The following is a 72,089-nucleotide window of genomic DNA, read 5'->3' as shown; positions in this document are numbered from 1 at the left end:
ATGTTTTTTTTTTATGAGACAGGTTTTCCACAGAAACAAAACAAATTTATTTCTTTGGAACAATTTCAATTTGTTTTGAAATTAAGTAAAACTGGCCATTTACCTATTAGCGAATATTTTTCAATATTTTTTTTTTATATAAAAAAATGCATTTTTGAGGAGTTACTCCTGTTTTCATGTAAAATGCACACTGTAGGTTTGTCAACGATTGTTTGAAGAATTTTTTTTGTTAAAACCCCCCCCCAAAAAAACTATTGTCGATGCATATCAATGAGCGTCACAAGCAATTTTCGCTATTCGCAGGCCGGCCCGGTCCCTATCCCCGCAAATAGGGGGGAAGGGGGGTGCACTGCATAGCTATTAAATGGAGCTGTCCTTTATATACTTTTTTAATCACAATTAATTCCAATAGCTCTACTCAACTATAAGGGTCATTTTTTTAAAAACTAATTGTGGTGTTAAAATGATTTTGTATGAATGCATTAATAATGCGCTACTTTTGTAAGCCCTACTACTGAAATGATTTGTGATGCACTAAACTGAAAATGCTTGGCCATAATTGAAAACTAAAATTGCTCTTAACCTGGACTGCTGTGGCAGGAGAATTTTGGGGTCATATCCACACCACCGTCCTCAGCTCAGTCAGTTCAGCAGGCAGTTGGCATGGCGTACTGCGAACACCAGCTCGATCTTTTTTTAACCCTGTTTTTCTCTTACACGCTTTTTTCTTTTAAGACTTATTTTACCACAAACTCCTAAGCAGAGTCACGCGATGTCATGGTGCCAGCAACTTCCTACTAGAGAAAGCAGGGTTTCTCGTTGGTTGACACTTGCTTTTGCATGCGTCATCATAAATAACATCATGTAGACGGCCGTGTCTCTCTGTATCTTCTTTCGCCGAAAACCAAAAATGCACTTTTGGGCCATTGTCAGCCAAACATTTATTGTGATAGGATTTTTAAGTGCATCCCTAAAATTGATTAATGTCATTTATACTACAACGTTTCTTAAAAGTAGAGCTGCAAGCGCACAATGTTTGGCTCTGCAAAATCAATATTAAAAAGAAACAAAGTTTATCAAGGATGAGCTGGAAATATGTCAATTTGTTTAAAAGGCTAAATCTGATTCATTCAAATAAATTAGCATAATGGTGGTGGTTTATTTTATTGCACACTTGTCTCTTTTACTGCAGTGACAGAAAATGGCGCAGTGGATTTTGGACCCTTCGACGAACCGTGTGGCAATAAAGGTGCTCAAGTAGTGGGCAGTGCAGGAATGTGCAGATCCCAGACAGTAGGTTATTATCAGCGGACTGACAGATTGATCCACTTGTCAGAGGATTTGAGATGGTGCTCAACACTTGCGCCCTAGATACAGTAAGAACAAAAAATGTGAGGAGGAGATAGTGGAAGGAAGCAGGAGTAGACTAAGAGAGAAACAATACATCAGTGGAAGAAAACGATAATGTATGTAAAGATGGACTTTCTGATGAAAGAGCAGAATACAGACTCCCAACAGATGGAGTAAGTATGACTGCAAATTGCAATGGTGGGTGGAAAACGGAAAACAGTGGTAGACGACAGCGTGAAATCTGCAGCGAGACAAGAGAGATAAATGGAGGATTAAGAGCGCTGAGAAGAGACTAAAGAGTAATGACGAAAACGCCAAAGCAAGAGAGCGATGATTGCGAGTTGAGCCGTAAAGCAAGGTGAGCAAGGACAGGAGAGGGAGGGAAAAAAAGTGTTGAGCCTGGCACTGCAAAGAAGTTGTTGATGATGAGAGGCTGAAAAGGGGAGGGGGATAAGAGGAAAATTACAGTACAGACAGCAGCTCAGTGGAGGACAACTAGAGAGAAAACAGCAGGTGCTCTGGACAATCATGACAGCTCACACACTAAGCTTTGGTTGGATAATTTTCATTTCTGTTACACGTACAGTCACATGTTCCCTATACGATACCTTAAATATTCACACATTACACTAAGTACTGAACAAATAAACCACATGCACGCACATACACCCACTATTAAAGTATTTGCACATAATCTGCACACTGCACTCACTTCTTTAGCCAGCTGCTGCCACAGATTGTTCTTCTCCTTTGCTTGTTTTATTGACAGATTGACTGACTGACTGACTGGCAAAATGTTGGATGATGGAAATAGTCGATTCCAGCATCACATATCAAGTCACTTTAAAACAGGGGTGGGCAATTAATTTGATAAAGGGACCATGTGAAAACCTGGAACGGTTGTCAAGGGCCACATCAACAACACAGTACTGTATTATTTTTATGGTAATCCACTGTAGAATTAAGAGTATGATACTGGCGATTCTAGCTGCCAGTAGTTTACCGTAAATTAACGGTAATTTTGTTAGTGTGTAAAAAAACAGTAAAATGCAAACGAAGGGTTGACAGAATACTGTACTTAAAATTTTTGGAACAGCACAGTAAGTACTGTATTATTTTTTATGGTAATCAACTGTTGTTTTAGATCACAGTAGTACACTGTAAAATAACACCATGCTGCGGCACTCCTCGCTGCCAGTAGTTTACTGTAAATTGACACTTTTTTTTCCTTTTTTTTTTACAGTGTGTATTTGAAATTCTTAATTGAGTTACAGTTTCAATTCACAATCAAAATTGTTCCACAAGTTAACTCCTTTCACTGACATACAGTAAATCTCTGTTTCACATTTGTTCTGGACCGGTTTTTGTTTTCCTAAACATCGATGTTCCTCTCAGCTCATAATTGCTAATCCTGTGTTGGAAGAGCTTCTGGACACAGCAAGGGAGCATATTATTTTTTATTTTAAACATAAATTAGGCGGTTTTAAAGTCCATCAGATCGTTACACTTAAGTATATGTGATTTTATAAAAAAAATATTAGTAGGTACACGATAATGAGCAAGGTTAATTATTCTAATTGCTCTCCTGTAAAATCAAGACTGTTTGTTATTGATTTATATGTATGTCTCCAGACCTCCACACAATAACTCATGTGTGGAACTAAGAAATAATTAAACAACAAGTGTAGAGAATTTTGGAAGATATACTTTACTTTATGTAGTATTCCTAATAGCTTTGGATAATTTGGTTTGAATATATGGAACATATGCGACTTCCAGCACAGTTTATGATCAACAACGCTTAAAATTTTTTTTGCGGATACTCTGTTTAACTCAATATTGTTGATCGTAATTTGTAATGGATTATTGGTCTGACGATATCCAAATAATATATATAATATATATATATATATATATATATATATATATTATTATTTTTTAAATTTATATTTTATATTTAATGATAGCTTAATGATGTCAAACCATCGTTTCAAAGTATATAATTCCACTTGCACCGTGTTGAGAAGTTCTGTTAAGTCTTTCCTGAAGCAAAGCATCATCCGAAAAGAGTACATATTTAAATAATTCTGATACTATACATATATCATTTATATATATAAAATAAATAATATAGGACCAAGGATTGACCCCTGGGGAACATATTACTTTCATTAATTCAGATTTGACTTCATGTAACTGCACATATTGTTTTCTATTTGCAAGATAATCAGTAAGCCATGACAAGGCTTTTCCTCTAATTCCATATCTTTCCAAATTTCTTATAAGCAGATTTAGACTATAAAACAGGCCATTATAATCACTATTAGGGGAGAGTCAAATATAACAGGACGTCGTCGAAATGTGACCGACGCCTACACCGTGGCGTCGGCCCAGACGTCGGCACGTCGCGTAGAAAAATGACGTAAATACACACTGTACCGACACAGACTATTACGTACCTTCAGCGCATGCGCAAGAAGAAATTCCCCTCCGTACCATCGGCGGCGGCAGTCATTATTCCTAAAGGCAACCGCCAACCTCTTTACGGGGGCGGGATATAAAAACGTAAACAACTCATACCCGTGTTGAAAGCGCTGCCGGGGTAAAAGCTGCGGCCAGCTGGTGAAGCAAAAACGGGCGCTGGAACAAGCCCCTGCTGCTCCCACAAAGATCGCGCTGTTAAATGTGCGGTCATTGACAAACAAAACGTTTATTTTGAGGGAAATTTTCTTTTCCAACAACTTTGATTTCCTCTGCCTGACGGAGACCTGGACTGTCGCTGGTGAGTCCACCGCTATGATTGAATTACTACCGCCTGGCTGTACTTTACTTGGACGCTCCGAGGACGTCGGGCCGAGGTGGAGGAACGGTGACTATTTAAAAAACAAAAAAACAAATTTAAATGTAAATGTAAATTTAAACTATGTCTATTTACCACATTGATCACAGCTTTGAAATCGGCCAAACTGTCACTGTGTTGTGCTGTGCTGTGCTGTGTCATTTACTGACCTCCAATATACAATAAGGACTTTTTAAACGACTTTGCAAATCTTTTTGCTGAAATATGATCATATAATATTTATGGGGGACTTTAATATTCACATGTGCTGTCCTGAAAAACCATAAAGTTGAGTTGAGTACTGTTTATTCGCTGTGCGCTGATTTGCTAGCCAACAGCCAATCACAGTGATCAAATGCCCCCAACGCCAATTCAACATGTCGAATTTGCTGGAAACGCGCCCTCGACGCATTCCAACTCGATACGACTTCACGACAGTAATTTGTACACTGATTAGACGGCGCATGCCGTCGGCCCAACGCTGTCCAACTTCCGACGTCGGATTGGTGTATCTAGGCCTTAACCCCAATTAACGAATAGCTGGACCCAAGAGTATACAATTCAATGTTGGCCAACTATAGTCAGTATGTACTTTATTGTCTCTAAAACACAGAAGGTGACTGAAAACATTCTAGCTCTCTTGTCAATTTCAGGTGAATCAAATGCTTTGTTCCAGGTACAGAGAAAGACAGGAGAACACTGAAAACATTCTTGCGCATAAGAAATGGCTGCAGGGATCCTTTTCTACTAATGAAGAAATGTTGTACAGTTCTGCTAAAATCATTAAGGCAGCATTCACGCTAATTTCTCATTACCATTATTTTCGTGTCATTGTGTCAAGATTGTAGTCTCGTTTTACTATTATTGCATGTATACCAGTTGCTGCAGCCTCTATCTATCCAGCCTGAAGAATGTTTAGTCTGCTCATTGAACTAGCCTCAATCTTATAATAGTCTGAAACCTGTCATGTTTGATTTGAGTTCTTCTGTGTTTTTGCTTATTTTTAGTCTGTCTTTGGCATTATTAGTGTCAAATAAAGACAGAAAGACGAGCACAGGCTACCTGGTACAGAGCCATAAAGAGATGGCTATCAACGTTGTGATGTCACGGCTTCGCTCATCGCCGGCAAATATGACTGCGAGAAATAGCTGTCATGGCGTCTCAACAAATACATTCTGGAAGCTATTACAAGCTTACTTTAATACAACTAGTGTAACACAAAACGCGTTTGGATGCACTTTATCTTGATATTTCTCCTTCAGACCACCACAGGTACACTTTTAACATTATGAGAAGCTTTTCCCCATCTTACCTTAATAGAAGTGAATGTCATTGTCATCATCGCATTGTCAGATCCTTTTCTTTAATCAATTTATTCCTCGTATTAACTTAATGCTTTCATGCAGTGCTGTATCCTGGGCAGAGTCACACTTGTAATCATGAACTAAACATCACTGGGAAATCTGTAGTCATGTCAAACTCACATTGAGTTTGGATGACAATGTGCATATTGGAACACGACGAGGTTTATGGTATTGTTTGTATTGCTTTTGGAATGATAAAACCCAATCGTAAGGCTTATACTCTGCTTCTCATTCCAGATTATGAATTCATGGCTGTAGTTCACCAAATTGGAAGATGGTAAACAGTATTATCTGCAACAGATTATGATGTCATGGCCGTTATGTGAAAATTGTTGCCTACTTGGCATCCATTTCAGCCGAGGCATTCTTGAAGGGGATCCCTACTTTTGTGGATTTCAAGCATTCTTCCTTTATCTACAAATAGGTTTTGAGTTTTTCCTTCCCTGGTTTGGGGGTTGAGGTCAGGGGATATCTTGACTACGAACAAAAAGCCAACTGGACAGATCCTGAAACTAATCAAGGGTGAACCTAAATGCTATGTTTCCGAGGTGAACCAGTCACAGGCAGCTGTTTATGGCACTGCATGACTGAGTCGCACACATACAAAGCATACTGTGTAAATTATATCGAACCTCCTCCTACAGCTGTAGTTAACAAGCGCTAAACCTCTTGCCTCAAGGCCATCTGGACTTATAGAATGCTTACATACCTGGAGCACTGAACTGGCGAACTGAAGAAGCACGGCTCTTGTCCTGGAGACGGCTGAGACTGCAGCCCTTTGGCACATTCCAAGTTGCTGCGCTTGCTCGGTTATCTCTCTCCTCGGCTGTATCATAGACCACCAGGTGGGGTGGGCGCTCTGTTAGGTTTTTGCTGTAATGACTCAAGCCATACTGGGCAATCTGGATGGCATAGAAGTAGCCCTGAGGACCCCACTGAGTGGACAGCGGCACACCTGTGGAAGAGAAAGGAGAAAATGTTCACAAGCTGCATGGACATTTTGTTAAGTTCTGCATAGTAACACAAGCCTGACAATGTTGTAATAACCACACCTAAATAATACCACTTCAAATCGCAACAAATCTAATAGAACTAATGGTTGGGCCCACATGAAGAACAGTTACAGAACCTTGCAAAGCGCAACAGTTCAGTGGCGTTTGGTCTCCAGGCTTAGTCTGCAGAGGCCGAAGTAGTCAACCTGGACACCACATGAACATATGCGGAATTAACTCATAAGCTTCCATGGCTTTTTTTCATCTTCAAACTTAGCGCTGCATAGAATCATGTGGTGACAACTGTTAAGTTTTTTTTCTCCAATTTATTTTCCTCTTCTATAACTCTAGTTTTGAACAGATGCCAAATATATGGAGTCTGGGTAAATAACTGTCCGCAGGCAACGTATATTTTCATGTACTAACAATCAAGCAAATGAAGACAAAGTGAATCATGAGTCGTCTCTGACAAACCCACGACTGAACTCCTAATAGTCTTCTTTTGCAAATGGTTTTAGTAGATGACAGTATTCATGCAGCTGAGAAGCAGTCTTTCAAGAGGTGCAGAAGCACAAATGTGTCAAAAGACAACAGTTTGCGAAAGCAATATGGAAGCTTAATAGACTTAGAACACTCAATGTCCTGCACATAAAAATTGCACAGTGTGCAGATTTCTTGACTGTGTGCTCGCAGGCCTTTTCGGTTGAGCCATAATTATTTACATTTTTCACATTAATTAATTAAAAATAAGATCTAAATCCTGTATAGATCACAATGATCACCATTTGAAATGAAGAGCATGTTTTTTTTCTGCTTCACCAAAACGCAAAAGAGTTACAGTTGAATGCTCTGAAAATGAGGGTGTAAATACAAAAAAATAAACATTAGGCAGACTGAGGAGCCCCAGAAATAATGGACAACAGAAGGAAATTATATTTTTACTCAACCTCAATTTTTTGGTAATGATTCATGTATATACGTTTGTCCATAAAGTACTTGGACAACTCTTGTGCTCCAATTTAATAATAAACAACTGAAGACATGCAAAGTCTTGTAAAAGCAGATCAAATAAAAGTATATCTATGCAAACAGCCTTACCTTCCACTCCACTTATGCATTTCACTCGGTCACGGACCTCCACATTGTATCCCTCAAATGACATAAAGACCCCATTTGGGTGGTAGGGCTCCCGTTGAGCATAAACCTTTGAGTAACTATGTTGAAACTCAAAGCGATCATAGCCATCATATTGCACTACTTTGCCATACACCTCAAAGTATTTTTCCATCCAACTGAAGGGCATATAGATCTCTCCACCTTCACGTCTGCCTTTGACTGTGGATTCATCATTAATCAGGCAGTCAATTTCCTCATGCTTGTTTCCACCAACAACAGGTGGGGGTTCTGGAGGTTGTGGAGGATGTTGCTGGCTGCTGAAGCTAGCATGCCCATCCTTGGGACTTGGGGCCACCAAAGCAGGTCGAGGCAAAAATCGTAGGGTGGTGTTGCTAGAGCATCGATTCCACAGCAACACAGTGATGAGTGTGAAAAGGGCGCAGATGACAATGAGGGTCTTATAGTTGACCCGAGCAGCTAGGCAACGCATGGTCACAAGTCCCCTAAAAGAAGAACAAAAAACACTGCATCAAAATTGGAATGCAATTGTTGGGTCCACAAAACAAATCTTTTTTACTAACAGTCAGCAATTTAGTCTGTTACAATATATGAAATATGAGTAGTACCAGTATTTGTCAAAATACATTAAACTGAATCCTTCTAATTTGAGACCAAGGATCAAAAGGACAGTGTTCAGTCGAATGGACCAATAGTCAGATTCAGCATTGTAATTAAAACGGCTTGACTTGGCCTCTGAGAGGACTAATCAATCAATCTGGATACGTGGTTATATGCTTTTCTCCAGCATACTACAGAGGCAATAAAAAAAAATCGATCGCAAAATCCATTCATCCATCCATCTATCTATCTATCTTCTCTCCCGCATATTCTCACTACATTCGCAAGTATGCAGGAGCCTATCACAGCTGACGTTTTTGGAACGCTAGTTTATTTTTCACTGACCACACCAAGCCTGATTACATCTAGACCTGGTCAATCAAGAAATCACGTAAATAGAATCTGTCTAACAAAATTAAGTTGGCCAAAAGATCTAAAAAAGATGCAACAAAATGCCACGATCCAGCATTTACATATTGTCCCACTCACTAGACCTTTCTTAAGAAGTTGACACCACCCATATAAAATTTATATACAAAATTATATATCGCACATTAAAACTAGAGCTGCTACCAATGATTATTGTACTTGTCGATTAATCTCTGGTTACTTTTGTGATTAGTCGTCTATAATCAGATATGTCGTGAATCATGATGGGCTCTTTAAGCAGTGACGGAACAAACAAAATAAATAAGTCAAGAGGACATTGTTAAGGTGCAGCAAAAGCAAAAGGATGATAAAGTCAGTAAGATTGAGAACATGTGTGAGTAAATATTCACGCAAGTCAAGTGTCAGTGGCACTCTCACTTATGATTGTCGAGGAAGCTTGTAACTTTGGGACTAGTACAAAACAATATACATCATTTGACAGGTTCCTACATTAAGCCTTTTTGGTGATAGCCTTGTGGAGCTACTATGAGCCATGTTGTGGTGGCCCTGCCAGAACCGACACTGACTCTGCATGCAGTCATTATATAAATAGCATGATAATTTTCAATGAGAGTACAGTATTTCAAATTTACCAGCATCTTTATAGTGCATCATTTAACCTCTTAAAAAGCTTTTTCTGTCTAGCTTCTTCTTTTTTTTGTATGTTACAGGGCTTTTTGACATATAAAATCTAAAAATAATTGTTTTGTACGGATTTAACCTGACTTGCAGAAAATGTGTGCAGCGTGGTAAAAAGATCAACGATTATTGAAAAATGTCAATGTCAATATACCATAAAATATTGAGTATTGAATATTTAAAAAGTAAAAATATTTGATTTCATCCTATTCTTTTAAATCACATTTGTATTGGGCCAGCGTCAGTGTTCCGAGTCACAAAACCATTTTACTGTAGAAAGTTAAAACTAGTTTGATTCCATCAAATACTCAAAAAAATAAGCATACAATAGTTGAATCAGACTGGATTACAATACATAATCATATAAGGCTCCAAAATATGAATTTGACCTCTGTGTCTGTCACAAGATGCTCTGAATGTGTGCATTGCATTTTGGTGGAAAATAGAGGGCTGTACTCCAGCTGACTTTCACTCAAAGACAAGACTTGCATCTTCAGAACGTTGTTAGTTCACTGAAAAGGCCACTGACTACTTTGGAATATTAAGCAGCTCATGCTGTTGGTAGTCAAAAAGGATTTTGACGGAGAGCAAGAAGCTTCAAAGACTCTTTGAAGGTATATAATGCTCGGTCTGGGGCAGATATTACAGAATGGAAATATGAAAACAAGGGAACAAAGGGTTTGTGATGGGGGGAGGGTCGAAGAGGTGATTATTTTCTTTCTGCATAAGCAAATATCCCAATTCATCTGAAAAAGTTGCTCTTAAAATGTCAACAAGTAAGACTAATGATTGTGAGTAACTGGAGTGGGTTTTTTTTTAAAGAAGAAAAAAAAAGTGGTGCAGAAGGTCATCACAACTCTTACATTCAAGTAAACAAAAATTTTGCACTTAGGAAAATGTAGGAAGTGAACATTGTCACTCCTACATAGGTGATGTAAGCACGCTGTGCCACTTAAACTCGTTTTTGTTTTGTTTTTTACTTTTGACTGAAATTGCAATGAGAATCTGCTTAGTTTGAGCCTAGGCTAACTCTTTCCTAACAACAAACATTGATTCACAGTTAAATGCCTGGTAATGATAATAATGTGTCGTCACTGAGCAAGTTAAGAAATGTGTTACGTTCTTTACTTGATGTGACTGAATAATGTGCACGCCCGCATTTGGCTTGTGGCTCAGTCGAGAAGAGGAGGGAGGGATTGGATGGATCAAACCATTTATGAGGCAAAAGGATGGGAACTCAGTGTTTCCCACATATTTGAAATCTACTTGGGTGGGTGGACTCGGGGTGTGTGTGTGTGTGGGGGGGGGGGGGGGTGGGGGGTTGTTAGTCTTGCTACTCTAACCTCATGATCCACAAGTGAGTGACGGCGAACTAATGTTACATGCAATACATTTGTTTTATTCAATTTTCTTAAAAACTACTTGGGTGGTGGCCAGTTTACTTGGGTGGCCCGCCCAAGTATTAAGATGGTGTGGGGAAACACTGGAATTGTATTTCGGTGAAAAAATATTATGTTTTTATCGAGTACTGTATGGTTTGAACCTATTTCTAGCTTGTTAAAAAGGACATATAGTAAATACATTTTGGGTGTGCTTGGATTTATTTAGGGGTGTTTTAGCACACCCAAAATCATGGCCAGGAACTTCCAGCTTTGCACAGAGAGGCATGATACACTAAGTGTACTGGTGGCAGTAAAGCATACCATAGTCTAAATTGGAACGCCCAGTCAATTCAATAAAGGCTTAATGAGTCTCCTGGGCCAAGGTCATGATTCCCTTCGCAAACGAGGGGAAACTTGATTTGCAATCCAAATGAAGCATGAATGTCAGAGACGTGTAGAAAGGGTGTCACAGAGAAGTCTAATTTTCTGCATGCAGGGAGCTTCAGAGCTTTTAATCTCAGCACTCTTTGTCAGCTTCCTGACGTGACGGACATCCAGCGTGATTCGAGTATTGAATTGAGACCAACTTCAAGTCTTTAGTGGTGAGAAGGCCAACTTCAAATAAAATCTTCCCAAATGCAACGTCTGTGCCTTGGTACTTTATTTCTAAATTTTCGTGGCAGCACGGTGGCTGACTTGACTTGTCTTCCTGACTGGAAGTTGGAGCCCAGTTTAGATAAATTGCCATCATATATATATGTATATATATTTAGTGCATGACTGTCCTCTATTGGTTTAGTGATGAACATGTGAAACCAATTGGCAGGTTATATTTTGGAATAATTACAGCCCAAGTGCTTTTTAGGAAGTTCAGATCTTCCTTTCCTGTGATTCCACTAAAGTCAGGAAGTGTTTTTAAGCACACAAATAACATCCACCATTCGCCACTAGATGCACTAAAAGAATAAACAAAGATCAGATCACAGTCAGCATCGCAATACTGTGTGGAAGAAGAAAAAATATCAGTGTATAAAATAGTGATGCACCGAATATTCGGCCACCGAAAACTTTCGGCCGATAATGGCTATTTCTATTATATTTATGCCCTGCTTCCCTGCGTTCGGGTCCGCAACCACCACTACCCCCTGACAATTTTCTTTCTTTGCGGAGCAGTTATGCTAATCAATGACTTAATTTGAGAAGCGACTTCTAATTTTGAGGACCATGTTTTTGCAGGTTAATCCCAGAGACATTAAGAACGTTTATAAAGTTTGGAAGAAAAAAAAAACTGGCTAATCAACGGTTTTATTTCTTAAATTCACATTGTGCATAGCTGCACACTGTATTTTCCTGTCGAAACATTTGCAGTGGGGCAATTTAAATAACAAATGTAAATTTCGGTTTAAACTTAGTAGTTCTGAACGGGTTGTATGGTCTTTTAGCACAGCTAAATTGAGTAAAAACCAATTACAGTGAACTAGAAAATGGAGCCAAGCCACACAATTGTCATTTAATAATGCAGAGACAAGCGAAATGTCACACTCCACCCACCACCACAAGTCAAACCTGTGAGAAATGCCATATACCACATTACATTATCACTGCGCAAGAATCCACTTCAACAAGCATGGACACAAAAGGATGAAGGCATGTGATGCGAAAATGTTAAGACATGTTTTAGATTCCTTCGCCTTACTCAGCTCAACTCAACCTTATTTATAGAGCACTTAAAAAAAATGCTCTATACAAAGTGATGTACTACATAAAGTAAAAATCTGAAATATAAAAACACAAAACACCTCTGTGCTACTCAATGTTTTTACTTTTCTACTGTTCATGCATCATCAAGTCAGAGAACAAAAACATATATTTATGTGCTGCTGCATCAATATCTACGCATTTAACAAAAACTATATTTTTTATAAGTGTAATTAATAAATATACAAATAACTTGAAGTTCCGTTTTAACCGTCTTTGTATTGACATTGTATCGTTTCAATATCGCTATCGAGGTATTCTAAAAAGGTAAAAAGAAAGAAAGAACTTGTCAATGTCAGTGAAGTAGATCGCATACCTTGACCGACGCGTGATTGACTGTCTTACCTCAGTTTACAATAACTGGACAGCGGCAGATAAAGCGAACTCTTTGTATTGTCACTTCATTCCGTGTATTTTGCAAAGGGACGGAATCAGGATGATTACAGTGAGAACAGATTAAAAGGCAACAGCTAAGCCCGTGTAAAATGTGTGTGTTCTGTCGGGGAATAAACAAGGGTAGATAAGTTCACACAACTGCTGGCAGGGATCCGAAACTACCAGCTCGCGCTGAGCCTCCTTGTGTAGCCACCTCACAAGTCACAACAATGGCAATAACAAAAATGACGATTTGACCACTGAACAATAGTTGAGCACAGTCCCCCAGCAAGTGGACCAATTTATTTTAAGCAGACATGTCGTTAGCATACAAGCTAAAGGGTGGTTTCAGATGCCAGTGAGGACGCCGAGCTTTGAAGTTACTGCATTCTTTTTCTAGTTCGGTTATCAAGAGCCGATGTTCTCGATGCTGTCACACACACGGGACGGGAAAGTAATTTAAAGCGCACATATGTTTTGGGAGAGGAATGTGAAGGTGATAGGGTTTCTCTCTCTCTCTTTTTGGAGTGGCTCGTTATGAATATAAGTGTGGTCCAGCTAGCTGTGCATTTGAGTGTGTAAAAAAGGAAGCCAAAATACGTGCTGTTAGCGAGCGTACCTGCAGCCAGTGGTGATGAACCGAGCTGAATCTTGTTTGCCACGCCGACAGTAGTTTTTTCCTGTAGGTTAGTTGAAAAGAATCCTACTTCACCCTAGGCAGAATCAACCAGGGAGAACAGACAGCAGGCATCGCCTCCCAAGCACAACAGCAACTGAGCACTGGCAGTGAGCACGGTCGGGTAGAGACAGCGAAGGGGTTGCAAGGATTTCTGATATCGCGAGATAAAGCGACAACTCCACGAACCAATCAAAACTACGCATTTCTTTGCCAACTCTCCAACACAAGGAGAACGAGAACCATCTGTAGTCTTACAAATATCTTTGTCAATAAAATCATGACCATTTAATTGAACGACTTGGTGTTTTTTACGCCTCTTAAATAGAAACAAACTTGCCAATATCAAAGTAATTTAAATATTCCCATGATTACTGAAATATCCAGAATATAGCAGAATTTCACACGTTGGGACTTGTCTCGTTCTTTCCCCTTGGTTACATGCAACATGATTGACATTAAATTCTCAGATATATTTAATATAAAATATAATTATTAATATATACATATATATTTTTTTTTTTTTACTGCTCCCTTAAGGCATGTAATTTGAGTTATAATGCTTTACCATGCCAGTAGGGTGAAATTGTGGTTGCTCACATATCTGAGATTCTGGGTTAAATTTCAGATCCAATCTTCCTGTATGCAGTTTGTATGTTCTCCCCAAGCTTGTGTAGCAAATTTCTCCCACATTTCTAAAACACATTTTCTAGGTTAATTGAAGACTCTAAATTGCCCATTGATGTTAACTGGACTAGGTAGGCTCCAGATCTATAAAGGACCAAAACTGCCCAAATTAAAAATAAGTAGGCTAAATGAATAAATAAATAAATAAATGAAAACAAAAGTGGATGTAAAATATAGTTCAAAAATTACATTTAAAAAATGAATAGAAATGGAAACAAAAACAAAAAATATCTATCCAAAAACAAATAAATAAACATAAAAAATGAATAATGCTCTCAAATTTATTTATTTCATGCTGCAGATGCCATGTCAGCATGGAGAGCTCCAGCAATGGATGACTATCTTGACCACTGTCACCACAATTTGCTCAAGTCGCAAGTTCTATCTTGTCCACTGTCACAACTTGCTCAAGTCGCTTTGGAAAACAAAATTTCATTTTAGCCTATTTTCTGAGCTACGAACTCGTAACCGAATCACAATTATTTTGTAGAGAAAAATAATAGTTATTTTAATGTATTACAAAAAAAGAATCATTATTCTCAGTCACAGCATGAATAACACGTAATTGATATTAAGTTCAACCTAAAGTAGCTTCAGAAGTGTTTGTCAAACTAGCTGTTCACATTCATCAGCATCCAAGCTCTCATTAGCTCTCAGTTTTCAAAAGCATTTATTAGCATTAATTATTTGGTGAGTACAGCATTGCTCCCTATCATATGATGTTGCTTAATTGTTGTTTATTTATTTATCAAACCACACCAAATTAACAACTACAATCGGTTCATAAACAGTCAAATATTTTGCAATATATTTTAACGCAAAATAACTTTTATCCAATTATTTGATTAATCAATGAATGTAGCCGCAAGGGGGCACAAGCCATTGTCTTCTTGTGCCGGTCCCAAGCCCGGATAAATACAGAGGGTTGTGTCAGGAAGGGCATCCGACTTAGACTTTGGCCAGATCAAACATGCAAATCAAATATATGACTTCCATACCGGATCGGTCGAGGCCCGGGTTAACAATGACCGCCATCGGTGCTGTTGACCTACAGGGTGCTGGAGGAAGGTGTGTTCGTAGGAAGAAAGAGAAGAGGAACACAAAGAGTCTAAGACTGAGAGTAGGGACTTTGAATGTTGCAACAATGACAGGAAAAGGTAGAGAGCTGGTTGACATGATGCAGGAGACCAAGAGGAAAGGGAGCAAAGCTAGAAGTTTAGGAGCAGGGTTCAAGTTGTTCTATTATAGTGTAGATAGGAAGAGAAATTGAGTAGGAGTTGTAGTGAAGGAGGAATTTGTTAGGTGTTCCTAAAACAAACTGATCTAAACAGGTTGGCAAGGCAGAGAGACAGAGACGGGAAGGACGTGCAGCAGGTTAGGGTAAAAAAGGATAGTGATGGAAGTGTGTTGACAGATGCCAGTAGTGTGAAGGGAAGATGGAAATAGTACTTTGAAGAGTTGATGAATGAGGAAAATGAGAGAGAACGAAGAGTAGAAGTAGCAAAGATTAGTGAGAGGTGAGGATGAAGTGTGGAAAGGCACTTGGTCCTGATGATCTACCTGTAGAGGTATGGAAGTGTCTAGGAGAGGTAGCAGTATAATTTCTGACTGGGTTGTTCAACAGGGTCTTAGATAGTGAGAAGATACCTGAGGAATGAAGGAGAAGTGTGCTGGTGCCCATTTTTAAAAACAAGGGAGATGTGCAGAGTTGGAATAAAGCTGATGAGCCACACAATGAAGCTATGGGAAAGAGTAGTTGAAGCTAGACTGAGGGCAGAGGGGAACATTTGTGAGAAGCAGTATGGTTTCATACCAAAAAGAGTACCACAGATGCAGTATTTGCTCTGAGGATGTTGATAGAGAAGTACAGAGAAGGTCAGAAGGAGCTACATTGTGTCTTTATAGATCTGGAGAAAGCTTATGACAGGGTACCCAGAGAGGAACTGTGGTTTTGTATGAGGAAGTCTGGAGTGGCAGAGAAGTATGTTCAAGTGCAGGACATGTATGAGGACTGTACGACAGTGGTGAGGTGTGTTGTAGGTGTGGCGGAGGAGTTCAAGGTGGAGGTGGCACTACATCAGGGATCAGCTCTGAGCCCCTTGTTGTTTGCTATGGTAATTGCCAGAATGACAGATGAGGTTAGACAGGAATCTCCATGGACTACGATGTTTGCTGATGACATTGTGATCTGTAGTGAGATCAGGGAACAGGTGGAGGAGACGCTAGAGGTGTGGAGGTTTGCCCTGGAAAGGAGGGGAATGAAGGTTAGCCGTAGCAAGACGGAGTATCTGTGTGTGAATGGGAGGGACCCAAGTGGAAGAGTGAGGTTACAGAGAAACCAAGAAGGTGGAGGAGTTTAAGTATTTAGGGTCTACAGTCCAGAGCAATGGAGAGTGTGGAAAAGAAGTGAAGAAGCGTGTGCAGGCATGCTGGAACAGGTGGAGAAAAGTGTCAGGTGTGATGTGTGATAGAAGAGTTTCAGCTAAAATGAAAGGAAAGATTCATAAAACTGTGGTGGGACCAGCGATGTTGTTTGGTCTGGAGACCGTGCTACTGAGGAAAAGACAGGCAGAGCTGGAGGTGGCATGGATGAAAATGCTGAGGTTCTCTTTGGGAGTGACCAGGATGGATAGAATCAGGAATGAGTACATTAGTACTTACAACACATGTTAGAAGCTTTGGAGATAAAGTCAGAGAGGCCAGACTGAGATGGTTTGGACATGTCCAGAGGAGAGATAGTCATTATATTGGCAGAAGGTTGCTGAGTTTCCAAATGCCAAGCAGGAGGTTTAGAGGAAGACCAAAGAGGAGCTTTATGGATGTAGTTAAAGAGGACATGAAGGTAGCTGGTGTGAGAGCAGAGGATGCAGAGGACAGTGTTAGATGGAGGCAACTGATTCGCTGTGGCGACCCCTGAAGAGAAAAGCCGAAAGGAAAAGAAGAAGATTTGATTAATCAGTGGAATAACAGATAGAAAAATATGTATTCGAAAAATATTTGATAGTACAGCCCTAGCTGACTGCTAAACTATAATTTGGAGTATTAGACAATAAAGGTGTTTCTTGCTTAAGTAATAATGGTACTCAACCTCAACAGGAAATGCTCTTCTTTAATACTACACAGAGTTATGTAGCGTTTTTGTACTTTTTTTTTTTTTTTTTGCAAAGTGATGCTGTTAATAAAAGGTATAGATTAGGTTACTTAGGTCACCAGTGACGGCCCAGGTCAGAAACTCCCCGCCCGCCACTGCAATTGAGCAGGCGGCACAAGCACACAAACATACAAGGATCAAAAGACTAGACACACGTAAATGGTGGCACTTGCAAGTGGGCATTCTCCTGCACTTAAGAGCCTAGCTCTCATGGAGATGAGGCCTCTGCAGGAGGCTCCGCCCATCCACACTACCAAGGTGACTGAAGGATGCAAAAAAACACAACATAGCAAACAGATAACTGGATCATGACAGAATTTCTGTAAAGAATGTACAAGTTGTGCATATGTTTTGTAAAGAGCAAGGAGGAAACTGTGTTGCTTTTTTGGTGCCCTAATGTATTTTGCATGAGACAGTGCAAGGCCACTTTACCAAAGGCTTAAATAATTAAAGCCTTCTTAATGCTGATGCCAAATCTTGTGAAATAATCTGTGAGATGGAATAAACAAAAAGTGTCAGGTCACAGAGCACAAGACATGCATGATGCAAGATCTTGGAAAAGAATGTCGAGTCGAGACGATATAAATTGTCCCACATTCCCATAGCTGACTAGTTATGATGCTGTACTTCTAAAAATAACACTAATTCTGTTCTTAAATAAAATAAAAACAATATTTTCAGTGGATATAAACGGCAATGTTCAAATGTTTTGTGGAAAACAAAAAAGTAAACCAAGCTCATTTAAACTTTTTTTCTACCATTAATCTGTACAATCTGGGGGGTCACTACCGTCATACATTAGCTGTGTTTTGTTGGGATTCTATATAAACTCATGATTTAAATGTATAGAGACAACATCAGGACCATTTATAATATTTTGAATTGAATATCGATAACATTCATTGTTACCTGTAGGGGTGGCCACTGAGGTAGCAAGGCTATTTGGCAAAGGTGGCAGCTGCTACCCATTGCCACCCTGTAAAACCGCCTATGCTCCGGAGTATGGAACGGAACGTTTACAGTATGTGGTTTGAAGAGTCCAGACTCTTACTGTCTCCATTTCAATGTAATCAGATTTCTTGGGGCCCTCAGTCTACTTACCATGGTCAACAGCTACACGGCAGAAGTAAATGCAAGAAAACCTCTTTATCTCCATGGTTCTTGTTAATTTCCATTTCATTTCTCATTTTGAGAGATGCTTCCTTGATTTTTGCAGTTTCCTACGAGTACCCTCCTTTAAAAAGCCATTTGCTGTGCAAAAACCTGCTTTTACTTTTTTCCAAGACTGATTAAACACAGCCCATCTGCAGAACTGTGATTTTGATCTTTCTTTCGGTGACTTGAATTAAACAAGATCTCTTAGCTCATGTATAAAAATGTGGGCTCACTGAAGCAATTTTAAAGGAGCTTCAAACAGCAATCCCCACATCTGATTCCTGTCAGAAATAGTTCTTGAGCGACACTATCAGATAATGGGGATTTGCAGATTTAAGGCACCGGTTGAAACATAAAATGTTACCCAGACTTCAGAATTAAGAAATAGGTTAGTAATCTGAATACTGTATGATATTTGAGGAAGGATTCAAAGTGTTCACTTGTCTAGCTGGGGAGGCCACTTTACTGTTCACGGATCTTTGTAGCAGGCACTAACTCTAAACTGACTGACTGGGAGAGATAAGACATTGATTTGATCTATGGCTCATTTGTATTCTAAGCCCATCTTTCATTTTGAATTTGGGAAAGAGAGGAGGCCCACACTTTAATATGACATTCCCCCTATATGACATCAAATTCAGGCACAGGGGAGCAAAATAAATTGATGGACAGAGCTGTGTGGACAGAGATTGTGCCTGTGGGTGCTTATAGTGAATGTAGACATTAATTTGAAACTCCTGTCACAACTCTATCACTATGATGTCTTTGTCAGCAGTTATTTGGCCAAGCCCTCGATTACCATGCACCGATTTCTGTGCCTGCACTAGATAGGCTCATCTTATCATCTTCATTTTCCACTCATATGTCTTTAGGGTGGCAGAATATTTTTACGGATGAAAAGGGGTTCACACACATAAAGGTTATTTTGCTTTACTTCCATGCAAACAGCGTGGATTCTGTTCCCACTCAGTAACAGTGTGAATGTGAGCATGAACTGCTGACTTTGAAAACATTGGAATTGTTTTGATGATGCAACATTGAGAGCTGGGAAAATAATCACATGTTAATTATATTAGCCATACAGGGTTAGCGTACCAATGGCGGTAACGTTATAGGCAAGTATATTTAGGATCAATTCATATTATGTTGAAATATTATTTGGTATGTTTTGCCAATTCCCCACTTGTGTGACTAATAAAGGTTATCTTATAACATAATACAGTATAATGAGATCCACTACAGAATCTCATATTTTGCTTTAACAGTTGGAAGTTCAGTTCATTTTTGTGGTTGTAGAGAATGAACAAGTGCACCTCATCAGAGTGAGAGCTGTGTGTAATATTTTAGTGACCTTATGTAGGCAGCTATACACGACAAAAGCTATCACTTCACTTGGCCTCAGCTTTTTAACTCACAATCCACCACTGTTAAAAGCGGTGGCAAATTTGACGCTGAGTACCTTTTAGTGGTCTCATTTGCTGAAAAGCAAAATTGTACCAATTAATGTCTGTTTTAGGAGTTCATTTTTGACTCAGTGAGCCTTACTTGCTTTCATCTTACCTAAAAGGCAGCTTTTGCATATTCCTTTTTCAGATTTTACTAGCAGTTGTTAACTGTTAGCCAGTGCAACCTGGAATCTACTGTCTCAAGTGAAGTAGGCTATTCTTGATGAGTCACCTTATTTAACTCACATTTAGTTTTCAAGTTGTGGTGATAAATTGCTTGTGACTATATTTTGGTTTTGAAAAATAAATGTAATTGTATCCATAGCCTCTTAAAAGAGTATAAACTGATATGTAAATACCAGATTCATAATAATTATAGAATCCTGATGGTAAAAAATGGTATCTGATTTATATAGTGCTTTCCCACTTACAAGGCCCTCAAAGCACTTTACATTTTGACTACTCATTCAAATACTGATGATGCAACATGAGGAGCAACTGAAGGTTCAGTAGGATACTCCCACATGGTCACAATGGCCTGGGATCGAATCTACAACTTCAGAGTTGGCAAGAATGGCCACTACTGTGTCACATCATGAGCGCTTTGCGTTCACATTAGACTCTCCCCATTAGAAGTCACATTTGTTTTTGTAATTTGAATGAGTACATTAAAATATCATATTCAACAAAAATCTGAGTTGGGGGGAACGATTTATTTAATGTTTCTTAAAAAATGTGTACACACCAATTAAAGTCTGACAAAGCAAATATTGCTGACAGGTGAGTTATCGTACCAATCTTGTTTTTGCTTAATTATAGATTTTGCGTTAAATGAGTAAAATAAGAGAAGCATCAGCATCACATGTTATTATGTTGCCTGTTATTATAAATAATACTAATAATAATAGGACCTGATTTGCCTCGACTTGACTTGACTTGCTGTAGAATGGCTATGACTTGGCTTGTGACGGGGACAATTTGGATGTGACGGGGACGACTTGGCTGTGATGAAGACAACTTGGCTGTGATGAAGACGACTTGGCTGTGGCAATGGCGACTTGGCTGTTGCGAGGACTTGACACATTCATTTCTATACAAAACATAGACAATGAACCCACAACGACTGGACAAACATAACAGACTAGGGCCCCGTCCACACGAAAGCCAGTTTCAATGTATCCTAACAAGTTTCTTACCGTTTACCGATTTCGGAGCTTGAAAGCTCCTCCAGCGATGACGTAATTGTCGCAGCTCAATGACGACGCATTGTCGCAGATTGATAACGTAGGCACCAATTCACACATGAATGTGCGCAAATCATTAGTCTGTCAACAACAATGGCGGATAGCCGTGTCGTAGTCGTTTTGCGTAGCCTCTTTAGCTTGCTTATGCTTTTGCAGCAAAATATGTTGCTTCTTTATTCCCACGTTCAACAAGCGGTGTTGTGCTTGAATCACCCGCCTTTGTCACTTCTCTTGTGTTCGTCTTTTTGATGTTGTTTTGATACATGCAAAGCCATGTTTGTTCTGTAGATTGCAATAAAGTTAGAAAAAAAATGAAGCATTTTAATTTGGGGCAGGCTTCACTTTTGTTGGCAGCATTGCGTGAAGCGTCACAGCTAAATGCTGCTTCACCATGTTTGCTTTAAAACCTGGGCTCTACTAATTGACCGAAGACTGCAGACCAAAGAGCCGTACTAGGTTAGGTTAGGTTACTAGGTACATTTACTCACTTCAGGACCCAAACCAACAGTGATTTATTAATCAGCAGCATCATTTCAAAAACTATTCTACAGCTGACTGGGAGACAATGTAAAGTCTTTAGACACTGGACTTGCGCTGGGCTCAAGTTTTTGCTAACAACAAACCCTCCGTTTTTATTTTTATTGCCAAAAACAATTAGCTGAGCAAAACCAATATCCTTAAGACAGGTCTTCATAATGTGAGCTACTCCTGTTTAGTTTATTTTTCTCCATCTGTATTGGAATGATCTATTACTGCGCTGTTTTCGATTGTATCCTGCGTGACTTACCACCTTATTGCCTATTTACTGTTGTTTACTGTGCTATATGGCAAGGCACAAGCAAATAATTGCAGACAGTGAATTTGAGACTTTATTCTGAGGAAGTAGCAAGTGGTGTCATTATACTTTAAATATGTAGTCAGATGCATAAAAAAATGCACAAAAAATGCACAGATAACAAAAACGAGTCACCATTAATATATGAAGATGATGGTTGAGATGCGTAGTGCTGTTACGAGTGAATATGGTCAAGTGTTTTCAGTTGATTTATCAAGTACTAACTACAACACTTGCAGAAATGAACACACAGAAAAAGAGAAAAAAAACACACACACAAGTGACGGCACTGGGCTTCGTAAACAGCCCCAAGCTGAGCTGCTTAAGTTATGCAAAGTTAAATCCAGTGGGCAAAGCTTGTTTTTAGATGCTTGTGAACCTCAGATAGGGTACTCTATGTAGGTTTTTGGCTCCATTCTAGATCTTTGGCAGTGTGTGCTGCATTTTCCTGCGAAAAGGACAGGATGAAAAAAAAAAACTAGAACCAAAATAAAGACAGAGCAGTACGAATTAAAATTTTGTTAGCACTGTGACCGTGTTAAGACTCTTGCTGCCGTAGTATAAAAATGACATGATAAATAGGAATGTTAACGAAAATGTTCTGGAAAATTCCACTTGTAAATAGTCTCATCTCATCTGCTGCAGTTGTGCGTGTACTTGAGATAATGAGATCTGTGTCAAATGCTCTGTTAGCTTGTAATTAACACGAGGACACTGCTGCAGAGTAACACACTGTGAATATGTAATTATGTATCCTAATATACAGTCTATCAAGCACTCACAGTGGTGTGTGGGTGTGGGTGTGTATGTCCCTTTCTATCTATCTATCTATCTATCTATCTATCTATCTATCTATCTATCTATCTATCTATCTATCTATCTATCTATCTATCTATCTATCTATCTATCTATCTATCTATCTATCTATCTATCTATCTATCTATCTATCTATCTATCTATCTATCTATCTCTCTATCTATCTATCTGTCTATCTATCTATCTCTCTATCTATCTATCTGTCTATCTATCTATCTATCTATCTATCTATCTATCTATCTATCTATCTATCTATCTATCTATCTATCTATCTATCTATCTATCTATCTATCATCTATCTATCTATCTATCTATCTATCTATCTATCTATCTATCTATCTATCTATCTATCTATCTATCTATCTATCTCTCTCTCTCTCTCTCTCTATCTATCTATCTATCTATCTATCTATCTATCTATCTATCTATCTATCTATCTATCTATCTATCTATCTATCTATCTATCTATCTATCTATCTATCTATCTATCTATCTTATGCAGTGGCACATGTAAGCATCAGATCGGAATGGATCACATCACATGTAAACAGTTGACCAGAGATCTTCAATCGGAATTATTTCAAACAGAATGACAACAAAAATCTGTATAGCTAACTATCACTAAATCTTTACTTCTCTATGAATACACTGATGAATTTAAGAAGTTTCATCTTTCTTTCCAAGCAGAACCATTTTCCAAAAGTTCAGCAACAAAATCAGGAATCTTACTTTTCCATGCACAAGCCCTTCTATTAGACCATATTGTGTGGTATGCTTAGTGTTGCATGGCAGTGGAAAAAAAACGCTAGGTAGTGAGCAAGAGAGTGTCTGCACATTACTGTTACATCCGACTGCTCCAGTTGTGCTGAATGAAGAGGCCTCGTTAAAATTTAATTGCCTCACAGAGCTGAGTGCTTCACCATCTACATAAGATGCATGCAATCTTTTTTGTTTCCTCACTTGCTTCTAGCAAATGACTGTGTACGTTTCATTTGTCCTCTTGTTAACTTAGGAATTGCGTGATTAAATAAAAAGGCGCATGGAGGAATCATGGGAACATTTAATCTTCAACACTTTAATTGTGAAAACAAAACACAACTGCATTAAAAAGGACTCGATCTTTTTGTGTATCAAAGGTTTTATGCTGAAATTATCAGTCTGGGGAGATACAATACAAGAGCTTCTTCAATACAGTCTATAAAGGCCTTTTATTAGTACATTGTACATATTAGTACACAATGCAGCCCTTTCAATGACTTGTGTTGCGATGGGAATTTACTGTAATCTGCAACTGACAAAATTATCACATTCTTTTATTCTTGATTCTAGCATGCTGTAGTACAGTACAATTAGCAGTTAAATTAATTGGATTGTGAGTGTTTTGACAAGATTATGCTGATTAATGTCAATTTCTGAAAATGTGTTTCTGAGTCAGCCATTCTGAACTACCTAATTTACCACTCTCATCATGGTTCCCCATTGTCTTCTTCTAAATCCTTAGTGCATCTCTCAAAAGTAAATATATGTTCCACTGAACATGTCAGTACCACCAGTTCTTGAGTCATTAGTGTGCGGATAACATTTAGTCATGACAATAAACCCACAGACTGTTTTGATGTGGACATGATTTTGGTTAAAACAGTTATCTTGAATATTGCAGAACGTCTTAATCTTACTTATTTGCAATCTATCAATTCAGTCTGGTTGTTTCCCAAACTAAATGAAAATTGCTAAAATAATATGAGTTTAGCTGCAGTGCTTCTCAATTATTGTTTTGCTACACCGGTACGCCCCTACCACCCCCTAACTCTACGCCGTGACTATAAATAGTATCCTTTCCTTTGTCTTTAAAATGTTTGTAAGTACGCTTCTGCACATGAGCTAATACTCCTCTCTGACAATAAGAGCACCACTGCCACCCGCTGTAGTGGATGTGCCAATACACTTTATGCTAATACAAGGAAAAACATGTTCCCTGGGGTCACACACGTCCTCCTTGGCATCGCATCACTTCAGCAAAATGGCCGCCCCTTAGAATGGATAAAAACAACAACAAAAGGTCATGCTGTTTAACTCCATCGGTATACCGTACAAAGAACATATTATTGTAAAGACATGTTTTGGGTTGACTTCCCCTTTAAATACCAAACATAAAGTCAATATGGTTTTAGAGACAAAAGAACAACTTCAGGGTGGCGTGTTTGCCAACTGGTTAGCTGGCACATCCGCCTCACAGTGCAGACATCACGGGTTTGAATCCGGGCTCTTGGCTTACTGTATGGAGTTTGCATGTTCTCCACATGCCTACAGTGGACTTTCTCAGGGTGCTCTGGTTTCCCCCTACTGGTGAGGCACTACTCTTTTTGAGTCAGATATGAAATTCTGAACCCAAAATAGATTAGTTAATCTTTCAAACTTGACCTTCATCAAAACATGTTTAAAATAAAAAGCCATTTTCATTTTATTTTACTTTCATTATTTATTTTTTGTTCCTATCAATGAGACTACTTCTACACTGCTGTTTTAAATTGAGTGGGGAAAAACTCAACGAATGTGCATCCGAAACTCAACTAAAGTTAAGTATTTAAAAAATGAACATTGCCTGATCATTAAGTGTACAGTCTGTTCTAGCACTGTAAACAATGTCAGCACCAACCAAAAATGGACCATATAGCACTACGTGTACCAATTGACCGCTCAAGTAGCTGGAGCAGGGTTGCTGTTCTCCTTGCACACACAAGCAAGTGCACAATAATGGCAATGCTAATGTTTCAACTTGACATTTGTACCCAGCACTCAAAATTAGACAACCCCCCCCCCCCCCCCCCTCTTAGCATTCCAAGCTTCAGGTTGATGTAAAGAGAAGCTAAGCGATGAGGAAACAGCTTGTTGGTGATGCACAATGGAGGAGATTGCCGTATGTGTTTATCGTCCTCCTGTCCTGGATGGGTGTTGCATTACAAAGAACTGTCTCCAACCTGACAAAATCAATTACTATGAATAATGAATGTCTTCAGATGCTGATAGTTCACTGCTTATTTTGTCAGAGCTGCCATTGTCCTTGCAAAAGCGTATCGGTTAAATTTTTCAGGAGGTATAGATACTAAATTATTTGTTGCATCATCATTTACAAGAGGGACTCTTTCCCTCATTGTGACCTTAATTATAGGTCTGTTCTGTACACTGTCTACAGTCTCATCACTAGTACAACCCATAGCATAGAGGATTTGTCTTCTTGATTCATATCACCATCTCGTGGTAGCCTCTATTATCTCTTCTGCAAATGCAAAATATTGATTCAAAGGAGTTTTGCTAGCGAACACTTGGAATTGATACAGTAATTGTTCACTGGTGTAGCAGCATAAGTTAGTTGACTTCAGTCACATTTGAAAATTAAAGTCAAGCCTATTTGTTTATTAGACTCTATTTAGAGTGGAACCAAATAGACTCGGTTTTAGAGTAGGCTAAAACAGTATTTATACTATATAAGAGAAAAATAAAGAATTGAAAAGAAAAAGAAAAGTAATTTAAAACTTGAGGAACAAACTCACAACCTTCAGCCTGGGAGAGGAGAGGAGACCAAAAACATAATTTTTGGTCTGATTCCAGCTGACACAACAGGAGCTGAGCCTCTGTGGCTCAGGGTGTAGCTCGGCTGTCTCCCAAGCTGAAGGTTGTGAGTTTATTCCTCAACCCTTGAGCGACTCCGCCCAATTCTTTATTTTACTCTGTTCCAAGTGTAATTATTACTCTAAAACTGAGTCTATTTGGTCCCACTCTAAATAGAGTCAAATTTACTCTTCAGAATTTACTGTGTAGTCTTGTCCTCTGCATCTCAAATCTCTTCTAAAAGCATGGATGTTACATTAATTTAATATGCTAAATTGCCATAGGTGTGAATGTGAGTGTGTATGATTGTCTTTTGGGTGGTCAGAACATGGGTGTACTCCACCTCTCACCAGGCTCCAACACACCCACGACCCTAATGGGGACAAGCGGTGTAAGAAAGACACAAAGAAAACACGATTGATGGATATGCAAGTTAAATCTGCATTAAAACATTTTACTGCCAGTCATCCACATTTCATAGAACTTGTACCGTTAAATTCACATCTGTGTATCTTATTGTAGGCGGAAAGAAAGAACATTAACTTTGTACCTCTTTTTTTTCTTTCTCTCTTTTTGTTCAAGAGTAAACACAAGAATGACTTCCTTGCTTCCTCTATCATCCATCCATTTTCTACACCGCTTGTCCTCATGAGGGCCATGGGTGAGCTGGAGCCTATTTCAGCTGACTATGGGCGAGAGGCAAGGTGCACCCTGGACTGCTCACTTATGAACAGTTCAAAGTCTATCATGCATGTTTTTGGAATGTGGGTTGGAAGGAAGCTCAAATATCCATAAGAAAACTCGGGCAAGCACGATGAGAACATGCAAACTCCACACACAAGGGCCTGAGTCAAAATTCAAACCTGGGACCACTTGATTGTGAGGCAATGTGCTAGCCACTGCCAATGTATTCATACATTAAAAATCAACACATTGTGGTATGTGGTTATTTTTGCTGCTAAATATCCTCTGGGATGTCACATGTAGGTCTTCTGAGAATAACCATACTCGTATACTGATTCTACTAATCAAGTTACATGGACAATTATCGTGTGGAAGACGTGCGCAGATAATGGGTGTATGTCAGACTCAATACATGTATTAACACAAAGAAAAACAGAAGCTCATGATCAGCGTCCTGCTTTGTTTATCCAAAACTCGTATTCAAGATGCTAAAATATAAAGCTCAATTTAAGGGAACTTAAGGGCTGGAGTCACTAATAATTTAATAATAATAATAATAATAATAATAATAATAATAATAATAATAATAATAATAATAATAATAATAATAATAATAATAATAATAATAATAACTTCATTAAATTCACTTAGCTCAAGCAGTCTGAAAATGCCTATCCAGAACAGCTATAAATAAAAAATATATGCTTAAAAAAAGAAAAAGAGAAAAGAAAAAGTCACAGTTCACTATTGGATTGGCCTATCTATGATGTAAGCATTAAAGTACATTTTCATTTTAGCTTTAACAATTGTCATTTTAGCATTTATTTAGGTGCATTTTTTTAAATAAAAAATGCAAAAAAAATTAAAATAAAAAATGCAATGCTTCATTATTTTATCCATTGCTGCGGTGACGAACTAACACACTGCAATAAAAAAAACTGCGACCTCTGGTGTTTTCATCAAGAAACAACATTTTGAGCATTATAATTTCTTGAACCACACAACACAGCTGCACGTAAAGGAAGAAGCGGGTTGCTCTGACAGCTGCAGCTATACTATAATAATACAAAGAGAGAAAATGGGCAAGGAATAAAGGAAAATAAAGGAGTGTGTTGATGTTTGAGAGGCTTTTGGAAATTGCCCCATTCATTGATTGCACTCATGTATGTGTGTATGTTACTCACCAACAGTAGGCTACTGTTGTCTACTTCAGATTTAGCTAATGGCAGACGTGCGTTTGAGTTTGTTTGAACATGAAAAAGAATAAAAACAAAACGATTATATATTCCTGTTATTGTTTACGTTTAGTTTTTTATTTCATCATTATAAATCCGCAGAAAAGATAGTAAAGTACAACCTACATCCAAAAAGGCAACATTAACAAAACACAAGATATGAACAATAGTAAACAGAAATATGTAATCAGCAAATCAGCAATACTCCTCATCACTTAGTCTTAGCGGTTGTTTACCCCCTTCCATTCCCTCTGTATCCCGTTAACACATTACTTTTATATTTAGTTTTAAATTGATTTATATTTGTTCACTGTTTTAAGTTCTCACATATAGTCTGCGTGACGTCATGCATGCTGTGATCGTGACATTTGGATTCACTTGGGGAAAGGATCCGAGACTGAATAGCTCTATAACTGCTTCAAACTGAGAACAAACGGCGAAAAAGATTTTGTTGGTTTGTTATGATTGTAGCCTATTTTTATTTTATTTATTTTATGTCGTGTTCTGTAAAGTGCTGTTACAGTTGCAGCAGATGTGCAAGGAAGCACTATATAAATACAATTGAGTTGAGTTGATATACAGTACATTTATTTATATACATATCTATCCCACTAAATTATTAGTACAATTGCATTCATGGCTGTGACTGTGTATTAAGATAACTAAAATCAAGCCGTTTAAATTGCACCACTGTCTGGATAGCCGATAGGGCAAGACTTTTGAAGTCGCGAGGCTGCCATAATACTCCTCCCAAGAAACGTTTCTCGGCATACGATCCTATACATTTACAGTATCGAAATTGGAGAACATTTGAGACAGTACTTAGTAGAAACAGCATGATTTATGATGTTTTTAATTTGTTAAATATAAACAAGAGGACTTAAGACATTTTACAACTTGCCTTAAATACATGTATAAATTATATGCTTAAAGATGTTTACAGGCGGAAACTTGTATTTTATTAAATTAAAGAATTATACCTGTAATTCAACAAAAGATGCCTCTGCCAAATCTAATATTGGGGTCTTACTGAGCGATAAAAGAAAAAAGGGGTCTTCAAAGCAGCACATACCGTCCACTTGTTAAAAAAAATAGTGACCATCTCCCGCAATACACCCCCGCCTACCGGCTCTTTACTAAGTGCCTACGAGCTGTACGTGTCTCATCTGTACGTATACGTAGTTTAACATTAGTCTGCTCGCGAGATGGGAGGAGTAAGATGGCCGCCCTGTGGCTTCAACGGCTTGCACGGGCGTGTATGGACAGAGATGGGAAAACCAGGTCAAGAAAGTAAAAACCCTGCTAGAGTTTGGCTTTAGCCACAGGTGCTTTTCGTTGAGTACAAGTACCTGTATCTGCTAGCTTTCACCACACGTGTGCACAACTTCACTGGAGCTAACCACCAGCCGTGTTGGAAATTAGCATTTTATCGAATTTATAGCAAATAACCAGGCTACTTGTAAGGGGAACAAGATTGACGAGTCAAGAGCTGGAACATAACTTTTTATTTTGCACACATATCATTCTTTTATATAAGCAGACATTTAAAAAAAAACAATCATAAAAGAGTAAAAAAATATTAATTTTTCAAAATTTGACGCAGTCCAACAAACAGCAATATGTGCCTTGCAACTTGGCTAGAATCAAGTCCAGGGTGTACCTCGCTTCTCGCTGAAGTCACCTGTGACCCTAATGAGAACATTATAGACGGTTCTGGAATGTGGGCCTAAGACAGTCTACCCAGAAAAAAAACCTCACAAGTGTGGGAAGAAAATGCAAACGCCACAAAGAAGGCAAGACTTAAACCGAGAACCACACAACTGTGAGGCACCTTTTGACATTTTACTTCTAAAAAAGTAATTTGTACTTTGCATCTTTGTCACTATGTGATTTGAATGGAATTATAGTCCTAAATAAACAAAGGACAATACGTTGTGCCTGTTGTCAGCTAATCTGCCTCACAGTTGAGATAATCTGGGTTCAAATTTTAGGCCCTCCTGTGTGTTTGCATGTTCTCCCCATGATTGTATGGGTTTAGAACATGCATGTTAGATTAATTAAAAACGAAATTGCCCATAACTATGTGCGTGAAAGGTTGTCTATGTATAACCTGCAAATGTCTGGCAGCCAGTACTCCATTTCCATTCCATTCATCTAGGATAAGGTCATCATACCCACCTGACACCTATGACCCTAATGAGGGCAAGTGACAAGAAAAAATTTAACAATTGATGTTTGTTTTTTAAACATACAAAATGTTTATTATTAGTTAGTGTAGTATCAGTTGGGTGCATTTCATTGCCATAGCTGTTCCATTTCCGTTTCACGTGTAGGTTCATTGTCTTTTTCGGGGGGTGCAGTACTGTCACTTAGGGGCGGGGCGGGGTCATTTATTCACAGTGTAACTGGAGTAAAAGAACAGCAAGCCGTCGACAACAAAACCCCACCCAGTTCGATCGGGGGGCAATTTCATTGGTGGATACGTATGTAAATCAGATCGCTCTAAATTCGGCGCACCTCATTGGTTGACAGTGACGACAATCCCAAACCCGCGCCCCCACCCACCTTAGCGGATCAAGTTTGAATGAACTGCAACAGCCTTGCTCTGGAGGCACCGGGAGCATTTGTGGTAATTATTAAAAGTGTGTATCAAAGGGCGAACTGAACCAGGATGGAGATGAAAAAGAGAATTCACTTGGAACTGCGGAACTGTACTCCGTCTGAGGTAAGTTAACACGCGGACCATCGCTTCGCGTCTCACCGGACGGTGAACGCTGTCGTGTACGTGCGTTCTTGCCGTGGTGGAGAAAGAGAGATACAAAGTTTTTCAAGTCTGGGAAAGATGCGGACGTCATGCTGCGCTGTTGCGAACATGTTGAGAAGAGACAGGTGCTGACAGCGAGTCAATTCCATCTCCGGTGTGCGGCCGTATAAACAAGGCAAGCGGCGAGAGGAGCCATATTAGTAACTTTTACAGATCTGCTCGGCGCTCGTATTTGTTCGTCCCCGTATATTGACACAACTTGCATCTGCGCCTCCATTTATCGAATAACAAATTTTGAGTCATTGGGTACGCAAGTAATGACAAATTAATGATAAACCTCGAGGTGCCGCTAAAAGCTCCACCCACCCAGCACCCCCCAGTTAGCGCAGCTCCACACTTACTGTACTATTGCAATGGTGGGGCCAGACAATACTGTAGTGCAGTGCCAACGTTGGCGGACAGCGCTACTCGTCTCCACCTAGAGGCAAAATACACTGACATTCTCATGACATTACATTGCTATAAATTAGGTTCTTGTTTGAAGCTGTCGTGTCATTATTACTGCGTCGTAGCCATCTATCGAAAACACCTCGCTCGAACGCGCGTCGTTGTTTCTAGAAGTAGGACACACGCCGCCATTTTACTACCATACAAAGGTCCTATTTTGAAGCACTTGAACGCCGCGTTTATTCGACGCAAACAACGCGCGATTTTACAATACATTGTTACAAATAACAACCCATAAGCGATCCTCGATCCTATCTGCGTTTGTTTGTCGTAAACAACAGGGAGAAACGTTCACCTGGCAGTGGCAGCTGCGTAATCCGCTTTAGTTGCCCCTCCTACTTACAAATGAGTTTGTGGACTAGGATCTTTGGCACCGATTTGTTTGTTCGAATAAACGTCCCTCTACGTCGTTTGCACGCTGCTGCTCGGTACAAAAAATAAATTAACCGGTTTTCATAATGATACGTACATAAATGTATTATTTACGTAATGTAAATGAGCCAATTCATCGCGAGAATAATAGCTGTAGCGGAATAATATTATGCATATGTTCCGGTTCTCTATGCTGATTGGTGTCACATTGAAGGTCGCAGCACACGTGAATATCCATCCGCTCAATTCACTCACTGTTATGTACTAATACAGCTAGTACAGTAATGTACAGTTCTTTTTCTGCTGTACTGAGGTAATAACTTTAATAGAATAACACCTATTAATGTACAGAAGTATACATACGTTTTTACTAATACCAAGAGTCCTGCGACATTTGTTACATCAAATTAGGTATTTTTGTGGTTAAAATTGGTTAATTATATGCATTTGCCATGTTCTAACATTTCATCTCATTTAATATTTCATATTATTGTAAATCATAAAATGCATTTTACATATTTCAGCTTCCACAAACAATTGTGTTTCATACAAGCACACTTCATTCACAATTTACATGGCAATTAATTGTGTTTGTATGAAAACAAACCATTTTATACACACATTTGTACTTAAAAAAACAACAACCTCATCTGTTAGTTTAAAAAAAGAAGAAGAAGCAAAGCAGAAAGGTTTGTCCACCCCTGCATTACAGTTTCGAGTAGGCTTATGCATTTCCTTGAATATTGTCATAAAAATATTATTGAGGTATTTTTAAATTAAATATCTCTTGTCTCTAAACGACTGCCTTGAGTTTAGAATGATGTCATTAAAGTATGACTTCCCATTTCAATAATGGTTAAAATTGCATATTCAGACAGATTTAGAGCAATGGTTCTTAAACTTTTTATTTTTTTACACCTAATACCATGTTAAAAAAAATATATATGTATGTAGGTGTCTAAGTACCTCCAATATGACCAACATTTAAGATGTTTTATAACTGCTATGATGGTTTGAATGTAGCATTCAAATTGAAACTGATATTTAATATTGTAAGCCACGGTAACATTATGCAATTTGGAAAATAAATAGGACGAAGTGTTAACTTAAATAACAATTAAATTAAAATATATTTTAACTAAACTTGAGAGAAAAATTATATTTATTCAAGTAAAAAGAGAATCACTTGATTAGAACAGTTGAAATATGCTATGTGTGCTATTAATTGACACTTAATTCAGCGTAGTGTCCTCCCAAAAATCATTTGTGAGGAGGATTCTGCCTTCTTGCCGTGTGTTGTTTTTCTGGTTATTTTTTAAAATCCCTTTTATCATTGATCATTTGGGGTTTGCCAATAACCAGACTTGAATGTGTTTCTACTGTAGGTCAAAGAGCTTGTCCTTGACAACTGCCGCTCCAATGACGGCAAGCTCGATGGTCTAACGGATGAATTTGAGGAGCTGGAATTCCTGAGCACAATGAGGGTTGGACTGACCACGGTCGCCCAGTTGCCAAAGCTAAAAAAGCTCAAGAAGGTTGGTTTTGATACATAAATAAACTGTTAAAAGTGTGCAGCTTTCTAATAGTTTGAATTATTCACAGCTTGAACTCAGCGATAACAAGATCTCAGGAGGCTTGGAAGTGTTGGTAGAGAAATGCCCTAACCTCACACATCTCAATTTAGGCGGAAATCGAATTAAAGACCTCAGCACCATTGAACCACTGGTGAGTTAAACATGTCTGAAAAAGCCAAATGTAGTGGAAGTCAAAGTATAGCCACATTCTTAATAATACAGTTGGACCCAAAATATTTGGACAGTGACACAAGTTTTGTTATTTTAGCTGTTGATGAAAACATATTCACGATACAATCATACAAACTCTCAGCTGTAATTTGAGAGTATTCGCATCCAAATTGGAGCAAGGGTTTAAGAATGACAGCTCTTTAATATGAAGCAGTCTCTTTTTCAAGGGACCAAAAGTAATTGGACGATTGACTAAGAAGACTGAAGAAAAAAAAACCAAGGATGCATGGGCTTTTCCCTCGTTAACCTATCACAGATTATGCAGTTATAAGGTCTGGAGTTGATTCCAGGTGTGTCGTTTGCATTTGGAAGCTGTTCCTGTGAACACAAAACATGCGGTCAAAGGAGCTTTCAAATAGGGGTGAAACAGACCATCCCGAGGCTGAAAAAAAGAAGAAATCCATCAGAGATTTAGCAGAAATGCTAGGAGTGGCCAAATCAACAGTTTGGTGTTCCTCTTTAAAGTAAAGAAAGTAATAAAGTAAACTACAATTGTTACACCCTTTTTCTTCTGTACGGTCATTTAAGTAATACAGAAATAAATACATTTAAAAAGAACCCCGAAAGCTCATGTATGAAATTAATTGACAAAGACTATTTTGTCAATAATAGTAATTCATTTTAGTTTTTAAATGTAAAATGTTTCAGTTACTGTTTTTTTTAAGCACATTCATTATTGTTATATTTTGTTAAAAATTCTTCTTTTTTTCCCATTTTAGTTAATTCTTTAGTTTTTGTCAACTATAATAATATTGGTGGGCATGCATTTCAAAGGCCCAGCTAATTGTTTACAAACAAAAAGTCAATATTCCGTAATATATGCCCCTTTAAACATAAATGACACATTTGAGCTGTTCTAAGTTGCTGCTTTGTTCACAAGACTGGTCTTTCTGACAGAAAGACCTGGGGACCCTGAGAAGCCTCGAGCTGTTCACGTGTGAGGTGACAAACCTGAGCGAGTACAGAGAAAGTGTTTTCAAGCTACTACCGCAGCTCACTTATCTGGACGGATACGACAAAGATGACAAAGAGGCGTCGGATTCGGATGCCGAGCTTTACACAGAAGGCTGGGAATACGGCGACGAGGATGAGGAAGGTACAGTACATTTACATTTAAAAGATGATACAGTACTGATAGATCCATGTACATTTTGCTGATAGCCCTTGGTTTTACGCAGATGTAGATAAAGAGGATTATGACGATGATGCACCATCAGGAGGAGAAGAGGAGGATGAGGGAGATGACGATGAAGAGGAGAATGAGAAGGGGGATCTCAGTGGAGAAGTCAGACTTGAATTAGTATTGAAATATAAATCAAAATATTTTAATTTATTGAATAGTTGTTGTTTTTTTTGCTCTGCATGCTAGAATAAAATCTTGAATTATGTGTCATCGAGAGTTTTATCTATTTATCCTTGTGTGTATGAAAACGGGGGTTCTTTTGAAGTAATGAGACAATCTGATCCTCAGGAGGAAGATGAGGAGGACCTGAATGACAAAGATGTAGATGACAATGAGGAGGCAAAGGAGGAAGAGGGTGAGTATATAGGCTTGGCCCCGACCCCCAAAAAACAGATTTAATAAAAAAAATTTTTGGGGAAAACCTGTAACGCTTCTTCTGGCATCCTAAATATTTTGACTGTTGCTCCAATAGAACAAGATCGGGGTCAGAAGCGAAAACGAGAACTGAATGAAGAAGGAGAAGACGACGACGACGACGATGACGACGACGATGATGACGATTGAGGGTCATTTTGAGGTTAAATGTGAACTGTTTGAACTTATGTCCCAAGTCTCTTCCCGATAACCAAGTGTTTTTCCCTTCAGTTGGCAAGCTCTGGTTCTTTGCCCTTTGTCACAGGCTCTGCACCTTTTGTGTACCTTTGAAGGTCTTTGCAGTCCATTTTTAACTACTTTGCAGACACATTTTATAAGCTAGGCAAGGACATTTGAAGAGATATTTGGGGTGTTTTCTGACTCTTTGTATGAGACCAGTTTGTGAATAAATCTGTAATTTAAAAGGAACCCCGACTGTAATGACATTTTTGCTCTCTAGTATGGTTTATTCGGTTGTTAGTATAAGTAAAATATCAAAAATAATTTCCAGTGTAATACATTTTGTAGAAACTTTATATGCATATACGTCGCCATTGTTGTTTGTCGCAAATGCTCTGGGTAGTGACGTAACATGGATGCACGCTATTGTTTTTAGCAGTCACGGTGATCTGTTTATTTACACTAATCAAAAATATAAAGGCTACACTTTTTTGTTTTTGCTCCCATTTTTCGTGAGGCGGACTCAAAGATTTACAACTTTTTCTACATGCACAAAAGACCATTTCCCTCAATCATTGTTCACAAATCTTTGATAAACTGTTAGTGAGCATTTCTCCTTTGTCGGCATAATCTATCCCACCTCACAGGTGTGACATATCATATCACAATAAAAGGCAACTGTGAAATGTGCAGTTTTATTACACACCACAGTGCCACAGATGTCGCAAGTTTTCAGGGAGCATGTAACTGGCATGCTGACGGCAGGAATGTCCACCAGAGCTGTGTTGCCTGTGAAGTGAAAGTTCATTTCTCTACCATAAACCGTCTCCAAAGGCGTTTCGGACAAATGGGCAGTACATCCGACCGGCCCTTACAACCGCAGACCACGTGCAACCACACCAGCCCAGGACCTCCACATCCAGTATGTTTACCTCCAAGATTGTCTGTGTGTCTTATCTTGACAAAGCAGAAATGCTAACTACAAATTTAGACAGATTTGTGAGCAATATCTGAGGGAAATGGCCTTAGAGTAGGTACTGCATTGAATGATGTGAAATGACAAGAGCACAACTGCGGGTCTTTGGGCAGGTGGACGCTTCCAAACGCATCTTTCCACAGTTTTCTTAACTTTCTATAGGAAAGCTTATGGAGGCGTACCTCGCTTTCTTTATTCCCCTTTGATGGAAAATTGCGTCCAAAAGCCGCGTAATAGTTTTGCTTTGCTCGACAGAGGGCAGCAACCATATCACGTCGTCATCCAAGAATGCATTACGCAAACAAAAACATGGCAACCGGTGTGTATCAAATTATGTCGTCAACAAGATTTTTTTAATTTACAAGAAATGATTATATATATATTTTTTACATGTGTTTTAACTCATTCACTGCCATTGACGACTATAGACGTCAAAAATTCATTTTAACTATTTCTATTAGTTTCACATTTTTCTCTCCACTTTTGTTAACAAGAGTATGAAAACCTAATTAAAAAATATTGTACATTTAGAACATATACAATTTGTGATTAATCTTGAGTTAACTAGTGAAGTCATGTGATTAATTACAATCAAAAAATTATATTGCCTGATGCTCCTAATTAAAAAAAAGAAAGAAAAAAATTATAAAAAATTAGGGGTGTCAGATGATTACATGACCTCAATGTTTATCTGTTCTAAATGTAATTTTTTTTAAGGTTTTCATACTCTTGTTAACAAAAGTGGAAAAAATGTGAAACTAATAGAAATAGTTCAAATAAATGTTTGACGTCTATAGCCGTCAATGGCAGTGAATGAGTTAATGGTAAAGGTCAGTTGAGACAGTTTGTTGTTAAGGTTGGGGTTCCTTTCAAGTCCCTCACTTTAAAAAGTAACTTAAACCAACATAATAATGCATGCCTACTTCTAAATCTAAAGCCAGTAGTAGTTCAGATATGTGAGTTGTGGTCCAGTCATGCCAGAAATGTTATTTTTGCATTCTACTTTATTTCCTAGAAATAAACCATGTGTACTATGCTATCCTGATGTGAAACGTGTGCTGAGGGTGACCCTCTGAGGCATTTAACCCATAGCAGAAGTCAACCCTTGTCAAAACCTAAGCTTTGATAGTTCGGATATTACGTGTTATTGTAAATATTGACCAAATCTATTTTTTTGTATTCTCTTTGATGGCAGCAGACATTAAGCATATAACTGATGTGAAACTATACATTGTAATAATAAGATATGAATGATGTATTCTATTTTACCCGGAATGTGCAGTGTGAAGCTTCTTGGATTTGGACAGAACTTTTTAAGCATAATCTCTCCATAAAGATGATTAATTCAGCATCAGAATTCTCTTTGTGTCTGTCCACTGTTCTTTTCTATGACAAATAATTGCAGCTATCTGGAAATGTCCTGGGAGTAGAGGTCTTGTTGGTCCATGAATAGTAAAACTGCATATTGTCGCTGCTATGTGAAAAACACTTGTGTCCATTTTTGTCATTTTTTTACATTTGTATGTTTTTGGGATGAAACTAACTGCAGACCCCCCAAAAGATAACAATTTAAAAAATGGGGAAAAAATGGACATAAGTGTTTTTCACATAGCAGCGACGATATGTGAGCTGCTAACTAACTACTACACTTACTATTGAATTTTCACATTAAGCAACATGGTCAAACTGGCCTTCATAAAACCTCATTCAAACAGTTTTTTCCTCTTTCCATTTATATTTGGAGAGTTGTGATTTTTGCAACCTGATAAATTTCTTCCTCATTTATGAATCTAGGATGATCATGCCTCCTGGATGTTACTTACTGTAATTGTCAATCATTTGCCATCATGTCACACGAAGAGGCCCTGTTACGGCTCTTATACCACACTTCAAAAAGTGAGTACTAGTATTCTGTTCAGATTTTTTTTTTTTGCTACTTAAGCATGCTCACAGGTCAACTTGACATGACACACCTAAATGTTCCCCTCACTATATCTTATATTCCGTTATTCAGTTTTGAGTCACACCGACTGAGACTTATTCATTTAGACTTAAAAATAGTGTAGTATTTAGTCCTTGTGTTGAATCTCATTGTATTATGCAATACTTCTGATTAGTGTTACACTAAAAGATGTGCTTAAATTTGGCTATTTTACATGAATGTTTAGGTTTATACTGAAGCCTAAAATGATGCGGTTTGCAACAATCATTGACACAAAAAGTGCTCAAAGGGTGTAGAAGAATCCACCTTTACTAAAACTTATTGGAAGTCCACATTTCATTTGTGTTGCACGTATTCTGTAACCAACATGTCTTTCACTCTTGCTACATCCATTAAAGACGAGGATGTTTCAAAATTGCCAAGAAAAAAATAAACATCAGTTTTATGGCTATTATTACGTCAAAAAGGGAGAACATATAGGCTTTTAAAACATGTGGTTTAAAGTTAGCATACATGTCTTTCTACTATTAGAGGCAAAGCAAAATTAGAGATTCGCTAGTAGTAAACATGGCTTATAGTTACAGTGATATAGTTAACCAAAGGGATTAGCTATTGAGAATGTAATACCTATACAATATATCTACCTTGTCTGTAGTTATGATGTCATTGTCAAAAACCATTAAAGAGCCACTTCCACAACAATCTTGCATCATCTACATGTAAACATTCAGCGAAATCCATCAATCGTCACAATCATTACTTGCCCAGCCGCATAGTCATAAACAATATGAGGAAAACAAATAAATAGTAGCAAATGTATAATACAACCCCCATCCCTGTAATTAGCCCTAAAACCAAATAAGTGCCAACAAAAGTTCCCTTAAATGCTGAGCAAGTGTAGACCCAAGGGTGCACACCTGCTTATTACACATGGATTCTCCTCAAAAGAAGACAGTGCTTGAGCAGTTGGGAAGACGTAATAGACAACGTACACAAGTACATGCCGACCATTTTGAGCTGATGCTGTAGCTCCCTGCAAACAAGCTGCAGTATCGTTTAAGGCCTTGAGAGAAAATGTTTCAATTGAACTTTATCCACTAATTTGGCTTGGAAAAAAACCTGTTGCTTGTCAGTACTTAGGGTGAACATATAAGATTTGGAGGCATTTTAGATAAAGTGTAGTGGCTGAAAGTGAGACAAGATGCAGTAATACATCAGCTTTCACAATCCAATGTTCAGTGACCATCCAATGTGTGAGGCAGGGCAGCTGGAAGTAGGCTATAGTATAAGGTCAAACATGGTGGAAGGCTCCAAAGTTTTTTGGAGGTCCAAACTAGAGACAAAGCAGGCGGCTTTGTCAGAGGTCAAATGTTGTTGGGACTCAAATTCTTCATGTTCTTGAGTTCCAGCTCCAGTTGGCGTATTCGCACGTCCTTGGTGCTCAACTCCTCCCTCAGCCTCCGCAACTCGTCCTGCTGCCGGAAGAACATCTGCAGGAGCTGCATTGAGAAAAGAAAAAAGACCGAGGATGATTGGAAGGTGCAATACATTGATATTACAGTCCCGTGAACTTAAATGTTTAATATGGGCAACGTGACAGTGACCTAGTAGTCAACCTACTAGTCACCCTTGAAATAGGCCGACTGACTGGTTACAAGTTTGAGGACAGCTGTGATGCTATTTCGGAGGACACACCTTAGTTGAACATGTCCCTATGGTCAAATTAGGATTTACCATCATTTTTATCCATGCCTGTTTCATGATTTTTTTTCAAGCCCCACTTATTAACTTTGCAATTCATATTTTCATAAATCTGCTGATGAAACATTGATTCACAGTTAGATTAATGGAACCTTTGTCATGGTCTGAGGGGGTATGTATCGTCTTTACTGGCACTAAGTAACTTTGAGGACGCTGGTGGGAACTGGTGAATTTTGCTCCAATCTATAGATGTGCAAGGAATTGTAATGATCTACTCCAGTCTGACTCGCTAATGCTAATTAGCGCGCTACTTGCGGCACTTTTTTCACTCAAAAGAAGGGCTTCATGCTGAAAAAAACAAACTTTAATTGGAATAACTTGATCGTGACTTTTTCTTTCTACTCTCTAATGTGGCTCCACGCTGACCCCCCCCCCCCCCCCACTTTGATTGAAATAACTTGATCGTGACTTTTTCCTTTTACTCTCTAATGTGGCTACAACATAATAGTGTATTAGACCGCGTGGAACCACACTGCCCCTCAGTGGCCAAACCGGGTACAACATGAACAGCGCTCCAAATAAAGGCACACACAGACAAAGGCAAGACAGTATAAAATAATTTAAATAAAATCGATTTTGGGACATTCAAAATCGATTCTGAATCGTACTAAATGAGAATCGCGATTCTTATGAGAATCTATTTTTGGCACACCCCTAGTATTTTTGGGGGTGCTTCAGGAAGGGAGGGAGGGGGAGCGCAGTGTGGGGTGGGAGCCTTGTGAATGGAGTTGAGTGTCAGAGGCCAACGAAGAAGAGTCATGCCTCTATACCTTTTTCTCACTGTTCTTTCCTTTTTGATTTTGTTTTTTTCTGGCGTCAGCGATGGCCAACACTGTAGCCCTTTGCGTGTTAACAATTAAGAAGGTAAGATCCCCAACCCAACCAACATGTGCTGTTAACGTACTTGAGAAACGTTACAGTAGTGTATAAAGAAAAAATAGACAATAAAATAATTACCTGATCGCTATTTATCATTATCACAGCCACTGCAAACTGAAATGTAGCCTTTTTCAATCCAACTCCAGGCTACCCGGAGATGAGAATGGGAAACGTGGTCTTCCTTTAGGCAAAACACTACCGCTTTTGTCCATATGGTGCCGCCATAATCAACGAAAACTGAAAGTTAATAAGTCGGGCTTTAAATGATAATGTTGCTCCACAATTAAAAAACCTGATCAACCTTGCTTAGTTTTCATACATTTTAATTTACATTACTCTTATTATTTATAATAATGTACATCATGTGTTTTAATATTAAGACAAAAACAGGGTTAAATCTGTTTTACATGCACATTTTGGGGTCTTGGAATTGCTATCTTCTACCTCATTTTCCGTCCTGGGTGGTATGTTCTCAAGCAAGTCGATACCATTCACGACCACATTTTTCTTCTCCTTCACTGGGGCCTTGAACACTAACTTGTTTGGTCGGTGGAAGCCATCCTTCAGGGACATTAAGACGGGATCTGTTTGCACAAAACAAGCCACACAGTGATACCAGAGATCATAAACATGATGTACACAAACTGAGTTTTGAATCCGTTTTCACAAGTGTATCATACCTCTGTTGATACCACTGAGCCACTCGGTGGCTGAGAGTGCAGGTTCTGCTCCCGCAGTCATTGGGTAAATGTCATCTTGGTATGTGTCTGACTGTAGAACAGATATACATCAAATCCACTGTCAGCATCGCTATTGTTGTGGAGGACTTTCCATTAAGATTCAGGGAAAAAAAGATATTATGAGCCTTGAGCATCTATCTCACTGACCCTTCTTGGTACGATCATTGAAATGGGTTCTATCAAGCCCTTCAGGGTGACCAGCTTGTAGAATCGGAAGACCTCGCAAGATCCCACATCCAGACCACGCTTTGGCATCACACCTGTAAAGGAGAGTGAATAATGTGACACATAGACCACATAAAAGGTGAAATTGAACTAACTTGGAACAGCACAGGACAAAGTGAAGGTTAGGGAGTTTTCAGTTGACCTGACTCTAGCTTTCATTACTTCCTGCTCAAATCCTATTTCCTTTACAAGACCACTTTAGTACAAAATTCATTTCCATTGTGACCCGCTCGCTCGCCTTCTACTGTCACAATGGACTAATAATGAAGTAGGTTACGGAAGCGCATTGCATTCACTTGAAGAAAAAAAAAAATCCTGTTTTTCTGACAAATTTTTGGGGGGAGCTTTGTTTTTTTGAGTATTTTTTTTTCTGTTTTATTGAATATTTTTTCCCCGTTTTATAAAATTATTATTTTCCTGTTTTTCAGATTTTTTTTTCCAGTTTTCCTGAGTATTTTTTCCCCGTTTTATAAAATTATTATTTTCCTGTTTTTCAGATTTTTTTTTTTCTGTTTTTCAGAAAAAAAATTTTAAGGTTTTTTTCCCCCCTCAGAGATTAGAGAACAAACCACAATACAGTATACACATTCATTCCTTTATTGAGAGCCACTAAGTAAACATGACCATCTTATTGCATATGGAGGTATGCGGGAAAGTGTCCGCTTCTGCTAATAGCGAGTCTGCAACAAGTCACGAAAAACAGAACACCAGCTCTGTTTTCCGGAATCATTTTCTTTTCTGTTTATTTGAATAATCCCCCCCCCCCCCCCCTGTTTTTCTGACACTTATTAGCTGTTCATAATGGTAACTTGCAAGCCTTTCGCCGATAGTTCGAATTTCCCGCACTTGAATGTGACGTCATCTTTAAAATGAACAGAGATTTTGTCAGGAATTTATGTAAGAAATGTTCTTGAGTGTAATTATGTTCTGATTGTCTAAATAAAAGTGGGGGTTTTTTTATTAAAATTTTCGGCCACAGGTGGCAGTAGCGATTCGAAATTCTATTTTCTGCGTTCAGTAGTTTTAAAGGACTTACCTAATCCTTTCTGAGGAACCTGGGACCGGAACTCCATTAGGTACTGGATGAATGGTTTCTCTGTAGTAATCTCAAAGTAACGAATGTTGCCATCTCCCTAGGAAAACATAAGAACATGTTTAAATGTGTGAGCGTGGATCACCATAGTGGACATTTTGAGTCTGACTCCAAGAACACAACAGAGACATGTAACCACTCTGAACACTGGTGACCATTTGACACATTTCTTTTGTCAAAGGTTTTGAAGAGAACATTAAAAGTGAAGCAACTGAGACAACCAATGTTATGAAAGTGCCTGGTGTAGTTCTGAAAATTACATATTGTCTATATTAATAACCACTTTTTATTTTTCCAGTATGATCTAGTAGTAGTAGAAGTAGGTAGCTAATTATTTTTTTTAATATTACAAAATAAATACATATTTTTGTATTATTATTTCTATTGCACTACCCGTTATTTGGGCAAGCAAAATACAGATTTCTTACAGAAAATATTATAGGACTAGAAAATTATTTGTCAAGTGTCAGCACTGCTAACCTTGCCTGCTAGGTACAACATGTGAGTGTCAGAGTCATAGAAGGGAAACAACAATCCTGAGAGACCGTCTATGTCCTCCTCCATCAGCGGCATGGATAAATCCTCCTGGGAAGAGCAACATACGTAATTATTGATGCAAACACAAGCACACACTTGCTCCTCCCATTCCCAAACTGCCATACGGAGGTTTACCACACCTGATCCCAAAGGGCAATCTGACGCGTGTTCCAACGAGAGACACCTGTGGTGAGCAGCCGCTTGAGGTTGCCCAGGAAAACCACTCGGTTTACCCGGTGGTTCTTGTAGCTTGCTTGCTGGAGGAGAAGCACAAAAAAAAGAGTGGAGTGTCCAAGATGCTCAAAAGAAAGAGCTTGACCTTCAAACTAGGGCCCGACTGATACTGAGTATTGGCAGAAAAAATTTACTGATTACCGATTAATCTGCCAATTATTTAAAAATATATGCTTAATCCATAAAATTGTGTCCCCACAGCATTTGTGTGTGAATATTCGTTATTTGAAGTAAAACAGTCAATGCTAACTTCCTGTTAGCATTTGAATGGGATCTTCCCTTCACTTTTAGCATTAGCGCTAGGATAGCGATGTTTTAAAAACGAAGCACGTTTTGTATTTAAAATATATAGTGGATGTAATTCTTATCGTCGTGTGTTTAGTTTTGCAGTTAACTCCAACTGGGGTGTCATTAATCAACTTAAAGGATGCTTAGTGATAGCAGAATAATATACGCTACACACTTGCTAGTTGCTAATGCTACGCAAGCAAAATGGTACATTCAGGGTACTTTCACAGCGTCGGAAACTTTGGTTTTCTTTGATGATGACGTTATAAGGAGAAAATAATCGAACCCAATTGACCTATTGTTTAGGCGGTTGATTAATCGGTCGGGCCCTATTAACAAACTGGAATTAAAAACTAAATTAGTAAGATTTGGGCATAATCAGCATGATAACTTACATACGCAACCAACAACAGGGGATTGTTTTAAAACTGGAATTCCAATACATCTATTAAAGACTACTCTCCTTCTATCGAACCAACCTGAAGGACTCTTCCAGAGCGCGGCTCAATGACTCGCAGCTTCTTGTCTTTACAGCTGGTGGCCAGCAGGCTGCCGTCTGTGTTGAAGGACATGCTAAGGATGACATCTGTATGGCAGTCAATCATTTTTACTGGCTCTCCAATCTCCAAGTTCCAGATCAGGATCTGATGAAAAGGGATGTGTGAGTGAAGTTGATAGGCTTGTTTTATTGTGTTTGAAGTGGCATCTTGCAAAGGAGTCAAATGCTGATTTGCTAAAGTAAAGGTTTGAGTGTGGGGAAACGGACACAAACATGATTGTACACGCAAACAGATGTGGAAGCGGATCAACTAATTGGGCTCAACTAGGATTGTGTCAGCCAAGTGTGGAAACATTGTACATGTTAACTGCTGGATTTAGCATTTGCAATGTGATTTACCAAACCTTAGATGAACTGCACTGGCATTTTTAAAAAATGCCAACAAAAATTATTGCGCTATATCATCTACTCAGGAATGCCATTTTTAGATCTTCTGAACGATCTTATTGCTGACTTGGAGCCAATCACAAGAAGGAGTCATGCATTATGACAAAATTACTTTTGTCTTTAGTGTCTAGTTAGTAACGTAATCCAAGTACCATCATATTAAAGTACTGGATTACTTTTGGATTACTCCAATATTGAGTATGCTCATGAAGATATTATATATATATATATATATATATATATATACGTGGCCCTAATAGATGCATGTTCATCAGATAAATACCATCCATACATTTTCATCTACTGCACCTAGTCTGGTAGGCTATAATATTGCTGCACCATATGGTAAACTGCTTACCATACCATTTATTTTATAACCTAGATATCTATCTTAAGACCCATTTACTATACTACACTAGTAGAACCATGTGCCCTGGTAAAACGACAGTATCTTTCTAGTACTGTTTTCCCCACTATTGCATGATTTCCTGCACACTAGCAGAAAACGTTGGCATACTAGTTGCACAAGTATTATTTGAGGCTTAACTGCGCACTAGTTGACATATACGCACTACTAGTAGTACTACTGAAGTGTTTGATGTTATCTAGTTAAATTTAATATAGAGTACTGTTGTTAGCAGCCCATAAATTGTCAGCTAATGCACAGTAATGTCTCACTACCATGTCCTACCTATTTACCAAGAATGTCATGCTAAATGGGGACAAAGAGCGTACTAGTCCATAGACCAGAAGCCAGGTTTCAAGGATCTTGAATAAATACTCAAATGACTTTACATAAAACCAGCTTTCACCATTAGTGATGGTGTTTAATGACTGATCAGCTGTGTCAGTTGCTTATAAATCTCGGCATACTGGATACTAAAATGAACAGTCACAGGCTGGGCAGTTATGTGTTAGGGAGACTTTGATTGTTTTAAACTTGCTAGAGTTCATCTTGTTTGTGAAGAAACAAGGAAAACAATTGACCGTGCGTGTGGTTTGTTTTGTTTCCCATATGAATAGTCTACATTACTGTATAGTTGCTACATGTGAGGCTCAGATGTTTCGCATGTTACGATCTTATCATGTCAACGGTGGTGCTGATGCCATACCTTATAATCGTAGCCGGCGCTGAATAGGATGCCACTGCTGGTGGGATGCCACTCAATCAGTCCCACCCGTCTGCTGTGACCGTAAAGCTCCAGCACTGCCTCCGTCATGTTACGCCTCAGGCCGCCGTCTGGGATCTCCCACACCCGCACCTGTCATATTCACAAGTCCAACTGCATTATGAGACAGGCCAACGGAAACAGAAACCTACAAGTCTATGTGAATTATTATTATTTTTTTTTTAGGGAAGGCCCCATTTTGTTCAGTGGGCTTTATTATGATCTAACCAGAGATCCCCTGATCAGTGTCGTCCTTTGCTTTTAGATTAGACTGGATTACAGTTATGGCTGGAAGCACTATGATGACCCAGAGGGGATTATTCATCAACTGTGAAACTACTCTACAGCACATTCTTCATTATATGTCATTGTTGAAGTTATGCAATTTATGTAAATCCGTACTGCATCATAGGTGGGACCAACCAGTGTCTAAAGATGCCTGCTAGTACTTTCAGGTATAATACTGAAAAGCGAATTGTAAAAGTATCAGTCAATCTAAATAGGTATACTGTAATACAATTTAATAACACAGGCATATGAACGTTTGTGTTCCACATACAGAATTTGCATGCCCTTAACTCATTCACTGCCATTGACGGCTATAGATGCCAAAAATTCATTTGAACTATTTCTATTAGTTTTCCACTTTTTCCACTTTTGTTAATAAGAGTATGAAAACCTAAAAAAAAAAAGAAGTACATTTAGAACAGATGTAAAATTTGTGATTAATCGTGAGTTAATTATTGAAGTCATGTGATTAATTACAATGAACATTTTTATTCACCTGACGTGATTTAAAAAAAATAAAAATTAGGGGCATCAGGCGATTAAAACTTCACAAATTTTATATGTGTTCTAAATGTACAATAAAAAAATTCTAGGTTTTCACACTCTTGTTAACAAAAGTGGGAATTTTTTTTAAACTAATATAAATAGTTCAAATGAATTTTTGACGTCTATAGCCGTCAATAGCAGTGAATGAGTTCAAATCTGGGACTAATTTCACCCTGAGACAAAAAGGAAGTCTTCATTCAACTGAGTTCAAATTAAGCGTGCTTAATAGCAATCTACTGAAGTGGCGAGGGTCACTTGCCGAGCTGTCCTCAGAGCATGACGCTATGATGTTTTCAAAGAAGGGGTTCCACTTGATGTCGAGTACATTGCCTTGGTGCCCGCATACCTTTGGGTAGTGAGTGTCTAGACGGCCTGTCTGCAAGACAGGGGGAGAGGCATGTTTGCTTTACTCATGTTTAAGCATGTACAGTACAATATAACATATCTCACAATGTAATCTCATGATGGATGGATGGATGAATGAATGAATTAATATATTCCATCTTTGGGCAAGAGATGGGCTCCTCCCTGGACTGGTTGCCAGCCAAACATCCATTCCCACGTACGTTCCCGTAGGTGTGAAAACCAACACAAGCACAGAGAGGAACATGCAAATTCCACATGGGAAGGCCAGAGCCAAGATTTGAACCTGAACCACAGAACTAGGAGAAAGATGTGCCAACCACCGTTTCATCGTGCATGCTAGCCAAATTATTTTGTAATAGAAGAAAATATAATAGAAGAAACACAAGGTTTTCCAAGTAATATTTTGGGTGCTGTATTTATTTATGTTAAGCAATCTAAGTCGCGAATATCCATTATACAATAAAATACAAAATGTAATATTGTTAAAGAATTGTTGCAGTAACCCCTTGTCTCCACTGTGGGGCACTGTCTCATAATCGCACGATACTAGTAAGTTGAAGGGAGTGATGTCATAAATGTTTGATGTCACTTTAGTCCACTGACCTCCTTTTTTAATTCCCAAGAGATTTGTGTTACGTCACGTTTGGTCAAATCAGGTTTCTGAGCTCTCCGTTTGTTCATGTGTGCATCACTTTCCTCACTTAACTCTGAGGATGAACAAGACACATTTTTTGACACTGTGTAGTACACTCACGTCATTTAAAAATGGATTAGAAGCAAAGAGGGCCGCCCTAACTGCTATAAAAGGGAAGCATATTGGAAAGTTGACAGCAGGGAAAATGTGCAATCATGATTTTCATTGCGAAATATTCAAATAAAGCTTCAACAGAAAAGTATTTAGTAGAGAGGACATTGTCCATTAATACAAGGACTAATGATGAATCTACATTAATATTATGTATAATTGTTGCATAGTCTCTAAAAGTATTGGAAGGGCAAGGTCAATTCCTTTGTTTTTGTTGTATACTGAAAAAATTGGGCTTTCAGATCCAAAGATGAGGCAAAAGTTCAGAATTCCATCTTTTTATTCCATGGTGTTTACACCTAGATGACGTAAAACAACTCAGGACAGAGCATCTTTTGTTTGAAACCACCTACTTTCACACGAGCAAAACGATTGAATATTTGACTGATTGGTGTTTCGAGCAGCCCAGGTGTTGTCTTTTAGATTGATTGCTTAAACATTAGTTAGATAGTGCCGGTTTTTGACTTTGGGTTTGGCCTGTGAAAACGGCTTTTACTGTTCAGCAAACATGAAGGCCAAAGAGTTGTCTTTGGGAGATAACAAACCATTTTGAATCTGAGAGAAGAGGGAAAATCGATGTGAGCTATTGCGCAAACATTGGGCACAATTTGGAATCTCTTGAAAAACAAAGAAACTAAGCAACACAAGGGGACTGTAACAGTTCATAAACCTATTCTGAATTAAGAATTCCTCAATCATCATCCTCATTAAAAGACACTATTTACTAGGGGTGCTAAAAAAAATCGATTCGGCAATATATCGCGATATTACAGCGCGCAATTCTCTAATCGATTCGCTATGTGGCCGAATCGATTTTTAAACATACATTTCTTTCACGTCTTATTTAGGGTTAGGATTTACACATTAAGCATGGAAGAATGTTATATTAATGAAAAATTAAGTCTTAATATCTTATTTCAGTGCTGTTCAAACATGAAACAGACTGCAACCTGAATTTTCAGATAAATAAATACATTTTCATACAAATCTTACAGTGTACGTGTACAATTTTACTGATGAGTATTTTCTAAATTTGAGTTTAAAAAATCGCAATAATCAATTTATAGATTCGTATCGGAATTAATCGGTATCGAATCGAATCGGGACCTAAGAATCGTGATACGAATCGAATCGCCAGGTACTAGGCAATTCACACCCCTACTATTAACAAAGAAAAAGCAGTTCAGATAATTGATGGATGGATAATCTTTACTGATGAGAACCTCCAGGCACTCTGTAACAAAAAAAAAAGGTTTAATGATTGTATTTATTTCATATTCTTTCCACTATTGCATAACTAGTGTTTCATTTGATAGTATTACTATAGAACAAGCTGTATTGTATTGTATTGTATTGTATTGTATTGTTTTGTATTGTACAGCACTTTCATATTTTTACATTCTAATTAAAAAGCCTGCAAATCTTTTCAGAACAGGTTATAAATATTCTGTGGCATATTCCCCCACATGGCCAGCCACTTCTCATTAGACTAAAATGAATATGCAGAGTCATGCGTTTGGAGGTTAATTGCTATTATGCTGCTGTAGTTTATCAGATGGACAAATGCTGCTGCTGCTTAGTGTGGATTGGCATCAGAGCTGCTTGCTTCGGAATCAAGACAATAGATGACTATGAATGGGTATTAAATGCTGCCACCTTGTTTAGGGCTACTAGCATTGTGGGTGAAATGGTCTTTTTTGTGTCCCTGTCATAGATATGGGGAAGGAGAGCAGTATCTACAAATCACAGATTTCATGTCTGAGGTGTTGGTGAGTGACCCTATGTGGCACATTCTGTGTGCCAGGTGGTGTCAGCAGTAGCCATTCGTCCTGCTGGTGGCTTTGTGTGAGGGGCAGCTGTGTGGTCGTTACGGTGGCTGTCAGCATAATATGTCAGCCTCGATGAAGGACATAACCTTGGTGTCGACATCGGGGGAGGAAGGGGTGTGTGTCACTAAAAGCCATCTTGTGTACCAACACATTTTGGAGATTTAAATCATTTATCACTTTTTCCCCCCCACTCTGGTTCTATGTAGTATTATGAGCTGCATATTTGACTTATACCGTACTGCCTTCCTCTCTGTCATCATTCTCACGACTGTATCAAGCGCCATCTCAGGGACAGCTAACGGATGAGACTGTTAAATGGATGCGGTGCACTTTTGTCTATGGCAATGGCATCACTTATTCAGCATTGATGGCTTTATTTTCAGATGCAGTTGAGCTCCAGAACCTTTTTTGTATGCGTGAAGTTTAATGCGAATAGAATGCACGCACGCACACAATGATAATATCAAGATAATAACAGCCGATCATGGCTCAGTTTCAGAAAACAGGTGCGCCGTGATTGGTCGATACCTGAGCCCTGAGCCACTGTGAAGTCAGTTGACAGCAAGTGGCAAAATGGCTGACCCCTGAGATGGATTGCTGAGCAAGGTCTTCATTTACATGTATCTATGTTGATGAATGGTATTGAATAGGTAGTTTTATGGAAGACAACAAACAACCAGTACTTTAAAAAAATTTTTTTTATTTTTTTTAAAGAGCTCAGTATTGTTCATTCGGTAATGTCATCATCATTGCTCTCTTTTTTTATTTTTTATTTTATTTTGTATGTGGGTGAGTACTGAACTGGCATGTGCAGTGTATTATCAGTTGTTTTCCATGGAATTGTTGTTGTTGACTGTATGTGATTTAAAAAAAAAGAAATCAGCAACAGCCCAAAACAATTTTTTTTTACTAGATTGTTGCTCTGAAGGTATACATGTTTTTTTTTGTTTTTTTTACAGTAAGATGGAGATAGAGAGAGAGAGAGAGAGAGAGAGAAAGAGAGAGAGAGAGAGAGAGAGAGAGCGAAAGAGTACTAAACTTTGTTTAGATTAGCTGACTTTATCTAACAGTGATTATCTGCTAAATTGTTGTTTATGCCTGCGCAAAAATCTGCCATTTCCAGACAGAGTTTCTTGTCTGTGTTTTGCGCAGTAACAGGATTAATGTCAACTCTGAGCTCATCAATGAAGGCAGAAGAAAGGGCCAATAAATGCTCAAGATCCACTTTGGTAAAGGATGGTAAAGGATCGTCCAGAAGAGAGTGAATTAGTAGTCAATGTTACAAGAAGTTAGAAACAGCATGGCATAAGTATGAAGAATGAATGGCATATGGGATCCAAAAAAAAGGAGGTCTGATCTAAATGTCATTGCCAATGAAATCCAAGTGAGGGTTTGATATAATATCCAACAAGTCAACACAACCTCAAAATGCATGTATAACAGATGTTTCTTAAGTGGCCGCAAATGAGCAATCATAGCAACCATATGCATGAAAATAAGAAATAATTATTAAATGACCCCGACTAAGAAAAAAAAAATCAAGACTGACAACAAGGCGCAAACCCTCTGAATCATTGTAGAAATCAATTCATGCATTATTATTATTATTTTTTTTTTTATTATTATTTTTATTATTTTTATTATTTTTATTATTTTTTATTATTTTTATTATTATTTTTTATTATTATTATTTTTATTATTATTATTATTATTATTATTATTATTATTATTATTATTATTATCTTTTATATATTTAAAAAAAAAACACTTATTAAACAATTATTTTATTTATTTATTTATTTATTTATTTGTTGTATTTAATTTTTTTTTAAACACCCCTTTGACTGCCGCATCACACATAGAAGCAAGATCGGGGGTGGAAGGCCAACTTTAAATCATCCGCAAGTAAAGATCTTGCAGTTCCTCATAAATGTATTAACGGCGCACCGATCTCTGCCATGTAAACAGCGTCCCTCACCTGCGCTGAATTTAAAGGTAATGAGGGGAAGCCGCCTCTATCGGCCTGGAATCAAGTCGGCTGTGTTCACTCCCACAACGGCACAATCACGTATTTCTACCCGCACCCGTCTACGAAAATGCCCAAAGAAAGACAATTCCACCCATCTGAACAGTTAGACTGGTCTTTGCGTTAGATTTGCCCTGGGTACGAAAATCGAGCCCTTATGAATGTATTTAACAGACATCATACTGTATGGATTAACACAGTGTGATACTGTGTCTGAGTGAAAGTCGGGTGGACTTGGCTAAAGAATTTAGTTGAGTTGAGATAAATTGGGAGCTGTTGCGAAAAAGGACCATCTGGTTTTCTCCATTCAAAGAAAAACTTTTATACACATTCCATGCAGGGGCCCCCCTTCACTATGCATTTCAGAGTGTTACTGTACAATTTAGTTTTTAATATAGATGATATAAGGCCTGATATTTCATACAGAAACTAAAAACGAGACTGTTAAATGCTGATGATGTTATTCTTTAAATTTCTCCTCATGATCAAACAGCATTTTTTAAAGTTTTTTTTTTTCATTTCCAAACTAAGCATGATTCTATATAGTTTTGCAATGCCTGGATTCGGCACCGAGAGAGACTGCGAGATGATGATGCATTTGACATGTGGCGTCCGACTTTAACGAGTGTTACCTGTGAAACAGGAATGATGATGAATGAGCCCCCGCCAGCGCTCTCAGTGACCACGGCCAGGAACTTGGAGTTGACTGCACAGAAGTGGTTGTCGTGGACGTTCTTGGTGATGGGGATGCCATCGTAGCAGTGCTCCCGACTGCCCACCTTCCCGTAGACGTTTCGAAATTTGGAGCTTCGGTAGGTCGGGCGCCATGACATCTGACGTCACAAGGAAGTAGAGAAAATGAAACACTTATATTGTATAATATATGGCAGAAGCGAAATGTTCTCAATACTAACAAAAGAAGCTTACAGTTGAGCAGCCCCGCTCATTTATGTTACCGAGGAAGCATGTAAATCTGCAGATATATTTTCTCCCATCTCCCCAACGCTCGATTGGAAAAATGTCAATAACTTAACTTCCAAAGCACACTTACAGAAAGTTTCACTAATTTCCGAGATTAATTTTTTGGAGTGGACATGATGGGCTCAGGGAATAATTTGTCACGTCTCCATCGAACAAAGCCACAGTTGCAGGGTGGGCTGTCCCATCTGTGAATATCTGATAAAAGTCACACATGAAGTGGTGAAAAATACTCAATAACTAGATGGATGATATCTCAGATAGGGACTGATAGAATCATTTGGTTAGGATGAAAAACTGAGGAAGCGACTGAAAATACCATTGGTAAGATTTGTGAGCCATGCAAATTCAGTATTGTTATGATTTTTGAACGGCTCAGATCAAAGCAGCTTCAGTTGACAATCAGAAATGGCTTGCTCATCACTTTGCACTCACTGCATGGCCAAACTTCATTTGACATTATCTGATGAGCACAAATAAATAAATAAATAACATGAAAGGTTTAAAACCATACAACGGAAGCGTATTGCATTCATGTTTTTATGCATATTTTCTTCTGTCATAAAAAAGAAATCTGCGAACCGGGGGGGGGGGGGGGGGGGCTGTGACAGGAGGAAAAATTACTCAGAAAAACTTTTAAAAATTATTCACAAAAAACAGGAAAAAAAAATTTAAACTGGAAAAAAAATCCCAAAAAACAGCATTAGCTTCTGTTTTTCGGAGTATTTTTATTTATTTATTATTTTAATTTTACCTTTTAACACCAAGTGACTTGTTGGAGACTCGCTACTTTCCAGCATGCAATACGCTTCCGTAGAAAGTAGAAACTTAACTGTTAGCTTACTAAAATCATGCCAATCGATTGACATGTTTATAATGAGCTAGTAATTGATATAGTTGAAAGTATGTTGGAGGCATATGGTAAAGTGTCCGCTATCAGCGAGTCTGCAAAAAGTCACTTGGAGTTCAGAGAGGGGGGGCGGGGCGGGGGGGGGGGGATACTCAGAAAATCAGAGCACCAGCTTCAGTTTTTCTGAGTAACTTTTTTTCTTTTTCTTTTTTTTTTAAATAATTTTTTTCTCTTGTTTTTCTGAATATTTTCTGTTTTTTGGAGTACCTTTCACTCCTGTTTTTTCTGAATACCGCAGCCCCCGTTTTTCTGAATATTTTTTTTATGACAGAAAAAAAATATCCCGAAAACCAGAAATGAAAAACCTCTTCATATCAAACATATTGATGATCGGGTTACCTATAGTGTTCCTCTAGTAGTCACAAAGCTGCTGTGACATTTTCCTCTAAGTCAACCACTGAGATCTTTACTTCCACATTTTTCCTTTTACATCCAATCAGACAGCTTGTGCTCTCCTGTTTTTTTTTACCATGCCTTGCTTTTAAACTCACACTTCCCACCCTCTACCCCTCTCACTGGCACTAATAGCTGGAGGATAGCTCACCATTAACACCCCTTCCGCCTCTCCATCCATCACTAATCTTCCCCCGAAGATTCGCGTTAAACTATGTCAACAGTGCACCACTACAAGGGTGCAGCGCCTTCATTCAATTGCATGTTCCTTGCTCCTGGGATCTTGTCGCATTCCCTCCCTAAAGAGGCCTTCATAATTTGTGGTGCTTAGTTAAATCCTGTGTGAAATGATTGGAAGACATCTTGGACCTGTCACTGGGTAAACAGAGGAAGTCTAGCAAAGCAAATTAACCCCCACCTTCAAACTGAAAATAACTAAAACCACACATTTTTTTAAGGTATGTTTCAATGCATTTATTCATGAAATTGTCAAAAAGAAGTTAAAGTTTCTTTGTGACATGATCTCACCCCTATTTATAAATGCATTCCTTACTATCGTGTGAACAACAACAAATCAAATCAAGGACAAAAGAGATTCAGGGTGCAAACCCTGTCTGGAGGTTGGACGTATTTGTATGATTGACGCCAGATGTAAAAGGACTGCCTGTTTTGCATTCTTTTCACTGATCCGGAAATATTTATTCTTCTTTTTTTTGAAAAAGAAATAACCACAACAGCCCCAGGTCAGATGGGCCTATGGAAGCAATGAATGTCCAACAAAACAAAAGAAAACAAAAACCCATCTCCCCTGATTATTGTCTACAATGTGTTTGAAATGTGTCCAGACCCCTGCAGCCTCACTGCATGCTTTTGGCCTCGAAAGTGAGAGAACCTACATGTGATTTTGATATAACATTCGATAGCTGTAAGGTGGACAATTGCAGAGAACAGAGTTGTTTTCATTTTGTTTCTACCTTGCCAGAGCATACTGCTTCTTCTCTTTTGGCCAATCCTTCTCTTTCTGCCTCCCTTTCTTTTAAATGTCTCATTCAAAATGCATCTGCTGGTCTTACACGCACACACAGGTTTGTTTTACTATCTTTGTGGGGCCATCTCATCTTTGATAAATTATAAAATATAAAAAGTTCAAAATGTAGACTCTAAGGCTACGTTCACACTGAAGGGCGTGATGCCCAATTCGGATGTTTTGTTACAGCCGATCTTTTTATATACCGTTCACATTACAAAAACAAATGCGACATCTATTGTGAACGTAACGCGCCCGTTATGCGACTAGCATGCGCAAAGCACACGTCAAGTGTCTTACGTCACGTGGCAGTGTTTACGGAAGTAACCCCGGCTCGCGTCGTTTCATCGCCCGCCTGGGCAAGCGACTTTTATTAGTGTCATATGCAAATTTAGCTGTGCCAACGCACGCTACAGATTGGTGGACTGGTATGGAGGTAAATTTGGTGCAAAACTAACTTGTGCAAAAAATTTGTACCTGTAGAAAAAAGTCTAAATTTGTATCTGTAAAAGTCGTGATTTGTATCTGTAAAAAAAATGTGTGCCTGTAAAAAAAAAATTTGTGTCTGTAAAAGAAATTTGTACCTGTAAAAAAAAAATGTGTATGTGTAAAACAAATTTGTATCTGTAAAAACAAATTTGTACCTGTAAAAGTCATGATTTGTATCTGTACAAAAAAAAATTTGTACCTGTACAAAAAGTATAAATTTGTATCTGTAAAAGTTGCGATTTGTACCTGTAGAAATGACAACTTGTAGTCAAAGAAGTCGCCACTAGGAGTCACAAGTGGTTTTTCTGCTGCTGTTCAGTGACGTGAGTTCTGCCCCATTTGTCGCGCTACGAATGGAGCAAAACTAATTTGTACTTGTAGAGCGCCTGATTTGTACTTGTAAAGAAGGGGGCGGGCTCTGGTGTAATGAAGGGTTGTTTTGACCAATCAAGTGAGAAGGATTTGAGCGGATTGGAGCGCAACCTCATTGGTTTAGCGAACGACGGTGGCGGGACTCGCGGAAGGATACAAGCAGGACACATCGTCGCCAACCAACATACATATTAAGAATACTTCTTAATATGTATGTTGAGGAAGAATACGTCAGTATTCTTAATATGTATGTTGAGGAAGAATACTTCCGTCGACTGAAGTATTCTTAATATGTATGTTGGTTGGCGACGATGTGTCCTGCTTGTATCCTTCCGCGAGTCCCGCCACCGTCGTTCGCTAAACCAATGAGGTTGCGCTCCAATCCGCTCAAATCCTTCTCACTTGATTGGTCAAAACAACCCTTCATTACACCAGAGCCCGCCCCCTTCTTTACAAGTACAAATCAGGCGCTCTACAAGTACAAATTAGTTTTGCTCCATTCGTAGCGCGACAAATGGGGCAGAACTCACGTCACTGAACAGCAGCAGAAAAAACACTTGTGACTCCTAGTGGCGACTTCTTTGACTACAAGTTGTCATTTCTACAGGTACAAATCGCAACTTTTACAGATACAAATTTATAGTTTTTGTACAGGTACAAATTTTTTTTTGTACAGATACAAATCATGACTTTTACAGGTACAAATTTGTTTTTACAGATACAAATTTGTTTTACACATACACATTTTTTTTTTACAGGTACAAATTTCTTTTACAGACACAAATTTTTTTTTTACAGGCACACATTTTTTTTACAGATACAAATCACGACTTTTACAGATACAAATTTAGACTTTTTTCTACAGGTACAAATTTTTTGCACAAGTTAGTTTTGCACCAAATTTACCTCCATAGACTGGTGGACTCTTTTCGCTGACGTGTTAGGAGTTGGGTTCATGTGTCTTGTCTGCATACGTTATGCAAATTAGATGTGCGAACGCCCGCTTCCGATTGGTGGACTGTTTTCACGTTCGCTTTGGCTGCTGTCCTTGGCTTCCTCGTGCATCAGTTTTGAACGTGCTTTTTACAAACAGCAACAGAAATGCGTCTGACTTATTTTTTCATTTCATGTCGCCAGCGTAGCGAGGTTGGAAGAGGTAATTTGGGGGAAATGAGGGGAGACTCCTCGACCTCCTCATTTCATTGAGAAGTCTACCGAAGATGACGTTGCGACATCGCCGTTTGTGATGAACCGTCTGCAGGGCTGAATTTCTACTATCACCACCCGTCAACTTTATGCTTCAAGTGTGATTAAATTAAATACAAATTAAAATTTAACACTGTTACTCAAAACAGCTTTGCATATATTCACAGACATGTCAGTAGTCTCCCTTCCAAGCACTCACGCATACATATCCGATTTATATCCACATACGAAAGAGGCCCAGGTCGGGTGTGAAAAGATCGGAATTGTATCGTTCACATTGCATGAAAAAATCAGATACTTGTGAAAAAATCGGAATTGAGCAGCAGCATGATCGCAGCCTTAGAAATACAGTATATATGCAGCCAGTTGCCCATGAATGTACAATGTGAGGTTGGCTTGTTGTCTACACTCATTTTATTAATTTTATTAGAGTGGGGGTGAATGAGAATTTTCTTATCAGTGAATTATTTAGTTATTTAAACACAGATAAACTGTAAAACAAAAAAACATTGGGATACAGTTATAATGACATAATGGCAGTTTTAGAATAACTCTTTTTGTCAGCATGTTCTTTGGTACATTTTGTTTATGCCAAAATAAACATGAATTTTACAAATTCATATTCCAGATAAGAATATTTAAATATACAGTAAAACAATGTACAACTTGTTCTGTAAAGTTGTTTACGTTTGCACTGTATTTGTTACAGAATTTCCCTGGTAACCACAGTTGACGGGTTCCCCCGTAAAAACAACATTATTGGGTTTTTTTTTATTTAATTTTAATTTTTACAGTTATTGTATTAGAGTCAGGAACGTACTTTAACAGTTGTTTTGACATCGCCCAGAAGTTTGAAGCTATTTCAATTGGAGGGGGGGGGGGCTTTTCAGCTGTCTCCGAATTGAGGCATTTTGACCATCTTATATTCATCTGACACACAAAGAATTCCACAGCATGAGAATAACTCATGTCATTTAAATGTAACAAGGCCCAGCCAATCCACTGTGTCATCTCTTTTGGCTTGCCTCCTCTGCCTCACAGTGACAGTATGCAGTCATTTATCATGACTTCCTTTCTCCGAGAAAAGTAAACCTCACAAAAACAGAGAAATGCTGTCACTGCTTTAGCCAAATCCAAATTTTTGCTCAGCTTGAAATGAGCTTCCTATTCATTCACACAGGAAGTGTTGAAATCTGGCTGGAATCGTTTTCTCTGCCGTGGGAAAATGGGACATTTTTTGACAGTCAAAGCAATGCCTTTGCAGTTCAGTTTGTTGTGGTTAAGTAAAATGTCACTTGACCACGTAGCGTCTTGATTGCAAGTTTCTTTCAGATCAGAGGTTTGATGTGGCTTAAATGTCCAATTTAGTCAATTTCATAATCCAAACAAAAGCAAGACAAGATAAGATGTCAAGAAACGTCAGCAGCAAGTCATCTTTCAAAAAGTTATTACAATACACATTACAGATGAACTAGTTTATCCCTTACAATTGGCGAATCAATGTAACTGCATGTATTAATGTATGCATCCTCAAGTTCTATTTTCTTTTTTTCTTTTCTTTTTGTTTTGTTTCTGTTTCTACTTACTTTTTATCTGTTTAAACTGTTTTTGTTTAGTATTTTTATTCTTACTGCATAGAGTAATTTTAAACTCTGTATGTTTTTGTTGAATTATTTGAGGACCCCAGGAAGACAGCGACCATTTTGTGGCAGCCAATGGGGATCCTAATAAAGAATAAAGAAAAAACTGTAATAATTGTAGGAGACTCAAAAGCAGAGCTAAATGGCATTTCAGGCAGCAAGATGCCCCCAATTGTGACAGGAAATACTGCCGTCCTGCACAACGCACAAAGAATGGCTGTCCTAGAAGCCATCCATCATCACTGAGGGAAAAAGAGGTTTATTGTTCAGTCAAATTAATGTACTATTTTTGCCCCATCCAAAATCCTCACCAACTATAATTTGTTTTACACCCACAAGTCTGTCTCGTTAAACGGTTGCAGACAGGCATTTGTTGGAAGAAAAGATTGAAATGAGTAATCATCCCATCCCCCCACAGGAGTCTGTGCCAATGTACAGTATTAGAGCATATCACAGACAGATGAATTCTTCTTTGTCATACCGCCAGTCAATTAATTTGAAAGGCACAAAGCTCTATCGTAATACCACTAGTGGTGTATTTTTTATTTAGTCACCATACAGCAGTAAATTCCACAAAATACACACTACAGCAAAAACATCTTTTTGGGCGGTCATTGATTTATAGTCCTAAATTTGGCAGAAAAACAGTACAAAAGGTGAAACGAGAGAGCAAAGTAAGCCACAAAGCCGTTACACTGTTTGAATGTCATCATCTGTCCATTGTGTAGCAGAAACAGGACTCCTTTGGGGGGAGAAAATAAGTAGACATAAACGCTTGATTTAGAGTACCACTCCATCCATCCATCCATCCAGAGACTAGCCGCGCCAATAGGAAGTTGAGGTAAAGTCAAAGATATTTGACTTTTTCAAGTCTCCAGCAGGCAGACGTCTCCTCGAGACTAAGGAAACTAGTGAGACACTGCAGAGATGTCTCCACGACAATGCTTCACCCACTAGACCAGGGGTCGACAATGTCTTGCACGCAGGCCAGATGACGATGTGTGTGTGTGTGGGGGGGGGGGGGGGGGGGGGGGGGAATGATAACTAGGGATGTCACAATATTCATGGAAGTGTCTCAATAGTGTCGTGGTCTTGTTTCACTACAAAATAATAATAATAATAAGCCGTACTGTAAGGTGCCTTACTTTTACGTTAAAAAGCGTACATTAATCTTCCAATTAAAAAAATAGAGAGAACTAATGTGAACTGAAGGACATGTGCCTGAGTGTGGCTTCACAATCAATCGGGCGAGACAGGTTCCTCACAATATTTGGGCCCAAAAAGCCGTAGTCTGGTCAGGAATGGCTGCGGATGGACCTCAGCTTTGAGCGACTCCCCCCATCCCCCATTCGGACCTCGCCATAAGTGTAACAATAACCCTTCAAGTTTAAGCATCCAAGGAAGCACAGAAAAAGTGGATGTTGATTTTTCATCAGGGTTCGTTCAAGGTCGCAAATGGTCGCAAAGACATTTGACAATAGTTTTAATGGTCACAAATAGTTTTTCACAACGTAGTTTTGAATATGTTCAAAATTTCTTGCCGACAAGAAAAACTGTTTGCGACCATTAAGAGTTGCCAAGCGTCTTTGCAACCGTTTTGCCATATTTTGACCTCCTGAGTTTCCACAATTGATCACCTGTGGCAGTAACAGCAACATCTTCACCAGACGGGCCCTTTGGGCTGTGAGGAAGCTGGAGCATATCTTGGCTGACTTTGGGTCAGACTTCAGTCATCGGTCAATCACAGAACGAATACATACAAACAACCATTCACACTGACACCTTTGGACAATTGAGTCTTCAACTAACCTAACATGTACAGGTATGCTTTTAGAATGTGTGACAAAGACGGATAACCCAGAGAAAACACACAGATGACAGAAATAGCAATACTATAGAAAATGATTTTAACATAGTACATAGCACTTATCTAACGCTCTCTTTTTATTTATTTATTAAAATCTCTTCCTGGCAGTGTTGCACTGATTAAAGCCAAATAGCACTAAACCAAGGATCAGGAACTGAAGTAGCACTTTGATCAGATTATAAAATATATCACAGCCCAGAGAAATGTTACTGGATAAACAGCTGTGAGTTTTTAAATATGTAAAAAAAAAAAAAAACAAGATGCAAAACAGGAAGCTGATTGCTGATCATCTGTTTCACTTTATCCAGGAAATGCTCCTCGGCCATCTAATTTGGACAGAGTGAAAGGATTTCAATTTTGGAATCACTGGGACTCAGTATGTCCAAAAAAATCACGCTCCATTATTTCAGCAACCAGATGGACTGAACACTCTTTTCTTATCATTAGCTCGTCAATCAACAACTTTTGAGCTCGATCTGTCCTCAGTCCTCTCTTTGGCTCTCACCATCTTATCTTTCACTCGGTTTCTCTTTCCTTGGACGGATGGATTGATAGAATGAAAACACAACCCCAGATGGAGGACATAGCCAAGTCGAGTGCCAGACCATCTGCCCGGACGAGACATCACCATTCTACAGTCTGAGGGATCTGTTTTCATAAACAGCACATCTGCACCTTGGCGCTGAATTGATGCTGCCAGATCCTGATTTTCTTATCAGTGTAACGCTCGCTGCACGTGCTAACCATTTTGACAGACCGGTCTCCGGCACGACCATCAGCAAAACGATTGTCTTGGAGATAGGCCTGGCTAAGGGACAACTTGGTGTCAGAAAGTCAATCTAAACCTTAAGGCTGTTCATACCATGTGTAAATGGCCGACGCAGGGTAAAACAACTGGTTGAACGCGACATATTTTGTTCATAAAATTGTGAACACTGCAGGCATGAATCCCTCTGAATCATTATTGCAGTATATTTTTTATAAATCATTACACAGGCCAGCGTTCCTCTGAAAAACTAGCAAAATCAGGTCTAACCCACACTGCATATTTTTGCGCCAAACGCCGTGCAGGATTTACTTAATAGACTTCTGAATTGCAGCCCTCAAGGATTTAGAATGTTCAAAAATCCGATAAAGTCAGTTTGTTTCTTTTTGAACCATTGTTCAATATCAAGGCGGCACGGTGGCAGACTGATTAGCACGTCCGCCTCCCAGTGCAGAGTACGTGAGATCGAGTCCGGGCTTCGGCCTTCCTGGGTGGAGTTTGAATGTTCTCCCTGTGCTTGCGTGGGTTTTCTCCGGGTATTCCGCTTTCCACATTCCAAAGGCATGCCTGTCAGGTTAATTGAGCACTCCAAATTGTCCATAGGTGTGATTGTGAGTGTGGATGGTTGTTCGTCTCTGTGTGCCCTGCGATTGGCTGGCAACCAGTTCAGGATGTACCCCGTCTACTGCCCGAAGCCAGCCGGGATAGGCTCCAGCAACCCAGCGACCCTTTTGAGGACAAGCGGTTAAGAAAATGGACGGATGGATGTTCAATGTCATTGTATCCACACGGCTCGACGGATGGTCATTAGAAGACAGAATAATCTGTACATTCCCTGCAAATTAGGTATCTTCGACACATTGTTTTTCAATTTTCAATCTGCTGTTGTATTGTAAGCACCACCCATGGTAGGAAAGTGCTTGACTAGTATGTTATCTATTAAAAGGTCACTCATGCACATCTTTCCAGTCTGTTGCATTGATCTGTTTATTGCCAGCCTGTCAACTGGACTTCCGCAGTGCAGTAAGCCTGTAGCAAAAGTAGCCTCTTTTCACAATACCCTTTGGACAAATATGACATTTGATAATTTATTACATATGTTTTCTCATTTTGGGTGGTATCATCAAACACTTTACACATTCATGATCCTGATCATTTGACAATAAATACTCCATATATGTGAATGTTAACACCTTTTATAGTGTTTTGGGTATTGTTTAACATCAGGGTGGGATATCATAGCCACAACAACTGTAAATGGTCTAAGTATTATATTATCCCACTTAAGAGTACTTTCCTTTGCTAATATTGAGGTCCACACGCAAGAGCTACACCCTATCAACTCTCAGAAAGTGAAAAATCACAAGCACCCCCTATGAGCCTTTCAAGCTTCTCCTTAACTCCTGATGATTGTGTCTGTCGGAGACGCATTAAGTATTGCTGACACACTCCTTGACTACTGGTCGTGATCTCATCAACTGTCAGTTAACCTCAAACTAGCCTTGCCTTAAGAGGATCTGCTTTGACAAAATGCATCCAACAAACTGCTGACTTGTGATGCTGATGCAACTGTGCGCCACAACTAAGCTTCTACAAAATGAGTTAATAGGTTTGTGTAATATCTTCTGTTTGGATAATAAAACATCAACCAACACAAAGAAAAAGAGGGAGCAGAGCAAAGTAAAAGAAAGAAACTGTGCTGTATTATGTGCTGCTTAGAAAATAATATCTATATTTACGCTGCTATCAGAGCCCATGGGCATAATACATGGCTGCGTTTGACCTGAATGAACTTCAGCGTGTGTGTGCTCGCTAGTGTGCGTGTATGTGTGGGCGGTTGGATCATTCACCATTGATGTGCTCTTCTTGCCCCACTCAACGCTCACTAATGTTCACTCAGCTCTTTGCTGGCAGCTCAGACCAAATTGTGTATTTCATTTGAAATCTCGCTGCGGTAAAACAAGAAAAGAAATCACGACCAACAACCAAGCCATACGTTGAGAAAAAGCGGCTGAGGACGAGGACACAAGTTGATGTTACATCAGCATGTGCAAAATGACAACGCATTACAGTATACAGTACTGCTATTGTCAGTCTCATGCATGAGCATGTGATGTGGGATCAAATTATGTATTCGGATTCCGCAAGACTTATGAGCCAACTACTGTTTGAGGGTGAGAATCATCATGGTTGTCCATCAGTAGCACAACAGCTTCCATACGGTCGCCAAAAATACACTGTCAAATTTGGTCTCTTTCACACACGCTGGAACCTCAAAGGGTAATAGTATGCAGAGAAGAAGCAAGACGACAAGAAAATATTTTTTTGTTCATTTACTGTACATACAAGTAGACTAGGGATGCAACGCTAACGGCAATATCCTGATATCGCAATATTAATATCGTCTGAGTCATGTCCCGATTTTAAAAGCAGCACGTCCGTTAAAAAGGTGAGGGTGTATCCCATTTGCGAAGTTCTAGCACCCTCTGGTGGTTAGTTTATTAGTACAGTTTAATTTTAATTAGGAATGTTTTGGCTACTGCAGCTGTTATCATACCAGCAAATATTTTTCAACATCTCCGTCAAAAAAGGACAACAAAACATTGTGAACTACATAGACCATGATGCTTTGCACTGCTAAGCCAATAGGGGCACAGGACCATGACATGGCCAAGCCTTTTTCGCCGTCACTGCTGTTATTATGTACAAAAACACAATATTGTGTTTTTTTCCCCCCAAATATGAGCTTTTTTAAATGGTATTTTATTTATTTATGTATTTATTTTACAATACAGCCCTTATTTCCCAGCACATAAACACTTTCTAATCTGCTAAAAATGGTGACCTAAATGTATTTGGACAAAGAAGGGTATGATGGTATTACATTAACAATTGTTTTATTTTATTTATTTATTTTTTAAACATGCCCTCTACTAAATGCAAATATGAACACTTTATTCAAAAAGGAAATGTAACAAACCAATCCATTCAGTGCTTTTCAAATTAGTTCCAGTCTATCACTGTCATAATGTGAATGCTTTCAGCATGTGGTGAATAATATTGTATACACATAAGACATAAGAAGTGGAGACTTTCGCCATCTCATATGGAAATGCACTTGAGCCCTTTCAGACCGATTTAAAATGTACAGTTTCACAGAGCCACAGACTGAGCAGATCGGACGTTTTCTGACAGGCAATGAGCTCATGAGATCCGAATTTCTTCCAATGCAGAAAGCGTTTTCTGTGTCTTTCTCACAACTATTTACCCTTTCTCCCTCTTTTGTCTCATGCTTTTTGTCTACCCCTTTGCACAACTTGCTCTTTCTGTTTATCTCCCTTGCGTGTGACCGTTATCTGCTTTTTTTCAGGCTGGCAACAAAAACACAAAAGATTAACTCTGGATTTAATATTCTTAATCTCCTACACTCGTGAGTTCTTTAAACTTCAAGAAAAGATATTTAGTTTGCTAGATTGCCGATTTAGCTTGCAGATTATTTCCGAGTGTGTGAATGAATGTGTGCGAGTAAACAGGCTGTGAATTATCCAAAAGCCTAAATCAAACTACAGTTTAGATGCACGGTGGGCGTTGAGAGTTTCCACAGGAATGTTTTCAGACATGCATAGATTCAAAGATATAAATAGAATTTATGAGCCTCTCAAGAGCGACATATAAAAAGAACTTGTATCATTTTAATTAAGATACTCAACTAGCAGAGGCTATACCATAAACGCATTTCTAAAGTCTTTCAAACCACATATGAGCGAATGACGTCAGAACGGCATCGGCCTCCCGCATAATTGGGGTGTTTGCAGATATGTAATTACAAACACACAACACAGCTGGAAGCCCGTTTACTCACATCACTGGGATGGATATGACGCTTTGAAAGTAAACAAATGTGTTTATGCTCGTGAGGGAGGACTTCATGCCCCTCCTTCAATCACTGTTCAAGGATTCTGCGACTAATTTGCGGAATAAAGCTAAGGCACTTTGTTATGTTTTTAATACGGACTTCAAACATCAATAAAGTCCTCAAAAAGTAAATAAATGTAATCATTATGCTTAGGAAGCACAAGAGTGAGACTAAAGGCCGTATTTTCGTAGACAGACGGATGGACGCTCGGCCTAAAAATGGCCGCATCTTTATTTCCGTACCAGGGCAAGTTTTAGTTTAGTGTGTTTGTGAATTTGGTAGCATCTTGTAATTTGACGATAAAAAGTAGGCCTGATTTTAACCGCACAATAACCACATCAATCTAGTGGTGCAGTTGTAGCAAGATTTTGGTGGATTTGAATAAGGCACAGACAGATTGATTCGAAGTCCTGCAGACGTGTGTGGTGGATGTAATTTATTATTATTATTATTATTATTATTATTATTATTATTATTATTATTATTATTATTATTATTATTAATTTCATTCATCAATATGACAACTGCGTAGGAGAAGCCTCTGAAATCATTATAGAAATCAATTAATTTAATGAATTATTATCATTATTATCTTAAAAATATTGTAATAGCTCCACATGACCGCACATCAAATAGATAATGAAGTAGATGATATCTACCACACACTTCTGCGGAGCGCCAAATTAGTTTGCCTGCACCTCGATCAAATCCACCAACATCGCGTTATGCCACCTTCGCCACTAGTTAGAACTGGTTTTACTGAGTTTAGAATATCGTCAGCTCGGTGAGCTGGAACATCCAGCGAGATGTAGCATGTCCACCAAATTCACACGCACACTAAACCGAAAATTAGGATGCTCCTGTTTTTAGGCCGAGCAAAGTTGACTTTCTATTACCAAATTGCCAGCTGTGGCAGGGGTGCGGCAGCTGTGACTGCGTCTACGGTTTACACAAAAATACACTATCAATTTCCACAAAACTCAGGAAAGGGCGTTGTCATTGACAATGCTTTCATCCAAACACTCTTTAGCTTTAACTAGTTTTTATTGGTTTCTGGTGATTAAAGTAGTAAAAAAAAAATGCTGAAAGTCGAGGTCCCTTACTACTGTCTGTCATGTTCCTCTTACTTTAGAATCCTCTTGTCCATCTCCCACAACTCACTGTCAGTCATAATACACTGCTTTCTCTGTAGTGCCCCTCACAATACAACGGGACCATTTAAGGACCTCGTGTACAAATCACAGCCTTCAAATGGGGGCCTATGTGCAACCTTTCATGCCAGTGGCTTTGCTATGAATCTTCTGAATAGCTGCAAAATGACCAGAAATGAGTTTGAACTTAAGGCACAATTCAGCTCCTTTGTTTCTTCATTACCCAAATTCTCTCACAAAAGACTTGCAGTCAGACTGCAGTCAGACAGCCTTCTGGAAATACTTTTGCATTCAGAAAAGTGTCGTAGTGGTCATTATGCCTCTCCACTTCAAGAAAGACCGACAAGGAGAACAACTATCAGCACGAAAGCGAGCCTTTGTTGATGGAGGTAACTATCATGAGTTCTGACTAAAATAATTTGAGAACACCATATGGGGTTCCTTCTTCCCACTTCGATCTTACGTAAGGTAGCGGATGCAAGCTCCAGGGTTTTATTTAGAAGCCTTGAGGATGTCCACACACACTTGCACACATTCAGGTCATAAACCAGGAGAATGGTTATTTCGAATCACAGGAACTCTAATAGACTACACCGGTAGAAATCTGCCCACCTACAGATTATTTGTCCGCCAACCCAAAGTTCTGCCCTCTCTTGCTCTCTCTTTCTCACACACATGCACACACACCAACACAAGCAGTCTACTGTTGTAAAACAATATTCTCACGCTGAGCCATGAGATTTAAGCTGTGAAGCTCATGGCACCACATGCTAAGGTATGCAGCAGGAAACATCGTATTCAAGGAAAAACATTACAGTGGTCACTCACTACTTCGCAGTTCACGCTATCGCAGATTTTTATTGTATAGTCTATTTGGTAAATTAACTCATTCAGTGCCGTTAACGCCTATAAACGTCCAAAATTCATTTGAACAATTTCTATTAGTTTAACATTTTTTTCCCACTTTTGTTAACAAGGTTATGAAAACCTAGACATTTTTTTAACAATCTTTTTAATTGTAAATTATTTTTTTTAATTGTAATTAATCGTATGATTTTTAATAGTTAACTCACGATTAATCACAAATTTTATATCTGTTCTAAATGTACAATAATTTTTTTCCTAGGTTTTCATACTCTTGTTAACAAAAGTGGAAACAAATGTTAAGCTAATAGAAATAGTTCAAATGAATTTTTGACGTCTATAGCTGTCAATGGCAGTGAATGAGTTAAGAAACATGTACCATGATAAGTTTAAAAAAAACAATTTATCACCCGCGAAAAGTGAGGGAACACAATTTTTATTTCTGCTTCAGTCAGAATTTTTTTTTAACATTGGACATAGTGCTAGATTTGCTAGATAGTGCTATTTCTTGTGTATTATTATTATTATTATTATTATTATTATTATTATTATTATTATCATTATTATCATTATTATTATTATTTAAAAAAAACTAATACAAATAGTAATGGTAACAAAATCTGTCATTATTCATTTAAATATTCATTTTAATATCTGTAGGTAATGTTTACTAGTATATCTATTTAGTATGTACGGTAACTTCATTTTACACATCAGTAATTGAATAGCAACAACAAGCTTGCTAGAGTCAAACAAATCAAAATGTGATTTTCCATACAATAATTGGTATTGGCTCAAGCTCCAGGCTCAAAGAAAATGGACCAAAGTGTCAGTCCTATATATAAAATTGAGTTGAGTTGAGTTGAGTTGAGTCTTAAAAAGGTTAAAGAGCTTACGTTCATGTCTGTCTCACATTCGACTCAACCAAGTGAGGCCTTGTTTGAAGTCAAAGGTCAAGGAATTAAACAAGCTGTGACCTATTTTCATGGCACTACCAATGTTGCCACTGCAACACAAGACGGTTCAGTATTATACTAGCTGAGTTCAGAGCCTCATTTTCAAGTGTGAACAAATGACCCCCCCCCCCTTCAAATTAAACGTAATTTCATTAATTCAGGAAAACTGCTTTGAAAACGAAAATATTCTTGATATGAATAATTTATTCCATTTTGATACATAATATTGTGATATGTTTCAACATAAAAGACCATCATTATAATCAAAGAGAACTCCATTTTGATTAAATTATGAATATTGAAGAACATTGAAATACTAACATGTCAACTTATTGAAACAAGTTACTATTATCATTTTTAAACAAGTTTCTTTAAATCAACCCACTGGCATAGTTAGGGTTGAGTCACACGACCACTTTATCGAGTTGTCTTGCAAATGGAATGTGTGCCATCCTGTGTGGTATGGTATGCTCCAAGTTCTAGTACCCAAGTTATCATCTCTAAAAGAAAATCATCATGAATAATAAATCTGATGTTAATGATAACAGAGCAATTAAAAAAAAAGCCTTTCTACAATATTGTTGCTATATGCTGAGGCATGGAGGGCCATTCAGCACAGTCAGCATGGTAGCTAGCACTTGTCCTGCATCCTGCCCCAAGGTGACTTTTCTGCTGTTGGCAGGCAGAGCTTTGAAAACGGCTGCTTTTCATCTCTGCCTGCTCCTCCCACTCATCAAAATTTAGTCAACAAGAAAAAAAAAAAAAAAAAAAAAAAAAAAATTTAGTCAACAATAACATCTCCCTGCATTGCCTCTTTCTCCCTCCCCTCTAAATTTTAGCCAACTGCGTGATTGGTTTGCAAAACGGATGAGAAAAAATGTATTGCTCGTCCTGTCTGGAGACAGATTTTGGCATTGACTCCTGTTTAACAAAGGAGCACATGGCCTTTTCCTATTTCAGTTGTCGGAGTGGAGAACCTACGCAGCAGCAGCAGCAGCTCTTACACCTCCCACGTAATCACACGCAGGGAGATAATTTGTAGTTTGAGAGTTTGTGTCTGTATGCTTATATGCACTGTACAAGATGAAGAAAAGACACCATTTTATATTAATTTAAAGGCAACATATTTTTTATACAATTTCAGGTATGGAACACAAATGAGGCCATTGTCCTGTGTCTCCACTAGGTCATCTATTTAAGTCCAGGTTAATTCTCCTCCTGGGCATAGGTGTGCTCATTTCCTTTATCTGTCTTCCTGCCACTCTTCCTCTCTCATTCTGTGCTATTCCCTCACTTGGTTAATTGATTAAGAGGATTCAACCCGCTGCTGCTGTCTTAAATACAAACCACAATCTTGGCTCCACATAAACACTCAGATATACACACACGTGCTGCCCAGAGATGTTGCAACAACACAAACAATTGCTTATAGGACCTAAGACCTTGAGAAATGGCTGACACTGGCCTGTATCCATGATGACAAATCAAAGTCACAGCTTTAAACACTGCAAAACTTTTGATATGGGGCCTTTGTTTGTTATTTCTAGCTGGTGACTAGTAGGAGGCCCAGAGAAACACCTGGTAGTAGTCGGTATCAGGGGGGTTGGTGGGGTCCATCCTTCAACTTCCTTCAGCCTAACCCTTGTTTGGGTTGCTTGACATGGGTGGGAAACCTTCAGCCCAAGCTCCACATGCAAGAGCATTTGAATCAGCCATTCAATTCGAATTGAAATGTTTTGAAAAGCCCAAACTAACAGCTAATCCAAATGGGCTTTTGAAACCCCCTAAAATATTACTAATAATTCTTACATTTAAAGAAAAAAAATCCACTGGCGGAAACAGCTTCTGACACCACAAAATAAATAAATAAATACCCACTGGTGGACAGTGAAGATACATAAATAAATAAATAAATAAATACATAAATAAATACATAAATATCCACTGGCAGAAACTAATACTAATTAAATAATACTTAAACATTGATATCATTTATATTTTCAGATAATTAGTATGGGACTTGGAATGTTCCATAAAAACACAAATAACCTTTTATGGGGGGTAAGATTCTTGCCTCTGCCTCCCACTTACTAATCATCCTCAATTAGGTAGTTAGTCCCTGTAATGCAACGGAATTATTATAATTAAATCTGGTAATTGCTTCCTCAGCTAGTTTGTATTAGAAAAGCGGATGCTAGCATGCAAAATAGATAAGGTTGCTTCTCTGTTATTTTTTTAAAAATATATATAAAAAGGATTTTGCACATTTGAACGGGTAATTTATCCGATTTTAACGGAAAAACAGTTTAGAGATGAAAACTTGCAATAAAGTGATATATTGCAGATGAGAAACTGCCACCCTTCAGTTGATCATAACCAGTGTTTGCTATGTAAACAAAAGCATGTTAGCAACTAATCAGCACACACTTCACTTAAATCAACCAATCATATCACAGGAGTCATCCTGAAACAGTATTAAGCCGTGCAGCATCTCTTACCTTTGTGACAGTCATGCAGAATCAGTGGGTGAGCTGCAGGCCAGTGTCCCGTTCAAACAGAGATCAATGCTGCAGGAGTGGCAGAGTGATGAGGAGGAGAGGAGGGCAGCAGCTCCGGTTGCTGGATATGCAGAGAGAGAGAGAGAGAGAGAGAGAGGAAGGGAGGGAGGGAGGGAGAGAGAGAGAGAGAGAGAGAGAGAGAGAGAGAGAGAGAGAGAGAGAGAGAGAGAGAGAGAGAGAGAGAGAGAGAGAGAGAGAGAAGACGAGTGGACAGACAGGTAGCGTGTCCAGCCCACTAAGTACCCCGAGAGGCTGATTGCTGCTGCAGTGAAGTCACGGCTGGTGCTCTGAGCGCGGTTGCTTGCTCCCAGAGGGAAAAGCTTCCCCGCACTCTGCAGGACACACCCCTCCTGCCTCACCACACGCACGGACGGAAACAACACACGCGCTGGGTTGGTGCACACAAAGTCTGCCTGCCCTGCTTTCTCTCACTATCACAGTATGTTTAGTGGTGCGTTAATACAGCTTATTGATGAGTAGTCAGGCAGAGCTCGGCAGGAAGAGTGACTCTGCAAAAGTACAATGATTGGTCGGAAGGAGAGGAATGTTGGTCACAGTGTGCCGCACTTTGCTACCCTGCCTGCTGCACTGCTGAAAGAATTAATTATTTTTTTCTACACGAGCACCTGTTATCTGCACACAAATGAGAATTATTCTATATCAGCTTGAGTTTGTGCCTTGATGTGTCTATGACTAAGGCAACCTTCACACTTCAGAGCAGA

General features: G+C 38.6%; 3 protein-coding genes across 3 annotated transcripts in view; 1 reads left to right on the top strand and 2 right to left on the bottom strand.

The window, feature by feature from the left end:
• The window catches only part of glceb (glucuronic acid epimerase b), an 18,840-nt gene extending 5,169 nt beyond the window's left edge, over positions 1-13,671 (bottom strand). The window contains exons 1-3 of the mRNA XM_086071610.1: positions 13,482-13,671; positions 7,644-8,164; positions 6,263-6,508 (exon numbers count right to left, since the gene is read on the bottom strand). Of these exons, the coding sequence (XP_085927736.1) occupies positions 6,263-6,508; positions 7,644-8,151 (754 nt within the window). The 5' untranslated portion in view covers positions 8,152-8,164; positions 13,482-13,671. The remainder of the gene's footprint in view (positions 1-6,262; positions 6,509-7,643; positions 8,165-13,481) is intronic.
• A 17,285-nt stretch (positions 13,672-30,956) lies between these two features.
• anp32a (acidic (leucine-rich) nuclear phosphoprotein 32 family, member A) lies at positions 30,957-37,957 on the top strand. Its single transcript, XM_086071529.1, has 7 exons — positions 30,957-31,124; positions 33,428-33,577; positions 33,645-33,767; positions 34,745-34,943; positions 35,026-35,132; positions 35,319-35,385; positions 35,503-37,957. Exons 1-7 carry the CDS (start codon positions 31,071-31,073, stop codon positions 35,592-35,594), a joined length of 792 nt encoding a protein of 263 aa, XP_085927655.1. The 5' UTR covers positions 30,957-31,070; the 3' UTR covers positions 35,595-37,957.
• An 865-nt stretch (positions 37,958-38,822) lies between these two features.
• coro2ba (coronin, actin binding protein, 2Ba) lies at positions 38,823-71,709 on the bottom strand. Its single transcript, XM_086071827.1, has 12 exons — positions 71,308-71,709; positions 52,907-53,107; positions 47,508-47,624; positions 46,358-46,507; positions 44,779-44,943; positions 43,918-44,034; positions 43,721-43,825; positions 43,184-43,280; positions 42,070-42,182; positions 41,863-41,953; positions 41,627-41,766; positions 38,823-40,041 (listed from the first exon to the last, which is right to left on the bottom strand). The coding sequence occupies exons 1-12, from the start codon at positions 71,320-71,322 to the stop codon at positions 39,907-39,909; spliced, it is 1,446 nt and encodes a 481-aa protein (XP_085927953.1). The 5' UTR covers positions 71,323-71,709; the 3' UTR covers positions 38,823-39,906.
• Positions 71,710-72,089: the final 380 nt, after the last annotated feature.

Source organism: Leptonotus elevatus, chromosome 3 (genome assembly GCF_054856555.1).
Source record: "Leptonotus elevatus isolate MCC_2025b chromosome 3, RoL_Lele_1.0, whole genome shotgun sequence".
Taxonomy (NCBI): Eukaryota; Metazoa; Chordata; class Actinopteri; order Syngnathiformes; family Syngnathidae; genus Leptonotus; species Leptonotus elevatus.
Note: the sequence above shows the minus strand (reverse complement) of the source record. Positions and strands in the feature narration are given on the sequence as shown.

What these genes read in the sequence shown, in the direction of transcription:
- anp32a (XM_086071529.1), top strand. Translation starts at nt 31,071, where the DNA reads ATGGAGATGAAAAAGAGAATTCACTTGGAACTGCGGAACTGTACTCCG. An exon ending in GGAACTGTACTCCGTCTGAG is followed by an intron (nt 31,125 to 33,427) that starts GTAAGTTAACAC and finishes TTTCTACTGTAG; the next exon opens with GTCAAAGAGCTTGTCCTTGA. An exon ending in CGGCGACGAGGATGAGGAAG is followed by an intron (nt 34,944 to 35,025) that starts GTACAGTACATT and finishes GGTTTTACGCAG; the next exon opens with ATGTAGATAAAGAGGATTAT.
- coro2ba (XM_086071827.1), bottom strand. An exon ending in CAATGATCGTACCAAGAAGG is followed by an intron (nt 41,954 to 42,069) that starts GTCAGTGAGATA and finishes TCTGTTCTACAG; the next exon opens with TCAGACACATACCAAGATGA. An exon ending in GCTCAGTGGTATCAACAGAG is followed by an intron (nt 41,767 to 41,862) that starts GTATGATACACT and finishes TTGTGCAAACAG; the next exon opens with ATCCCGTCTTAATGTCCCTG.